Consider the following 69,908-nt stretch of genomic DNA (forward strand, 5'->3'; position numbering starts at 1 on the left):
TTAAAGAACACCCTCTGTGTTAAGATAGACAGGTAACTCTCGATCCACAATATAGCAGCGGATGTAAAGCCATAACACATACATTATTCTGGCAGCAGATTATGACGATAAAATCAAAAGCAGCACTGAAGTGTAAACTCCCACAATCTTATTATTATTATTATTATCATCAATTTCTCTCATCCAATCATCAGTCATTTGTGTAAGTTCCTTACATGTTCAATGCCCTTCCCATAAGCATGCTGAAAATCTGTTGTTAATTTGTTTACTGTGAAATAGCATTGCATCTGGTCAAACACCATTTTTTCTAAAAGTTCACTAAGGGTTTGTAACAGGCTGATTGGTCTGTTGTTTGATCCAGGTGCTTTGATATTCTTGGGTAGCGGAATTACTTTTGCTTCCCTGCAGTCCTGAGGGCATAGACTTTCCTCTAGGCTTAGATTGAAGTGATGGCAAATGTGTGGTAAGTGGTAATATAGTCTTCTATCATCTTCAGTCATTTTCCATTCAAGTTGTCAGACCCAGGTGGTTTGTCATTGTTGAGATATATATATATATATATACACAACATATTTTACACCTCTTCCACACTAACTTTAGATAATTCAAAATTACAATGCTTGCATTTCAGAATTTGGTCAGTTATGTATAAATGTGCAGGTTCAGAATTGGTTGTTGTCATGCCTAAATGTGCTAATCTTACCAATGAAAAAAAACATTAAAGCACTTGGCAATATCAGTGGGTTTTGTGATGAGCCATCTGATTCAATGAATGATGGATCCGAGTTCGCCTTTAAGCCCAAAATTTAATTTAAGGTGCTCCAAAGCTTTTAACTTTCATTCTTTATATAATATATTTTTGTTTCATAGTACAGTTTCTTCTTCTTTTTGTTAAGTTTAGTCACATGATATCTCAATTTACAGTACCTTTGCCAATTGGCTATGCAGCTAGATTTATTTGCTATTCCTTTTGCCTTATCCCTCTCAACCTTATAAGCAATCTCAGAAATTTATTTTTATTTATTTATTTTACCTTTATTTAACCAGGTAGGCAAGTTGAGAACAAGTTCTCATTTACAATTGCGACCTGGATGCTTCAGTGCAGCATCAGGATCTTCCTTTTTACACACATAAGACCACCAAATATTTTTCACAATCACATCTTCAACAACGGAATCATTGCAAAACCTCTTGTATGATCGCTTATACACTATTTTAGGTCCAATCTTTGGAACTGTGGTTTTCCTTGATATGGCTATTATATTATGATCAATACATCCGATGGTTGTGGATACTGCTTTAGAACAGATATCTGCAGTATTAATAAAGATCTGGTCAATACAAGTGGATAATTTAGCTACTGTTCTGTTTATAAATACCCTGGTAGGTGGATTTTTTTATTTAACCTTTATTTATACAGGTTTTTCTCATTGAGATAACATCGCTTTTCCAAGAAAGACCTAGTCCAATAGCATTAGGGGGAACAACGTTTCAGACAAAACAAACAAAATTATAAACACATATGCAGTACAACAATGACATATTATGTTAAAAAACACAAAAGTCTTGACTAAAAAACAGCTGTCCTAAAGACAATTACACTCTTCCATGATATATAATTGATAACCAGAACCAGGTTGCAGGCACTGGTTACAGTTTGAAGCTTTTTCTTGAGTGGACAGATTGATGAAAGCCAGTCAATATTTAGGTCACCCAGAAAATATACCTCTGTTGATATAAGATACATTATCAAGCATCTCAAACATATTATCCAGATATTGACTGTTAGCAGTTGGTGGTCTATAGCAACTTCTCACAAGAATAGGCTTTAGGTGAACCTATAACCTGAAACTTCAACAGGATTTGACATGAGATACTCTCTAAGCTTTACAGTAGTGGTCACCAACAAGTCGAGGCATTCCTAGTCAATCACCAAACATTTCTGTAGAAAAGCCAACGATTAAGGAAAAAAGGCTTGTAGGTGCACTTGATTCAGAAGCCCTGCACTATGGGTAGGCAAACTGTTCCCATTTTTAACCATTTAATTTGTCCGGGAGATCTGTTTTATTTTTGTATTTTTTATTTTACTAGGCAAGTCAGTTAAGAACAAATTCTTATTTTCAATGACGGCCTAGGAACAGTGGGTTAACTGCCTGTTCAGGGGCAGAATGACAGATTTGTACCTTGTCAGCTCGGGGATTTGAACTTGCAACCTTCCGGTTACTAGCCCAACGCTCTAACCACTAGGCTACCCTGCCGCCCCAGTGGCCATATCCAGTGTGTCTACTGTGCTGACCAATAGGATAGGTCAAATCACCATGCCTACTGTATCTACAGCTTCCACTACCGCAGTCTATTTTAGTATCGAGGAGAAGGCCCATTTCATGGAATAGCCCGCACTGGGCTGTGCTGGCGATCCGGGGACACCATGCGTAAGGCTGGTGCCATGTATGCCGGCCCGAGGAGACGCACTGGAGACCAGATGCGTAGAGCCGGCTTCATGGCACCTGGCTCGATGCCCACTCTAGCCCGGCCGATATGAGGAGCTGGAATGTACCGAACCGGTCTATTCTGTCACGATCGTCGTATTGAGGAGACCAAAGTGCAGCATGGTGTGAATACATACTTTTAATTATAGACGAAAAAACCACAAAGTACACTAAACAAACTAACTAACCAGACAAACGTGATCGCTATAGAAACTGAGTGCTAACATGCAACATTACAGACAATAACCCACGAACCAGGCAACCTAAATATGGTTCCCAATCAGAGACAACGACAAACACCTGCCACTGATTGAGAACCATATCAGGCCAAAACACATAGAAACAGACTAACTAGACATGCAACATAGAATGCCCACTCATATCACACCTTGACCAAACAAAACATAGAAACAAACAACGCAAATAATGGTCAGAGTGTGACACAGCAATATTTATATTTGAGCTAATTGTGCAGGGTGAACAGCTCACAGTGGGCTTCCTACTAGGGCAAAATGTTTCAGTGCTAACAGTATCTTGCTATGCAACCTTGCAAAAAATGACCCAGATAATAATTGTTATGATGATAGGCTTGCTGTACCGTAGTCTCTGAGTGCCATGAGAATAAACTGAGCGTAGCTTTGTGACTTATGTTTTCACCATGCATTACAACAGAGAAAATTACTTGTTTCTAACAGTTTAAAAGATATGACCCATATTACCGGTACAACTAAAGTCAGTGCGAATTATCAGTGTTTAATCGAGATGCCTGCCGACCTAAGTGCTTCTCCCACTCGGCATCTGTATCACAGCGTCGTCGGCAGTCGCTAGTAACGTGGCCACATTTTTTCACTCGCATGATTATATTTCAAGACAGCAGCCTACACAATAAATAACTAATAAAGGTAGCCATCTAGATGTCACCGTGATACTCTCTCCATTGAGTAGACTGTATGACCATATGAACATCAACCACACCAGGACTGTGTCCTTCAACCTGGTCTCAGAGCATTTTGTATTATTCTGTATGTAAATCCGAGACACTCCATTTGTATGATGTTACGTTTTACATGGTTACATAATACCGATGGTATAACGTGAATGTCTAGCGACGTTCATACATTTTTCAAAAACGTCACATTTTGAAGTTGTTCCAAACATCAAATTTTGAAGTGTTTAAGTTTAGGCATTAAATCAGAATGTTTTTGGAGTTGTTGCATAAAACTGATCAGAATGCTGAAGTCATGTCGGAAAATGTTTTGCCGAGGTGTGATATAATATGGAGGACTCAGCAAGCAAACTTATTAGCCTATACTGAAAACGCCAACAGAAATAACTTAAAATATATAACTTAAAATTAAACCAAATTAAATACAATTCTGCCAACTCACAAGAAAATGCTTTTTGACTTTGTTACAAATTGCTAGCCAACTAGCATACTAACGTTAGCCCTACTAGCCTACTAACGTTAGCCCTACCAATCTAACTTTACATTAGCACTGAATGAGTCAGCCAGTTGCTATCAAAACCTTAATTTTTTAAAATGTATATTTAATTTCTATTCAACTAGGCAAGTCAGTTAAGAACAAATTCTTATTTACAATGACGGCCTACCACCCTGGCCAAACCCTCCCCTAACCCCTACGACACTGGGCCAATTGTGCGCCGCTGTCACGTTCTGACCTTTATTTCCTTTGTTTTGTCATTATTTAGTATGGTCAGGGCGTAAGTTGGGGTGGGCAGTCTGTTTGTTTTTCTATGATTTGGGGATTTATATGTTTCGGCCTAGTATGGTTCTCAATCAGAGGCAGGTGTCATTAGTTGTCTCTGATTGAGAATCATACTTAGGTAGCCTGGGTTTCACCGTTTGTTTGTGGGTGTTTGTTTTCCGTGTCTGTGTTTGTTCGCCACACGGCACCGTGTCGGGTTTTTTCACTTTTATTGTTTTGTAGTTGTGTTCATGTTGAGTATTTATTATAAAAAAAACATGGACACTTACCACGCCGCATATTGGTCCTCCGATCCTTCTCGCTTCTCCTCCTCAGACGAAGAGGAGGAGGAAAACCCTTACAGCCACCCTACGGGACTCCTGATCATGGCCGGTTGTGACAGACTTGGAATGAACAGACTTGGAAGGGAACACTTAAACAACACAATGTAACGCCAAGTCAATCACACTTCTGTTAAATCAAACTGTCCACTTAGGAAGCAACACTGATTGACAATAAATTTCACATGCTGTTGTGCAAATGGAATAGACAACAGTTGGAAATTATAGGCAATTAGCAAGACACCCCCAATAAAGGAGTGGTTCTGCAGGTGACCACAGACCACTTCTCAGTTCCTATGCTTCCTGGCTGATGTTTTGGTCACTTTTGAATGCTGGCGGTGCTTTCACTCTAGCATGAGATGGAGTCTACAACCCACACAAGTGGCTCAGGTAGTGCATCTCATCCAGGATGGTACATCAATGCGAGCTGTGGCAAGAAGGTTTGCCGTGTCTGTCAGCGTAGTGTCCAGAGCATGGAGGCGCTACCAGGAGACAGGCCAGTACATCAGGAGACGTGGAGGAGGGCGTTGGAGGGCAACAACCCAGCAGCAGGACCGCTACCTCCGCCTTTGTGCAAGGAAGAGCAGGAGGAGCACTGCCAGAGCCCTGCAAAATGACCTCCAGCAGGCCACAAATGTGCATGTGTCTGCTCAAACGGTCAGAAACAGACTCCATGAGGGTGGTATGAGGGCCCGACGTCCACAGGTGGGGGTTGTGCTTACAGCCCAACACCATGCAGGACGTTTGGCATTTGTCAGAGAACACCAAGATTGGCAAATTCGCCACTGGCGCCCTGTGCTCTTCACAAATGAAAGCAGGTTCACACTGAGCACATGTGACAGACGTGACAGTCTGGGGACGCCGTGGAGAACATTCTGCTGCCTGCAACATCCTCCAGCATGACTGGATTGGCGGTGGGTCAGTCATGGTGTGGGGTGGCATTTCGCACAGCCCTCCATGTGCTCACCAGAGGTAGCCTGACTGCCATTAGGTACCGAGATGAGATCCTCAGACCCCTTGTGAGACCATATGCTGGTGCAGTTGGCCCTGGGTTCCTCCTAATGCAAGACAATGCTAAACCTCATGTGGCTGGAGTGTGTCAGCAGTTCCTGCAAGAGGAAGGCATTGATGCTATGGACTGGCCCGCCCGTTCCCCAGACCTGAATCCAATTGAGCACATCTGGGACATCATGTCTCGCTCCATCCACCAACGCCACGTTGCACCACAGACTGTCCAGGAGTTGGCGGATGCTTTAGTCCAGGTCTGGGAGGAGATCCCTCAGGAGACCATCCGCCACCTCATCAGGAGCATGCCCAGGCGTTTTAGGGAGGTCATACAGGCACGTGGAGGCCACACACACCACTGAGCCTCATTTTGACTTGTTTTAAGGACATTACATCAAAGTTGGATCAGCCTGTAGTGTGGTTTTCCACTTTAATTTTGAGTGTGACTCCAAATCCAGACCTCCATGGGTTGATAAATTTGATTTCCATTGATAATGTTTGTGTGATTTTGTTGTCAGCACATTCAACTATGTAAAGAAAAAAATATTTAATAAGAATATTTCATTAATTCAGATCTAGGATGTGTTATTTTAGTGTTCCCTTAATTTTTTTGAGCAGTGTAGTATGTGACATTTTGAAAATGGTATGCTTTAAATGCTTTTCATCTAGTAGAATTTTCTGCACACTTTTCAGGAATTTCACAGCCACAATCCATTGGAAGAGGGTGGTTGTGAGTTTTTATAGCTACATCTATTCAAGTAAACAACAAAACAGCTTGGAAGATGGGGAAGCTTCTGTGGTGGAGTTCAAATGTAAGTAGTTTTTATTCTCCTTAATATGATCACGATTATTTAACCATACATCTTTGAAAACAGATTTGAAGCCTACTGCCTGCCGTGCCTTTAGCTACGTGCTTTAGTTGGACTAGAAGTTATAACTCTTTAAAAAGAGTAACTTTAGCTACATGGTTACTTGTGGTTGAGCGACAACATCATATTTAATGTTAGCCTAGTTAGCTAGCTAGCACATAGGGATGTAATCATTACCCCAAACAGTCATAAAATATTCTGTTTTGCACAGAAAAGTAGTGTTTCTATTGGACAGATTCAGGTAGGTCCCTCCCTGTTTGCTAAAACTGTCCAATAGAAAAGCTAGTTTTCATTGCAATACAGAACATTTTGCAACTGTTTGGATTGATGATTACACCCATATTATGGTGAATGTAATGGGAGGCTGTACTCGTTACTGTTTCATCTTGGCACTCCAATTTAATAAAATATGTCTAGCCTACTTTGCTCATGTTTTGGTTAATGTTGTACTTCATCTGGTGTCTTTTCAGGATATATGTGAAGGACTGTGAGCTGGAGGGGTAACTGTCTCCTGAAAATACACTGCAGCTGTGGGCTCTCCCTCCTAGAAGGGTCCAGATGTGGAGATGGGAGAAGGTGACTGCCAGGGAGGCAAGACTTATGGCCATTTTAGAGGCCATGATTAAGATGACGTTTTATATCATTTGTATGTATTTTATTTACAGCTATGACTTTTTATTCATTTTCTACTGTTTTTGGTGAAGTCCTTTTTTAAATTCCAAAGTGGATTTCTGTTCTCATTAAGTGTTTCTTGTTTGAAATAGAAAAAGTGATACCGGTACATCTACTGTTGGTGTGTTTGCCCTTGCACATCTGAGCTCTCTTGTTGCAGGTGCATGGAAACAACTAGGTAAGTTGAAAGAAAAAAGAAACCCATCCACTACTCTTGCTAGTATCACTTTTCTATTGAAGGTCTCTTGGCCTTTGTCAGGGCTTTTTATTCTACGAAACTAAATAAACCATCTTTGCTATAATAATAATAATAATAATAATAATAATAAAAGATTACATTTCTGTAGTGCTTTTCATAATCTCAAAGCGAATCAAAAGCCAAAAAAATAAACACGCAATACATTATTATAATGAGCAGGCTAGCTATAGTTGGCTAGGTCAACCAATAGATGCCAAGTCTTTGAGTGCATGCGTCCTTCAGGAGATGGAGAAGTTCATGGCTTGATCAGTGGAAGGTGGTCAGGGAGATGGTTGATGAAGATGGAGTCTGGTGACGATCTTGTAGAGGGCTAGCTACTCTTGGAACCAGCCTGAGTCGTGTAGCCACTGGACTTCTTGAGGGATGTCTCAGCAGCTCTAAGCTCCATAATGCTCACCACACACAGTTCAGAGCAGTAGCCAGTTGTCCTCATTACGAGCCTTCTGCCTCAGCACTGCATTCCTCTACTGTGTCTCCAATTCCTCTCAAGCTTCAGGTGACTCATCAACTGACACATGTGTAGGCCTACGGTACACTCAAGTTTACTCCAAATACTAGCTACTTAGCTAACGTTAGCCAAAACAACAACATGAAAGGTCACTGGGGGGAGGGCTACAGACGATCCTTTCTGGTTCATATGTGAAGCCGACACTGAGTGCATTCAAGACAATGAGGAACTTGGGAAAAAAAATATGCTCCGACTGGGAAAAAATATTTTCCGGTCATCCAACTCGGAATTACAAGTCAGAAACTCGGCCATTTTCCTTGAGCTCCGACTTCTCCTACCTAAAGATAATGAGGTCACGATTTTTCCTAGTCTGAGCTCGTTTTGTTTCCGAATTGCCAGTTGTCTTTAACGCACCAAAAGCAATACATTTCGACCGTGGCATATTGCATACTTTTTTACTAAACAGTACGTAGTAAATAGTATGAAGTACGATTAGTACACAGTATGCCGTTCAACTAGATTTTGGACATGGCCACTATTTGGATACAGATAACTTGGCCGTGAAATGAGTTAGCCGTGTCACTGCTGCACCCGTTCCTCCCTCTGAAAATCTTCCTCCGACTATGGTGAAGGAAAAGGAAAGAGTGAGTTGTAGGCTAAGGTGTGTGGACAGTTTAGCTAATTACGGAAAAGGCAGTCGTGTTGAGGTAAGCTTTCTGATGAAAAGCAAGAAGAAGTGTTTAAATGACTTGGAGACACTGTGTTGGACCATTTATAGGGTAGGAGGGACGCCCCTCCCCGACGCACATGTCCAACCACACGTCTCAACGTCCAACCATTCATGTCTTGCGTAGTGTAATAAAGGCTTCTGATGAATACGCTGGGAGTGTACCCCATAAGTGAAATACCTAAACAAATACTTGAAAGATGACTAGGCTACAGAGAGGAACTAAACAAGGAGAACAGAGAGGTGAAAAATGTGAAGAACAAAAATAGACATAATAGGAGATTCTTGCTCTTCTTTGCCACCTGGTATGTATATTCACCTCATGCACACCAAGTGCTTGCTTTTACTAATCGTAAATGGCAGAGGCATTGATCACTAGTTTAACACAATGGATGACCTTGACCCTTCACACTTTTGCTGTCAAATGGAACACACTAACTTCTCTGATGGAATTACATTACTTTACCACTTCAGATTTTGTAAATGGTATTTTATTAGGATCCCCCATTAGCTGTTGCAAAGGCAGCAGCTACTCTTCCTGGGGTCCATACAAAACATGACATAATACAGAACATCAATAGACAAGAACAGCTCAAGTACAGAACTACACAAAAAAATTCAAGGCACACGTAGCCTACATATCAACGCATACATGCAAACTATCTAGATCAAATAGGGGAGAGGCGTTGTGCCGCGAGGTGTTGCTTTATCCGTTTTTTGAAACCAGGTTTGCTGTTTACTTGTGCAATATGAGATGGAAGGAAGTTCTATGCAATAAGGAAGCCTCGAACGACGTTCTCCAGTCTGGAGCCTCCAGCGACGGTCTCCAGTCCGGGGCCCGCAACGAGGGTCCCCGCACCAGAGGCGCTACCAAAGTGGGGTGAGCCAGAGGTGGAGCGGGGTCTATGTTCCGCACCAGAGCCGCCACCGCAGATAGATGCCCACCCAGACCCTCCCCTATAGGTTCAGGTTTTGCGGCCAGAGTCCGCAACTTTAGAGGGGGGGGGGGGGGGGGGGGGGGGGGGTGTACTGTCACGCCCTGACCTTAGAGCCGTTTTATTTCTCTATTTGGTTAGGTCAGGGTGTGATGTGGGGTGGGCATTCTATGTTTTGTTTTCTATGTTTCTTTATTTGGCAGGGTATGGTTCTCAATCAGGGACAGCTGTCTATCGTTGTCTCTGATTGGGAATCATACTTAGATAGCCCTTTTTCCCTCCTTTCAGTGTGGGTAGTTATCTTTAGTGGCACTATTGCCCTGTTAAGTTTCACGGCCGTTTTGTATTGTTTATTGTTTTTGTTGGCAACATTAATAATAGAGTAATGTAAGCTCACCACGCTGGCCGTGACAGGACTGTCGTTTCACTTTGCTTATTTTAGCTGTTCTTGCAATAATATGGACTTGGTCTTGGATTTTCTGCAGTTTTTTTAAAACAATATTTATTAATTATGATATGTCTTAAAAATATTAATAACATTCCACCCATGAGGCCACTAGGTCAAATGCTACTTAGACTTTACTAACAACAAGATAGATGTGTTGGCGCCTATTTCATCCTATTTAATAAATAAGAGGTATGCTTATCTGTTAGATTCCGCTAATATGTAAAATTACGTCCAATTGCATGAAATGTTTATAAAATTAAATTCTCACGGACCTGCAAATACGATTATATATTCATGCAGGGCTTTTAATATAAAGGAGATCTTTCCACCCTTACTCTTGTCCACGGTGGTCTACGAACCTACAACCTTCTGGCCCGCAGCTCTGTGTGCTATCAAAAGTCCTGTGTTGCCATGTAATAGTTAAAATTGCATATCTAAGGCTCTGGTCTGTCCAACAAGTGAGGGTAAACATGTTCTCTGCTATCCACTTAGTTTTCATTATTATTTGGGGTACAGTGGAGTGTCACTTGTTGTTTTCCAAGCGTTCAAGGAGGGTTTAAGTAAAATATAGGAGGGCCACCCATTTTCATTAAAGAGTTGTACGATTTTCTCCATGTACCTCTTATTATAAATAACATTCAAACCCTAACTAGCTCTAAAATTACAGCTGAAGAAACCTGATACCATGGCCACCTAAGTCCAACCCACAGACAGATGCAAAAACGTACATCAACCCATAACAGCTATTACAGCTCATTTCATCCATAAAGACTCTCTATTGCCAGTGTTTTCAGTGTAAAGGGTAATTAAAACTATTGCGGCAGGAGTGTACTTAAGACACTAGCTGAATAGAGATGGAGGCCACACAGGATTTGCTTGAATTTTGATGTTTGACTGCATAACAGTCAGCCTACAAGTTTATCCATGGCCCTAAAGAAAAATGTTGGCTTTCCATCACATTAGTTTTAAAAGGTTTTCAGTGGCAACTTAAGGCATCTTGAACTCGGCACCCCGCTAATTAAGTTTTTTAAAAAGCAGATACAGTCTCACGTGTAGTACATGTTTCTGTTTTGTCTTGACCGAAGATCACTAAGCATTCAGTCTTATTAGGAATCTATCAAAAGAGGAATCTTAGGAATCTAACTATCAAAAGTGACAATTGGTACAATCTGCAATTATAAACATTTTACAAGACCTTTGGACAGCATACCTTATCCTCTAAAACAACATCATTTAAATATACACTGAGAATACTCCCCCACCCCTTTGCCCTCAGAACAGCCTCAATTCGTCGAGGCATGGACTCTACAAGGTATTAAAAGTGTTCCACAGGGAAACTGGCCCATGTTGACTCTAATGTTTCCCACAGTTGAGTCAAGTTGGCTGGATATCTTTTGGTTGGGGGGACCATTCTTGATGTACACGGGAGACTGTTGAGCGTGAAAAAAACCAAACCATGCGCCTTACCCCTACTACCATACCCCGTTCAAAGGCACTTAAATATTTTTGTCTTGCCCATTCAGCCTCTGAATGGCACACATACACAATCCATGTCACAATTGTCTCAAGGCTTAAAAATATTTTTTTTTACCTGTCTCCTACTCTTCAACTACACTGATTGAAGTGAATTTAACAAGTGAAATCAATAAGAGATCATAGCTTTCACCTGGATTCACCTGGTCTTTCTATATCATGGAAAGAGTTCTTAATGTTTTGTATTATTAGTGTATACTCACAACACAACAGCGAAATCTAACTGGTTTCCCTCAAGAATACACAATACAATACTTTTCATGTTGGCAATCATAAATAAAACAGAACGCTTTTACTTGTACCTCTTAGTTATACTTACACAACCCATATTCCAGTGATGGTGAAGACAGGTAGACTGATGGGTAAGATCACCCAAATAGACATGTTGATCACGTTGGTCTCTGTGGTCTGCTGGGGACTTGTTTGTGCCTTCAAATAAAAAAATGGATGAATCCACTTCTCTCCCTCTTCAGGCATGCCTTCCACAGCAAACATCAAGACTGACTAAGAAATAATCTGTAATGAAAAAGGTTTATTATGGTATTTCATTATAATGTAATAACATAGATGTTTGAATAAAGGTAGCCTACAGTGCAGTAGGATAACAAGGACAGAATGAGTTTATCATACTTTAACACCTCTCTAGGCAATATGGTTCAAGATCTGTAGATAATTTTCCCAAATCCAAAAAGAAGTGGAATCCTTGAAAAAAAGCAAAGTCCCAGAGCATTTTCCAGCAGTCTGATGTCTCTCTGGTCGTTTGCTAAACATGTTTTAAAGCAAATCCTATAGAATTCATGTGGTAAACCAAGGCGAGATCAGGTGTGTTGCTGCTGTTCGTTTGTCCCCTACTCTTTTTCATCATGAGTGCGTCTGCTGTGTCAGTCTCAGTGAAAAAGCAGGAACTCTATTAAAAAGGGAGCCAGATGTTGCATCTAACTCCTCCCACCAAAAGGAGCTTTTATGTTTGAAAAACTTTAAGACAGTACAGCACACTAGCCTATCGGTGACTTTTGAAATCATGGTTGTTAACTTCTTTATTTCGCAATGTGCTGTACTCTGATGTTTTTCAAATACTACATCACTACAATACATTTCCCATGTATTCTCCCCATATGTCATTGTTTAAATAGAGACAGTTATTCAAACTCAAAAAAGTGTGATAAAATAAATAAATGAACAATTGCGTGTATGTGTGCTTGAGACTATCATCATTCTCAGACGTCAAGAGTGGTTGCTTGTCACAAAGTTGCAAAATGTCTGTTCATCATTAGGAGCTCTGCATAAGTCACTGATATGTAGCATTGTTTATAAGCACATCTGCAGACAATTCTAGCACCGAGACCCCTCGAGCGTAGCTCTTCCTGATGTTGTATTAGGTAATTAAATCGACAAGCCATTAAAACGAGTTAATCCCTAAAAGTCTAAGCTGTTAGGGGGGGATTCTACTAAGCTAATATGGAATTGTTTTAAGATGGTCATACCACGGATCATTTAGCCATTTGAGTTACAATTTTAGAACCCCTGTAGGTATAAAAAAAAGATACACTACCGTTGAAAAGTTTGGGTTCACTGAGAAATGTCCTTGTTTTTGAAAGAAAAGCACATTTTTTTGTCGATTAAAATATCAAATTGATCAGAAATACAGTGTAGACATTGTTAATGTTGTAAATGACTATTGTAGCAAGGAACTGCAGATTTTTTATGGAATATCAACATAGGCGTACAGAAGCACAATATCAGCACACCTGTGTTCCAATGGCAAGTTATGTTAGCTAATCAAAGTTTATCATTTTAAAAAAGACTAGTTGATCATTAGAAAACCCTTTTGCAATTATGTTAGTACAGCTGAAAACTTGTTCTGATTAAAGAAGCAATAAAATTGGCCTTCAGACAAGTTGAGTATCTGGATCATCAGCATTTGTGGGTTCGATTACAGGCTCAAAATGGCCAGAAACAAAGAACTTTCTTCTGAAACTCGTTAGCCTATTCTTGTGAAATGAAGGCTATTCCATGCGAGAAATTGCCAATAAACTGAAGATCTTGAACAAACGCTGTGTACTACTCCCTTCACAGAACGCAAACTGTCTCTAACCAGAATAGAAAGACGAGTGGGAGGTCCCGGTGCACAACTGAGCAAGAGGACAAGTACATTAGTGTGTCTAGTTTGAGAAACAGATGCCTCACAAGTCCTCAACTGGCAGCTTCATTAAATAGTACCCGCAAAATACCATTCTCAATGTCAACAGTCAAGAGGCTACTCCAGGATGCTGGCCTTCTAGGCAGAGTTGCAAAGAAAAAGCCACATCTCAGACATGCCAATAAAAAGAAAATATTAACATGGGCAAAGTTGGCTGCTTTTCCTTCACTCTGCGGTTCAACTCATCCCAAACCATCTCAATTGGGTAGAGGTCGGGTGACCGTGAAGGCCAGATAATCTGATGCAGCACTACATCACCCTCCTTCTTGGTTAAATAGCCCTTACACAGCCTGGAGTTGGGTCATTGTCCTGTTCAAAAACAAATGACAGTCCCACTAAGTGCAAACCAGATGGGATGGTGTATTTCTGCAGAATGCTGTTTAAGCCATGCTGGTTAAGTGTGCCTTGAATTCTAAATAAATCACAGACAGTGTCACCAGCAAAGCACCCCCACACCATCACACCTCCTCCTCCATGCTTCACAGTGGGAACCACACATGCGGAGATCATCCGTTCACCTACTAGGGTGGAACCAAAAATCTCTTATTAGGATTCATCAGACCAAAGGACAGATTTCCAAATGTCCATTGCTCGTGTTTCTTGGCCCAAGCAAAACTCTTATTGGTGTCCATTAGTAGTGGTTTCTTTGCAGATATTTGACCATGAAGGCCTAATTCACAGTCTCCTCTGTACAGTTGATGTTGAGATGTGCCAGTTACTTGAACTCTATGAAACATTTATTTGGGCTGCACTTTGAGGCTGGTAACTATAATGAACTTATCCTCTGCAGCAGAGGTAACTCTGGGTGTTCCTTTTCTGTGGCGGTCCTCATAAGAGACAGTTTCATCATAGCGCTTGATGGTTTTTGCGACTGTACTTTCATTTTGAAGATTGACTCACCAGATCTTGAAGTAATGATGGACTGTCATTTCTCTTTGCTTATTTGAGTTGTTCTTGCCATAATATGGACTTGGTCTTTGACCAAATAGGGCTATCTTCTGCATACCACCCCTACCTTGTCACAACACAACTGATTGACTCAAACGCATTAAGAAGGAAAGAAATTCCACAAATGAACTTTTAATAACAAGGCACAGCTGTTAATTGAAATGCATTCCAGACAAAAACATAACAACCAAACATTGACAGAAATAATAATAAAGTCCTCACCTTTCCAATAATAAAGTATTGCCGTCGCAGGTAATGCAGGTTTCACTTCGACTACAGCCAATTTTAATATAAAAAATTGAGAATGTACAGATTTACAATTCCACCGCCCTCTACAATATCACCAGTTTGCAAAAACTCACAAAACACAACTGAAATATGAAATTCTGGGGCTCTCTTTTTCACTATATAAGTAAATCTTTCAAGAGCCAGGCTTCATGTTAATTATGTTAGCCAATGATCAAGAACTGAACCTCTATATTGTAATAGACAGAGGTCAACCATTTTTTTATCTCTCCTATGTAAAGAGATATTCTCTGGGTAAAGATTTAGGATGCAAAGTTTAGCAATTAGTGGTATTGGGATAAAAGGTAATCTCAGCGATATAGTGCAGTACTAAGCTCCAGAAATGTTGTATCTCAGCACATTCCCACAGGCAATGATACAAGGTGCCTAAATACGTGTTACATTTAACACACATGTCTGGGATATTAGGGTCAAATTTGTGGAGCTTAGCAGGGTTGATACATGTTCTCATTATCCAAATGTATTGCAACAATCTTAGGCGGGCGTTTATTGTCTATATCTGAGCTCTAGAGGATATCATACCCCAGTCCTCTGCTAAAATATCTTCCTGCATATCTTGTATCCACTGAAGTCTCGTACTAGCAGAGTTGTCTTTATGAGTAGCTACCATTTTCCTATATAGTGACGTCATTTGACCTCTCCCATAACACATTAACACAGAGCGTTTCTAAGGTGGTCAAAGGAGGTTAAGGCAGATTGTTTTAAATTGGAAAAATAAAGCTTCTCAATTGTAAGTATTTGAAATGACATGTGCCCGTTATCATTGTATAATTGTCATTGCCCCAAATTGGTGTAAAACTGGATAATACAGGGGATTCGCCCAGATATTGCTGTACATCGTGCCATATAGTTAGGGTGTTTTTAACAAAGGGATTAGTAGTATTCTTCTTTAGTTTCTTCAAGGGAGCGGAGTACAAATATCCATCCAAAGTTACGTCTTTTGTGGACTGCATTTCAGTCTGCAGCCATGGTAAGTATTTGTATTTATTATGGACCCCATTACTCTTCCTAGGGTCCAGCAAAATGAAGGCAGTTTGTACAATTTAAAAAACATTACAATATATTCACAGATTTCACAACACAGGATCTTTTGACAATAGAGTTTACATTGATAGCATTGGTGTTCCAGGGGGGTGCCAGACGAGTTCAAAGCAAGAAATCAGATCTTAGCAGGATTAGAGTCAAGTATTTTCTGGTGGTCCACTCTCAATACAAATGAATTACTTAAAAATCATACAAAGTGATTTTCTGGATTTTTGTTTTAGATTCCGTCTCTCACAGTTGAAGTGTACCTATGATACAAATTACAGACCTCTACATCCTTTGTAAGTAGGGAAAACCTGCAAAATCGGCAGTGTATCAAATACTTGTTCTCCCCACTGTATGTAAACAGACATTTTCAGTGATGAAATATAACAAATCAAGGCACAGATCATCTATTACTGACTCTCACCTCTCAGCAATGCTGCTCATAGCGACGTAAGACCCTATAACTGACTTCACTACTGTAGTTTTTGTGCATACCCGTTAACGAGAGTTCTGTCCGTGGTGCTGAATGCACAGTGTACTTTTCCCTCTGTGTAGTTCATTGCATGTTTAATAATGAAAATATACCAAAAGGAGAACATGGATGTAGTTTATTTCTGTGCGTGTTAAAAAAGTTAAGTAGCATATCTGGACGTGATTTACAGTAGATATATCTGACACAGTCATGAACATGATGTATAATGCTGTAATATTCAGGCCCACGATGGCAAAAATGTATTCTAATGTGGCCCTCCATGGAAAATAGCAGAGACTTGTAGATGACCTGTAGCCAGTGGGTTTGGCGACGAGTATGAAGTGAGGGCCAAACAACGAGAGCGTACAGGTCGCAATGGTGGGTGGTGTATGGGGCTTTGGTGACAAAACGGATGGCACTGTGATAGACTGTATCCAATTTGTTGAGTAGAGTGTTGGAGGCAATTTTATAGATAACATCACCGAAGTCGAGGATCGGTAGGATGGTCAGTTTTACGAGGGTGTGTTTGGCAGCAGTGAAGGATGCTTTGAAAACAAGGCAATTCTAGATTTAATTTTGTATTGGAGATGCTTAATGTGAGTCTGGAAGGAGAGTTTACAGTCTAACCAGACACCTATTTGTAGTTGTCCACGTATTCTTAGTCAGAGCCGTCCAGAGTATTGATGCTGGACGGGCGTTCAGGTGCGGGCCGTGATCGGTTGAATAGCATGCATTTAGTTTTACTTGCGTTTAAGAGCAGTTGGAGGCCACTGAAGGAGAGTTGTATGGCATTGAAGCTTATCTGGAGGTTAGTTAACACAGTGTCCAAGGAGGGGCCAGAAGTATACAGAATGGTGTTGTCTGCGTAGAGGTGGATCAGAGAATCACCAGCAGCAAGAGCGAAATCATTGATGTATACAGAGAAGAGAGTCGGTCCAAGAATTGAACCCTGTGGCACCCCCATAGAGCCTGCCAGAGGCCCGGACAACAGGCCCTCCGATTTGACACACGAATGGTCAGTAATCTGTTTGTTAACTTGGCTTTCAAAGACCTTAGAAAGACAGGGTAGGTTAGATATAGGTCTGTAGCAATTTGGGTCTAGACTGTCACCCCCTTTGATGAGTGTGTCTCCTCTAGTTTAGTGTGTCCAGCTGTCCTAGGCGCCTATGTGTCACCTTCTCTTCATGTGGTTGTCTAAGATCAGCAGACTATGTGTCTCCAGTTTTAGTGTTTCCAGCTGTCCCATACTCTCATGGCCTTACTCTGGCTTCCTGTCCTATACAATAGACAATGCATTTTACCAGAATGGCAAATGCACTCTATAAGTGTATCTCTCTCTTATGTTACAGTATTATGTTCCTCCATATATGTACATCATTCTCCCATACTCTTTGGTCTTGGCCATAGTGGAGTTTGGAGTGTCACTGTTTGAGGTTGTGGACAGGTGTCTTTTATACTGATAACAAGTTCAATCAGGTGCCAAAATACATGTAATGAGTGGAGGACAGAGGAGCCTCTTAAAGAAGAAGTTACAGGTCTGTGAGAGCCAGAAATCTTGCTCGTTTGTAGGTGACCAAATACTTATTTTCCACCATAATTTGCAAATAAATTCATTAAAAATCCTACAATGTGATTTTCTGGATTTTTTTTCTAATTTTGTCTGTCATAGTTGAAGTGTACCTATGATGAAAATTATAGGCCTCATCTTTTTAAGTGAAAGAACTTGCACAATTGGTGGCTGACTAAATACTTTTTTGCCCCACTGTAGGTCTGTAGCAGTTTGGGTCTAGAGTGTCTCACCCTTTGAAGAGGGGGATGACCACAGCAGCTTTCCAGTCTTTGGGAATTTATCAGTGGTGATAGTGTTTCCTAGCCTCAGAGCAGTGGGCAGCTGAGAGGAGGTGCTCTGATTCTTCATGGACTTAATACTACAGGGTGAATTTTTTTTTGAAAAAGCTAGCCTTAGCTTTCCTAACTGCCTGTGTATATTGGTTCCCTGAAAAGTTGAATATCACGGGGGCTGTTCGATGCTAATGCAGAACGCCACAGGATGTTTTTGTGCTGGTCAAGGGCAGACAGGTCGGGAGTCAACCAAGGACTGTATTTTGGAGGGTGAGTTAGTTAGGATGACATCTATGATGGTGCACGTGTTTACTGATTTGGAGTTGGACCTGGTAGGTTCGTTGATAATTGGTGTGAGATGGGGCATCAAGCTTGGATGGTAGGATGGCCGGGGTGTTAAGCATGTCCCAGTTTAGGTCACCTAGTAGCATGAGCTCAGAAGATAAATGGGGGGGCAATCAATTCACATATGGTATCGAGGGCACAGCTGGGGGAGAGGGAGGTCTATTGCAAGCGGCAACAGTGAGAGACTTGTTTCTGGAAAGGCACATTTTTAGAAGTAGAAGCTCGAAATGTTTGTTTACAGACTTAGAAAGTAGTACAGAACATCTTTGCAGTAGATTGCAACACCGCTTCCTTTGGCAGTTCTATCTTGGCGGAAAATGTTATGGTTAGCGATGGAGATTTCATGGTTTTTGGTGGTTTTCCTAAGCCAGGATTCAGACATGGCTAAGACATCCGGGTTAGCAGAGGGTGCTAAAGCAGTGAATTAAACAAACTTAGGGAGGAGGCTTTTAACATGCATGAAACCAAGGCTTTTACGGTTACAGAAGTCAACAAATGAGAGCACCTGGGGAGTGGGAGTGGAGCTAGGCACTGCAGGACCTGGATTAACCTCTATATCACCAGAGGAACAGAGGAGAAGTAGGATAAGGGTACGGATAAATGCTATAATAAATGGCAGTCTAGCACGTTCGGAACAGAGAGTAAAAGGAGCAGGTTTCCGGGCACGATAGCATAGATTCAAGGCCTAGTGTACAGACAAAGGTAAGGTAGGATGTGAGTACATTGAGGTAAACCTAGGCATTGAGTAATGATGAGAGAGATATAGTCTCCAGAGATGTTTAAACCAGGTGATGTCATCGCAGTGTAGTTGGTTAAGACATATTGAGCAGGGCTAGAGGCCCAGTGAAATAAGACAGTAATCACTAACCAGGACTGTAATGGACTAGGGATATTGATATTAGAGAGAGGCATGCGTAGCCAAGTGAACATATGGGTCCAGTGAGTGGTTGGGCTGACTGGGGACACGGCGATTCAGACAGTTAGCAGGCCGATGCTAACACGCTAACAGTTAGTAGGCCGGGGCTAAACAAGCTAGCAGTTAGCAGACCGGGGCTGGCAAGCTAGCAGTTAGCAGACCAGGGCAGGCAAGCTAGCAGTTAGTAGACCGGGGCTAGCAAGCTAGCCTTTGGGCGACATAGCGATTGGTTTAAGTCTGTTTTTGCCTCTTCGTGCGGTGACGTCGATAGACCAGTCGTGGAGTTAGTAGGGTTCCAGGTAGCTAGCAGGCCTAGCAGGTTAGCAGAATGTGCCTTCAGCGGGTGTCGCGCCTGAGGGGCCTGTTGGAATCCTCTGGCAGATTATGTTGGTATTCCATTCGTAGAGGATCGGTGGGGTTCCTTGCCCCGTACCGGCAGTAGAAAGGGTCCGGATATTGTAGCCCAGGAGTGAGTCGGGAGATAGGTCTAGGATGGGCTAGCCCCAGGCCAGTTGGTGCTAGCTCCAGGACGGAAACATTAGCCAGGAGTAGTCAACCCGGGTTGCGGTTAGCTAGCTGTGATGATCCAGATGAAAAGTTTCAGAGTTTGTGTCAGAGAGGAATTCGGGGATATGGAGAGAAAAATAGGTCCGGTATGCTCTGGTTTGAAACGCGTTGTACAATCTGGCGAGAGCTTTCCGAGCTAAAGGTTAGCTGATGACCGCTAGCAGTGGTTAGCTGACTGATAGCTAGTTAGCTAGCTAGCTTCAGTTGAGGTATTCCAGTTCGGAATAGAAATACTTCAGGGGAAAAAAACCCCAGATCCACACCACATTGGGTGAGGCGGGTTGCAGGAGAGTATTTTGAAGTTGAGGTTTAGGAAAAATATTAAAAAGAACACGAAGAAAAATATATATACACATGGGACGAGACAAGACAAAGACGTCTGACTGCTACGCCATCTTGGATTCATGGGGGCAGGCCAATGACTTAAAGGGAATACAATTCTCACATTAAAAGTTTAACATCACATTCCATCCTTTCATCTTTACTCATTCATTTGATACAATAAGACACAAACTTCATAACGGAGGCACCTGTATGAACAGAGTTATGGTAATGTGGCTGTATTGTCTTTCATGAGGTCACAAACATGAAGCAAAACGAACTGGGTCGTAGCTGGCTTCTCCACTGACGTTTACACATTCTCCAAAACATGGACATTGTTCAGTTCTCAAGTTCTGTGATGTAGAAGAAGTTCCTTAGTGTCACAGTAGAACACTCTCTCTCTATACTGCATGGCCAGGAAGAGAGTCTCCGCCAGGAATTTACGACCTGAGATAACAGAACCTGGGTGTAGGAGAGAGAGGGGGATGACACAATATATGCCCAGAAAGGGCCACATCATGTCACATTATAACCAGCCCTTGATCAGAGTGGCATTTCATCAGCCTCCCCATTCCTCACAGGAGAGTTGTGAGTTGCATACACTTTGCCCAGTTAGGGCATTGAGTGCCTATCTTGCTTGCATCAAACAGAACAGCTTTGTGTGTTATGGGGAGAACACCAAAGGTTGCGCTGTCTCGAAGCAGAGACTAGCACATTGGAATACCAATGCAGTGTCAAAATTATTCGCTGCAGCAGGTAGACCAACTCCAGACGGCGTGGTAGCACACTCCACCAGGTTTATGGACACTTCATTGCCCGTTTAGAGGGCCTCCCTGGACTCTATCTGTGCTGCTGAAAGTTGGACAACACCCATAACTTTCATGAGGTAGTACATACTCAATGTTATGTCCACACCATCTGTGGTTCTGGACACGTCACGCTCTCTCGATCCAGGTAAGTGAGCGTAACGTGACCCTTGTACATACTTTACCTAATTATCAACCTTCAGCAAGATGGATGTTCTCTACCAGTGGTACTCATTGTGCATGTGGCCCGCGAGTCCTTGCGGGAATTTTCCTATTTTCCATTCATAATACATAACAATGATGCCATTTCAATTCAATGTGTTTAATGCAGGCCTGAATCACTTCATTGAATGTATCTATTGTTCCCTGGACGGCAGGTATATGGCAGTATAGCGCAGAAAGGCTGAAATTTGCCAAAATAGAACTCAACTGCTCAGCTACAGCGACCGACACATCAGTTTGCCACTAGCTAATTTTGCAGTCTGGTCATAAATCTATTGACAATGAAAATGAGGGGGAAGAACTGGAGAACAACGTGACAGCAATGAACGAACAACCACCGGATAACCAGCAAAATCAGGAAGATGGCGGCGGGGAAACGCAGCTAGCTAACGTTGCTAACGTGGCTAATGTGGCTCCAGTGGCTAATGCTTTGAACACACCGACAGCGTCATTGCGCAAAATAGTATGCAACATCATCTGGATATGTATGCAACAAAAGTTCAACATTCACCTTCTGCTACCATTTCTGTCAAGCCGTTTGAACCATACTTTCAATAAATCCAATGCAAGCACCACACCGAAAGCACTGCAACGCAATCCTGCAAGGCAAACGCAGCATTTCATTGGAAATGAATGTAATTCTGGTGTACCAAAATGCAATTACGCTGGTGTGATCGAAGCGTAAGAGAAGGATACTGTCAATTCAAGAAGGACACAGAAAATTCCAAGAGAAATGGACAGACAAGTATTTTTTTTGTATTGTAGGATGGAACTAGTGTAACAGTATAACTTTAGACCGTCCTCTCGCCCATACCCGGGCGCAAACCAGGGACCCTCTGCACACATCAAAAACAGTCACCCACGAAGCATCGTTACCCATCGCTCCACAAAAGCCGCGGCCCTTGCAGAGCAAGGGGAACTACTTCTTCAAGGTCTCAGAGCAAGTGACGTCACCGATTGAAATGCTATTTAGCGCGCACCACCGCTAACTATGCTAGCCGTTTCACATCCATTACACTAGCACACTTTGTCTTAATTGGCAGAAACAGAGAAATAGACTGACCAATTCACACTTGGATTGCCTCACAAGAATAGCAACAATAGACTATACATTTTGAATGAATACAGTCAAGAACTAAGAACAGATATAGCCCTTGGTTCACTCCAGACCTGACTGCCCTCAACCAGCACAAAAACATCCTGTGGCGGACTGCAATATCATCGAATAGTCCCCGCGATATGCAACTGTTCAGGGAAGTCAGGAACCAATACACGCAGTCAGTCAGGAAAGCTAAGGCCAGCTTCTTCAGGCAGAAATTTGCATCCTGTAGCTCCAACTCCAAAAGGTTCTGGGACACTGTGAAGTCCATGGAGAACAAGAGCACCTTCTCCCAGCTGCCCACTGCACTGAGGCTAGGTAACACGGTCACCACCGATAAATCCATGATTATCGAAAACTTCAACAAGCATTTCTCAATGGCTGGCCATGCCTTCCACCTGGCTACTCCAACCTCGGCCAACAGCTCCCCCGCAGCTACTCGCCCAAGCCTCTCCAGGTTCTCCTTTACCCAAATCCAGATAGCAGATGTTCTGAAAGAGCTGCAAAACCTGGACCCGTACAAATCAGCTGGGCTTGACAATCTGGACCCTCTATTTCTGAAACTATCCGCCTCCATTGTCGCAACCCCTATTACCAGCCTGTTCAACCTCTTTCATATCGTCTGAGATCCCCAAGGATTGGAAAGCTGCCGCAGTCATCCCCCTCTTCAAAGGGGGAGACACCCTGGACCCAAACTGTTACAGACCTATATCCATCCTGCCCTGCCTATCTAAGGTCTTTGAAAGCCAAATCAAGAAACAGGTCACTGACCATCTCGAATCCCACCGTACCTTCTCCGCTGTGCAATCTGGTTTCCGAGCCGGTCACGGGTGCACCTCAGCCACGCTCAAGGTACTAAACGATATCATAACCGCCATCGATAAAAGACAGTACTGTGCAGCCGTCTTCATCGACCTTGCCAAGGCTTTCGACTCTGTCAATCACCATATTCTTATTGGCAGACTCAGTAGCCTCGGTTTTTCTGATGACTGCCTTGCCTGGTTCACCAACTACTTTGCAGACAGAGTTCAGTGTGTCAAATCGGAGGGCATGCTGTCCGGTCCTCTGGCAGTCTCTATGGGGGTGCCACAGGGTTCAAGTCTCGGGCCGACTCTTTTCTCTGTATATATCAATGATGTTGCTCTTGCTGCGGGCGATTCCCTGATCCACCTCTACGCAGACGACACCATTCTATATACTTCCGGCCCGTCCTTGGACACTGTGCTATCTAACCTCCAAACGAGCTTCAATGCCATACAACACTCCTTCCGTGGCCTCCAACTGCTCTTAAACGCTAGTAAAACCAAATGCATGCTTTTCAACCGTTCGCTGCCTGCACCTGAACGCCCGTCCAGCATCAATACTCTGGACGGCTCTGACTAAGAATACGTGGACAACTACAAATACCTAGGTGTCTGGTTAGACTGTAAACTCTCCTTCCAGACTCACATTAAGCATCTCCAATACAAAATTAAATCTAGAATTGCCTTTTTTTCAAAGCATCCTTCACTGCTGCCAAACATACCCTCGTAAAACTGACTATCCTACCGATCCTCGACTTCGGCGATGTCATCTACAAAATTGCTTCCAACACTCTACTCAGCAAACTGGATGCAGTTTATCACAGTGCCATCCGTTTTGTCACCAAAGCCCCTTATACCACCCACCACTGCGACCTGTATGCTCTAGTCGGCTGGCCCTCACTACATATTCGTCGCCAGACCCACTGGCTCCAGGTCATCTACAAGTCCATGCTAGGTAAAGCTCCGCCTTATCTCAGTTCACTGGTCACGATGGCAACACGCGCTCCAGCAGTTGTATCTCACTGATCATCCATAAAGCCAACACCTCATTTGGCCGCCTTTCGTTCCAGTTCTCTGCTGCCTGTGACTGGAACAAATTGCAAAAATCGCTGAAGTTGGAGACTTTTATCTCCCTCACCAACTTCAAACATCTGCTATCTGAGCAGCTAACCGATCGCTGCAGCTGTACATAGTCTATTGGTAAATAGCCCACCCATTTTTACCTACCTCATTCCCATACTGTTTTTATTTATTTATTTACTTTTCTGCTCTTTTGCACACCAATATCTCTACCTGTACATGACCATCTGATCATTGATCACTCCAGTGTTGATCTGCAAAATTTTAATTATTCGCCTACCTCCTCATGCCTTTTGCACACAATGTATATAGACTCTCATTTTTTCTACTGTGTTACTGACTTGTTAATTGTTTACTCCATGTGTAACTCTGTGTTGCCTGCTCACACTGCTATGCTTTATCTTGGCCAGGTCGCTGTTGCAAATGAGAACTTGTTCTCAACTAGCCTACCTGGTTAAATAAAGATGAAATAAAAATAAAAAATAAAAGAAGCAGAAGAGACATTTTCTCTTCTGAGGAAACCCTTAATATGGTTCTTATACATGTGATGTAGCCTATTTGATGTGTATATGTATATACAGTTGATGTCGGAGGTTTACATACACTTAGGTTAGAGTCATTAAAACACTCCACAAATTTATTGTTAACAAACTACAGTTTTGGCAAGTCGGTTAGGACATCTACTTTGTGCATGACACAAGTCATTTTTCAATTGTTTACAGACAGATTATTTAACTTGTAACTCACTGCATCATAACTCCAGTGGGTCAGAAGTTTACATTAACTAAGTTGACTAACTTTAAACAGCTTGGAACTTTCCAGAAAATGATGTCATGGCTTTAGAAGCTTCTGATAGGTTAATTTACTTCATTTGAGTCAATTGGAGGTGTACAGGTGGATGTATTTCAAGGCCTACCTTCAAATTCCGTGCCTCTTTACTTGACATCATGGGAAAATCAAAAGAATTCAGCCAAGACCTCAGAAAACAAATTGAAGACTTCCACAAGTCTGGTTCATCATTGGGAGCAATTTCCAAACGCCTGAAGGTACCACGTTCATCTGTACAAACAATAGTACGCAAGTATTAACACCATGGGACCACGCAGCCGTCATACCGCTCAGGAAGGAGATGCGTTCTGTCTCCTAGAGTTGAACATACTTTGGTGCGAAAAGATCAAATCAATCCCAGAGCAACAGCAAAGGACCATGTGAAGATGCTGGAGGAAACCGGTACAAAAGTATCTATATCCACAGTAAAACAAGTCCTATATTGACAATGCCTGAAAGGTCGCTCAGCAAGGAAGAAGCCAATGCTCCAAAACAGTCATAAAAAAGCAATACTACGGATTGCAACTGCACATGGGGACATAGATTGTACTTTTTGGAGAAATGTCCTCTGGTCTGATTAATCAAAAACAGAACTGTTTGGCCATAACCACCATCACAATGTTTGGAGGAAAAAGGGGGAGGCTTGCAAGCTGAAGATCACCATCCCAACCGTGAAGCACGGGGGTGGCAGCAATATGTTGTGGGGGTGCTTTGCTGCAGGAGGGACTGGTGCACTTCAAAATAAATGGCATCATGAGGGAGGATAATTATGTGGATATATTGAAGCAACATCTCAAGACATAAGTCAGGTAGTTAAAGCTGGGTCGCAAATGAGTCTTCCAAATTGACATTGACCCCAAGCATGCTTCAAAAGTTGTGGCAAAATGGCTTAAGGAGAACAAAGTCAAGGTATCGGAGTGGCCATCACAAAGCCCTGACCTTGATCCTATAGAAAATGTTTGGGCAGAACTGAAAAAGCATGTGCGAGCAAGGAGGCCTACAAACCTAACTTGGTTACACCAGCTCTGTCAGGAGGAATGGGCCAAAATGTTATCTGAAATGTTTAACCCAAGTTAAACTATTTAAAGGCAATGCTACCAAATACTGATTCGGTGTATGTAAACTTCTGACCCACTGGGAATGTGATGAAAGAAATAAAAGCTGAAATAAATAATTCTCTACTATTATTCTGATATTTCACTTTCTTAAAATAAAGTGGTGATCCTAACTGACCTAATACAGGGAATTTTTACTAGGATTAAATGTCAGTAATTGTGAAAAACTGAGTTTAAATGCATTTGGCTAAGGTGTATGTAAACTTCCGACTTGAACTGTATTTGTGATGTGCTGTACATCAAATCAATTGCATGTGCTCCATTGCTCTGAATTTGCTCTCAATTGATAATTGATTATATTGGAAGAAAAAGAACAACAAATTAAAGATCTGTCTCAACCCAAAGTGGCCCATTTACAAAAAAGAAAACTGTGAGTAACACTGTTCTTTACAGAGGCCTTCTTCTCTTGGTGCCGTTGCACCTGATTGAAGCCTCGTGTTTTAAGTTCTAGCTTGCTTGTGTATACGGTTGTATTCTACAGTTGAAGTTCTGTGTTACCCTGTTGGGTAATTATATTCTGTTGCATCCTGTGGTAGATACAAGTACGTCCAAGGGACTCATCTGAACTAAGTTAGATGGCGAGTTATCCCGCTCTGTTGTCCTTACAACTTCTTTGATACAGTCTCTCTCATCGGTTGTTTGGCAAATCCATTACAAAAACAAAAGAGAACTTTGGGTTAGGGATGTAACCTTGGTTCTCTGAGTAGAGAAATGGGTCGCCAAGTTTGCATGTCGTTCCTCCACCTCCATGGGGTTTCTAGTAAAGTAACAGACAGGATGTCACGCCACACTGAGTTTTATAATGACAAGTCACGTGGGTAAAGTAAGGGTGTGGCGTGACTGTACACATTTGATATTAAGCATTTAAAATTACATCATGTGAAGAGGAAGGAGTTCCCATAGGTCGTTTGGTGACCCGTTCTCTACTCAGAGAACCACGGTTACATCCGTAAGCCAACGTTTTCTTTTCAATACATTTTTCTTGAATGAGCTCAGAGCAATGTAGTTTTCAGGAAAATAAAATGCAGCGGATCCGTGGGTGCTCACGCGACAGCGGCGGTACTTCACGTGCCTTGTGGTTAACAAGCTTGCCTGAATGTGGTCCCCAGAGCTGCGCACACTCAAATGTATTTACATTGGCTGGAAACATGCAAACTGTGTGTGAGTAGGATTTTACAAGAACAGAAGACAAAACACACATACATTCAGAGTAGGCTAGCCTTGGCCTAAGCTATGGAGCCATGAAAGAGAGATGACTGACAATAGTCTGAAGAAGGTTAGAAATCTTGCAAAACGTTGAGTAGGTAGGCCTAAGACATATTTTATGTAACTTTTAGTCAATGTGTCCCTCCCTTGCTTAGCTTTGGGATCGCAGCTAAGGGATTAGTTGTGGTCCCGAAGCAATCCCTTGCCCAAACTTGAGACCTTGTAGCCGTTCGAGAGGTAAGTCACACCGAAATTACTGGCTAGGATACCTGTAGCACACTATCCCATGTCGGCAGGTAGCCTAGGCTATCCATAATTGGTGGACGGTTCTGAGAAGTGCACAAGAAGAATGTAGACCTATTGGTCTAAATCCAGTTTTCAGATGCTACCTCTAAATCAAAATGCGAAAACACAACAAAGGCATCCATGTTTTATTTAGATTAAAATTGCTACATTTTGATGTAATACTTGTTTGTGCGCTGCTCTGTAATGTAGTCCAAAATTATGATGAATATTACCTAAGTAAATACATGATTATCATTGTTGTTATGGTGTACAGTAGGCCTCTGGAGGACTCTGCGCAACTATAAACCTATAAATGTGTTGGCTGACAACCTCACAGAAATATTGCACAGGCATCATTGTGACAAGAGTAGTGGCAAAGTGTTAGAAACCACTTTATGTCACCAATTTCATTCTGAGAATAACAGGCAGGGGGCATTTTACTCTGAGAAGTGGGGTCGTTCTACACAATTTCAATCCTCAAGAAGCTTTTGTGGGCTGAAATGTAATGACCGAAATGAAAGCTGTCATTTTGAAGGTCATACAGAACATATATCATCTCATATAAACGCATTTTGTATAATATCATCCGATTCATCCCACACATTCCAAGTCACCTTGGGCCCCGCATAGACCAGTCAGTATATTATGGAAAACTAATCACATTGTTTCCACAGGAGGGCAGTAACTATTCAGCTGGACTTTAATGGCATCGTGAATCACGTCTCCCTGTAAAGCAACTACAATTTAATGAAGAGTTAGACAGTTTTGATTACATGGAAGAAGCCAGAAGGTAACAGACAAAATGCTGTAGGAAATATCACAGTACGCACATGCACACGCACACACACGCCGACAGAGATGGCCGCCTCGCTTCGCGCTCCTAGGTAACTATGCAGTATTTTGTTTTTATTACGTGTTATTTCTTACATTGGTACCCCAGGTAATCTTAGGTTTCAAGTCGGGAGGAACTACTGAATATAAGACCATGTCAACTCAGCATCATTACGACCAAGAATATGACTTTCCCGAAGCGGATCCTGTGTTTTGCCTTCCACCCAGGACAATGGATCGGATCCCAGCCGGCGAACCTATACAACGTCGTTGTACAAGGGGCAAACGAAGCGGAAACTGAAAGCTTGAACCACTACTTTTAACCAGGGCAAGGTGACCGGAAACATGACCGAATACTAACAGTGTAGCTATTCCCTCCGCAAGGCAATCAAACAAGCTAAGCGTCAGTTTAGAGACAAAGTAGAGTTGCAATTCAATGGCTCAGACACAAGAGGTATGTGGCAGGGTCTACAGTCAATCACGGATTACAAAAAGAAAACCAGCCCCGTCACGAACCAGGATGTCTTGCTCCCAGGCAGACTAAATAACTTTTTTGCCCGCTTTGAGGAAAATACAGTCCCCCTGACACAGCCCGCAACCAAAACCTGCGGACTGTCCTTCACTGCAGCCTAAGTGAGTAAAACATTTAAACGTGTTAACCCTCGCAAGGCTGCAGGCCCAGACGGCATCCCCAGCCGCGTCCTCAGAGCATGTGCAGACCAGCTGGCTGGTGTGTTTACGGACATATTCAATCAATCCTTATCCCAGTCTGCTGTTCCCACATGCTTCAAGATGGCCACCATTGTTCCTGTTCCCAAGAAGCTAAGGTAACTGAGCTAAACAACTACCGCCCCGTAGCACTCACTTCCGTCATCATGAAGTGCTTTGAGAGACTAGTCAAGGACAATATCACCTCCACCCTACCTGACACCCTAGACCCACTCCAATTTGCTTACCTACCCCAATAGGTCCACAGACGACGCAAGGTGAGGGCCCTTGGAGTGTGGTGTCAGGAATATAACCTCTCACTCAACGTCAACAAAACCCCCCTTCAGGAAACAGCAGAGGGAGCATCCCCCTATCCACATCGACGGGACAGTAGTGGAGAGGGTAGTAAGTTTTAAGTTCCTTGGCGTACACATCACGGACAATCTGAAATAGTCCACCCACACAGACAGCGTTGTGAAGAAGGCGCAGCAGTGCCTCTTCAACCTCAGGAGGCTGAAGAAATTCTGCTTGTCACCAAAAGCACACAAACTTCTACAGATGCACAATCGAGAGCATCCTGTCGGGCTGTATCACTGCCTGGTACGGCAACTGCTCCGCCCACAACCGCAAGGCTCTCCAGAGGGTAGTGAGGTCTGCACAACGCATCACCGGGTCAAGCTACCTGCCCTCCAGGACACCTAACACCACCAGATGTCACAGAAAGGCCATAAAGATCATCAAGGACAACAACCACCCGAGCCACTGCCTGTTCACCCCGCTATCATCCAGAAGGTGAGGTCAGTACAGGTGCATCAAAGCAGGGACCGAGAGACTGAAAAACAGCTTCTATCTCAAGGCTATCAGACTGTTAAACCACCACCACTAACATCAGACTGTTTCCTGTAGTCTACTACCCTCTCCACTACTGTCCCGTCGATGTGGATAGGGGTTCTGCTGTTTCCTGAAGTCCAGGATCATCTCCTTTGTTTTGTTGACGTTGAGTGCGAGGTTATTTTGGCTGCTGCCAACATACTGACTCAACTCCAGCTCATTTCAATAATGGAAATTGGTGGAAATTGATGTAAAAAATGTATCACTGGCCACTTAATATGTTTACATACCCTACATTACTCATCTCATATGTATATACTGTACTCTATATCATCTACTGCATCTTGATGTAATGCATGTATCACTAGCCATTTTAAACAATGCCACTTTTATATGTTTACATAGCCTACATTACTCATCTCATATGTATATACTGTACTCTATATCATCTACTGCATCTTGATGTAATGCATGTATCACTAGCCATTTTAAACAATGCCACTTTTATATGTTTACATACCCTACATTACTCATCTCATATGTTTATACTGTACTCGATACCATCTACTGCATCTTGCCTATGCCGTTCTGTTCCATCACTCATTCATATATCTTTATGTACACATTCTTTATCCCTTTACACCTGTGTGTATAAGGTAGTAGTTGTGGAATTGTTAGGTTAGATTACTCGTTGGTTATTACTGCATTGTCGGAACTAGAAGCACAAGCATTTCGCTACACTCGCATCAACATCTGCTAACCATGTGTATGTGACAAATAAAATTTGATTTGACACGCACACACACAAGCTTCTGACGTTTATGAGAGAAGTAGCCTGTGCAGTTTAGTACTAAGTAGGGAGTATTGGGGTGCCATAAGGAATGTTGTTAGCTAAGCCATGATAATTCCGAAGCCACCGATCTGTACCTGTTCTCTCTGTGCCAGGGATAGTTTATTTAAATTTTCTGTTTTGATAGCAGCAGGTCAGAAACGGCAAGCTAGGCCACTACCTAATTCATTCCCGAGGGGGCTTCATGAGCTATGGTAGGTCCTTCTCTTACTCTCTTCTGATTGGCATGTGTCATTCTTTGATCAGCTTGCTGAGAATGCTCTCCCATAGACATACTCAGACCTACATTCATATTTGACAGACACAGAGACCGATGTTTATCCTGATGTGAGGTGACACCTCACAATTTTGACAAAACTATCTCCTGTAAAATTGACTTCCTCTGGTCTAGGACTTGTCACTGTACCTGTAAGTGATATACAAAAGTTTACAGCATAATCAGCATATATTTTCTTCTCTCAAGTTGATGCTTAACACTTCTCACATAGCCAATGTAGGCTATGTGGGACACTCGAGGGTAGTGATGAAGATACAAAATAAGTAATTCAACATTACTCGTTGTGTATTCTTGAATATAAAAAAATGTTCTGACTTTGGAACAGGGCCTCCAAAAATCCCTGTGAACCTAAAACGCTGTGGTATTTTATAACCAACATAACTCAGGTCAAGTAAAGTTTATTATTTTTAGCTTTAATTGCTTCTTTGCAAAGTCTCAGGGATGGTGCAGAATGTCAGTCCAACTCACACGCAAACACCTAGATCCCCTAAACGCAGCTCACTCTCCAGATCCCAATCACCTGTATTCTAATCACCTGTTCACACACACCTGTATGTCATTATCACACACTATTTAGTTCAGTTCTTTGCACCCCATCATTGTGAGGTATTGTTTGTTTTGTGGCACACTTATTTGGAGCGCTGGTTTTCCTGTAATTACTCATCCCGTGTATGATAGTTTTGGCCTGCCTCACTAATGACGTCTTTTGCCTATTTCCTTATCGGATTTCTTGTTATCAACCTATTGCCTGATCTCCAGGACGAAGTTACTAGCCTTTTCCCTGCCTGTACTACTGCCTTTTTGGACTCCTGTGTAGGACCTTCTCCCTGCCCCTGGACCCAGCTACCGGCCTCCTCCTGTGGTCCTTTACAAGTAAACACCTGTTGCACCCTGCACTTGAAACCAGCTCTCGGTCTCCCATTGTGTTCATTACACTTAGAGGTTTCTCCCTCCTGCCATTGGCATCATCAGTATCAGTAGTGACATCTGCAAGAGATAAATCATACAGATGTAGGATCTTAATTTGAGTCAGTTTGCTACAGCAGGAAAATAATCCTACAGGAACAAGACATTTGGAATTTAATTAATATACATTTTTGTAGGGTGATTGATTTTTCAAAGTGGAAATGACAAACCTCAAAGCAGTTTCTCCTGCAACAGGGTGATCAAATTAACATCTGTATGTACACAAAAAAAGTCATTGTTGTGTGTAACCACTTTCATTGGCTATAATAGCCTTACATTCAACACTGCTTGTGTAAACAGTATCCCAATTGTGATATGACAAACATAAAAAATAAAAAAAATGAATCAATCAACACACAAGCTGGCCATAGCAATGGTCCTTCATAAGATGTATAGTATTACCTGTCTCCAAACTCATCTGCAGGTTCTCACAGAAACCATCCTCAATATCCTTCCCGACACTAGGACGCAGTTGGTGACAAGACTTAAGGTCATGATAGAATGGCAATTTCTTTTGGTATTATTGGCGAGCAATTGTCACGTTCGTTGAATGGAAGAGACCAAGGCACAGCGTGATATGAATACAACTTCTATTATTTAATGAAGAAACATATGAGCGGAACTACAAAACGAACTTGCCGCTATAACAAGTGCTAACACAGGCAACTACACATAGACAATAACCCACAAAATACCCAAAGAAGATGGCTGCCTAAATATGGTTCCCAATTAGAGACAATGATAAACAGCTGCCTCTAATTGAGAACCAATCTAGGCAACCATAGACATACATAAACACCTAGATAGTAAATGACCCCATAAACCTACAAAACCCCTAGACAGTACAAAAACACATACATCACCCATGTCACACCCTGACCTAACCAAAACAATAAATAAAACAAAGAATACTAAGGTCAGGGTGTGGCAGCAATGCTCTGGGGAATTTTGATCGGCAGCCCCACCTAGTTGGCAATTTCTAGAAATCCTCCAATCAGAGAGCAGCTATTGGTCAAAATATTTTGGAAAACATGGCTACCGTTTTTGAGCTGAAGCCAGAGAAAATGTTGGACAATCACATCTCATATATTGCTTCACTACAATATTTCATCATGATACGTTAATACATACATACATACTGTGTTCAGTTTGTCATATGTCCAGAACTGTGCTGCATGTGTCCTCCCCCCACGAGCACATCACTCCAGTGCTGTTCAACCTCCACTGGCTCCTCATATACTACCAAATCCTGGTTCACACCTACCTAGCTATCCACAACTCTGGACCCAAGTAACCTGTCTCACCTCATTCTTACCCTCCTGTCCACACACCCTTCACTCCTCCAGGTCCGTCTCCCTTCAGCAGCCCCGCAGCAGACTAAAAACTATGGGTGACAGGGCTTTCAGTTGCAATTCTCTGTGGAGGTGGAACGCACTTCCAGATGCTATTAGGGCTGCAGATTCTCTGTACTACTTTAATGTACAGCTCAAGACCATGCTGTTCAGAAAAGCTTTCAAGGACCTCTGCTAATTCTGTTCACATGTCCGCCGGATCTGACGACACCTGTATCTATATAGTTTGGATTGTTTTCTGTGTTCTATGCTCTGTGTTTTTAATTGTTTTTATTAATAATAATATGTCAAAAAAGGTGTGCCTTTGGTGGGATAAAAGCTCTTTACAAATTATTATTATGTTTAACTGCCGAAATAAATCCATGGTAGTGCGCATGCTAATCGATTAGCATGCTAACCAACAGTCAATGGAAAAAACAGGATAATGCGCTACCTAGCTAGCCATGTAGACTTATATTAAATTTTTTGTTTAAGTTTTTTGTACGCTTAACTAGCTGGTTAGCATTTACACTTCTTAGCTTAGAACTGTGAAGTAAAAAATGACCTAAATCTAGTTATCCTTATGTCTGCATTGCCATTGACTTGACTGGCAGTAGGTTGAACGAATGCCCAGGGCATTGTTTCTTGTTTGTTAGCTGATTAATTCCAATAGCCTACAGATGTGGCAGCCAACAGGCAACAGCAAGCTATAGGAGATGAGTAAATAAATGGGAAAATTTAGTTAAAGTTGATATATGCTTCATATGCTCATCTTCTGAAAACATCTGAAACCCTACCTCTTCGAAGAGTATGCAACAGCACCACAACTCTGACCTCACTGATAGCTACTTTACTGAGGAAAAATAAACTTACTATGACTGTGATATGTTTTTGTTCCACCTAGCTATTTTAAGATTAATGCAATTAATGTGTAAATCGCTCTGGATGAGAGCATCTGATAAATGACTAAAATGTAAAACTATTATTCATGTCCATGTTGCTCATTGCTCCAGTGTCTCATGTTGCCAGCAAAATGTGGCCTTTAATGTGCTGCTGAGCCTGAGCTGGCAGTGCTAATGTATTAATTTGAGTTTTTGCTCAATCTGATTAGGCCTACGGCCCTGTGTCAAACTGCTGCCCATAGCTCACACAGATATTTACGGTCAGCTTGTCCTGTCCGATGGGACGTTAGTTGGTGAGTGAGGGTGAGGGGTCACCTGATACAGCCCTCTGATGGAGCGGAGAATCCACAAGAGATGTTATTTTACAAATTTTTAGGATTCCAGTATCCTTCAATGATGAGCTGACACATTAGAGAATTAGAGGGTTTTGTTCAGTGATGTAATGAGATAATATATATTAAAGGAGAAGATGTTTGACTGTAGCTTTTCATGTACAGTAGGAGAATAGATCTAAACGCTATGTGATATTTCTTAATATATGTATATTGGTATGTACATGTGCATTTAACGAGGCACAGATGTATTTCAGAGGGGTATACTACAAAGCAGTATCAATGAGTTAGTCAGCTAACTTCGATAAATTAACTGTTGATTATCTGATTCAATAAAAAAGTCAAATATCTGTTTTTGGTTGTTGAGACAATTAGACCATGCCAAATTTGCGCTTATCTTCCAAAATATTTTGAAGTTATTTCAGAATATTTAGGCAAGTTAGCTGGCTAACTCCTTGATCCTAATTTTTAGTATACCCCTTCAGATTTCAGCAAGAACGAAACAATGCAAAAGTATTTTAAAACAGATATGAATTTATTGTTTCAACATTTTAAATCCAAACATTTAAACATCAAAGCTCTTGACAGTTTTTTCCCTTTCTTATCAGTAACGTAGTAGATAGCGGACTCACAGGGATGCATAAAAGCATGTCTTCTTACACTCTACATCAGCAAAGATAATATACAAACACAAACTGTGTTCACATTTACCTAACAGAGTAGAAAACTGCAGAAGCATCATTTGGCACACAAATGAATGTATTATAAACTGAGTATATTCCCTGCGTATTATCGTTACGATATTTTACAACTAAAATGCAACCGTTGGTTTCAAGGTAAAGGGTGGACAACATGTATAATGTCACATCATGATCATAATATCATCATTATTGACACAACACCAGCCAAGTGAAATAAATATTTCTTGCAGATTCACTCTTCTGGTGTGGTCTTAAAAATGATTCACACTTCTTAACACTGCTAAGCTTATTGTACTATTCTATAACAATGGTAATACATTAATGTGCCTGCTGCAGCATCAGGTGTTACATTTGAGTAATATGAAGGATATTACATTAGGGCAGTGTAGCTACTTCATAAACACAACATTATAATAAGATTATAAGCACTACTTAAGACATTTGGCGACTACCAGCCATGTACAGGCTAGACTGTCTCACGTTGTGTTGGAAGCTAATAAACTTAAAAGAGTACGAGCTCCATGACACACTTGGCGTTACGGGGGGGGGGTTATAAAACATGATTGAAAGGTTTTAAAAAAAAATGTCTAGAAGTGCTTATGAAGGCAAATGTCACACACACAGCATCAAAATAGTCTGTATACTTTAAGCCATAACTACTCCCAGCTGATACATACATTACAGTAAATGTGCTCACACCAGTGTGGCTTTGGAAGAATGGGTAGGAAGGAGATAGTACAGTGCAGCTCTATTACAAACATAAAGGAAGACACACATAAGCTGCCAAGGGTTAAAACTCACTAGAGGTTAGGTGTGCTTACAAGACACTACTTTCTGTACCTACTTGATTTCTAGACAACAAAACTATGTCACTGCCTTGACCTAAGCCTCTACTTACACAATGTATCCAATCAACACTGGTGGTCGTATTTAAAATAGGAGGAAACAAAAAGGAATATGCGTCTTTGTGTTACAGTATCTGGGTCATTCCACCAATTGAGTACCTTTCTGGGTATTATAACATGTTTTATTTAACCTCATTTTAATATTATGTCAAAGAACAAATGTTTAACTTAATAAAAAACACTTTTTCCCATCTCAATTTTTTTTTACTATAGTAAATGCCTATTAAATGCCAAATATAGTAACATGGTTGACGGTAACATGGTTGACGGTAACAGGGTTGACGATTTCATCTTAAATCAGCCATTAATCCCCTTGTGACAGGGGGAATGGAAGCTTGTTGTGTTAAACAGGTAAGGGAAATTAAATGCTTCCCCCAAAAATGTTTTATTGTTAAAACATTTCAAGCCTGTCTATCTATGGGTAACAGGGTTGACATGTTATGCTCGACCCACTACGTTTCCCACCACAAAACAACAGGAAATGGCCAAAAAGAGTAGAACCAGCTCACCTGCTTTTACACTATGATTTGACTATTAGATATTCCATGTTCCTTTTGAAAAAATTAGTTATAGTTTCACTCTTTTAAAATGAGAGTTCAGTTCACGTTACAGAGTTGACCTTAAACGTAACAGGGTTGACATACATTTCATGTGATTAGATCAGGTCAGGGCAACTTTGAATACATCATGAGGGGCCGCAGTGGCTCGCGGGTCTGTGTACTCACAGCCCAGGGGGGGTCAATTGACCTGCAGGCCTACAACAGAGGGGCTGCGGACCGCCAGTTGCCCATCCCTGGATTAGATGAATCACTAATCACATGAAATAAATCATCATCATCAGAAATTACTTTGTCAAAGCAATAAAATAACTAGGGCTTTACAGTAACCAGGTTTCCATCCAACATTTTTATGCGAGTAAAGTAAATGTCTGATAGAAAATGTCACGACAGGCCTGATGGAAACATTTGTTTCAATTTCAACAATTTGTTACGCTAGGTGGGATGTTTTTGTCTGTAAAATGTATTATGGGAGAAATGGCGGTATTCACAAATATTGATATAATAACTGTCATATCGAAGTAAACTCGAATTCACACCATGATATGGTGTGTGGTTCTCCCACTATGACTCGGGAAAGCATTCAGTTTATTAGGCTACAAATTAAATAACCCACAGGGCACACCCTGGTTGAATCAATGTTGTTTCCATGTCATTTCAATGAAATTATGTTGAACCACCATGGATCAGATATTGAATTGAGGTCTGTGCCCAGTGGGAAGTTATGATGAACTTCACAGGGTGGTAATAATGCACGGTGATGAGCTTGCTGCTCCTTTCCAATAAATATTGAGGGTCTTATTCTGGTGACATGTTGATCGATCAGCTGCTGTTTGACAAATAAAAATAATCTCAGGGGACATCCGATTCTTTAATGAACACACAGAGAGATGTAATACTTAAAAAAACAATATAGTGCATTGCTGTGACGTAAAGAAAAACATTTCAAATACAAAAGTGCACAACTCATACTGCACAATTTAAGACAGGCAGAAACAGAGTCCCACAATTTCCTGGTACACTCCAAGGACCACCATAGACTTTAGATTTTAAGAAAATAAATACATTCTTAAGATATATTATTTACAATGGACACATTGTTCCAAGTGTCACTCCTTTCCGTGCGCTTCTCTCCTCCCACCTATTCCCAGACAATTACCTACAACTAAAACAGAAAAAAACTATCCTCATTAATCAGTGCATTGGTTCCTTTTGATCGTCACTTCGTTATACTATAGGGTTGTGAGGTCTAATACAGTGAGACAATTCTCAGCGCTGGTCTAAAAAGCACCAGATTTCACTACTAGTTAGTGCCTTTCGGCATGAATAATGTCCTGTAAGTGACTGTCGAATTCATTGAACGTGCAGACTGCAAACGCGGTTGTAAACTGCCCTTGGAGAAACCTCAGGACTCATATGGCTGTGTTTTTCACTAGATTCTGACTGAAGCAGCTGGTTAAAAAGATTGATTAACAAAGCCACGAAATCAAAATGCAGTGAGTAGTACATTTATTCAAACTGAGCTGCACTCTCTATCGCCTTTTTTAAATTTAATGGGATATTATATTAATGTGTCCTGATCATGCACTGGTTCCCCTGTCCACTCTCAACAACCGTTCCATTATCGTGTTATCCAGGGTTCTAGTGAGTTAGATGAGCTACAGCAATACAAAGTTGGGGTGGGAAGAAATTGGCTTGCCACAATTGACGTGGACCCAGCAACCAGCAAAAACCAGTTGTGACTCACACATTATGGCACAACGCAATATTCTTCTCAACTAGGCACACTCTTAAATATGACTTGCCCAGTGTACAACTTGCCTCTGACGAATCCAGACCCTACTTGGCCTTGGACTCCTTGTCAGCGGAAACCTTGAGGTAGGACTTGTAGAAAAAGGAGGCGAACAGGAGCAGGTAGCTGAGGTACATGAGTGAGCCCCAGGCGATGTTGGGCACGTAAGACGGGCAGCGCACTTCGTGCATCCAGTGGTAGACCAAGCCTAAGACAGCAAGCCCCATCACCATCTGCATGATCTGGGTGGCCGTGATGACCATGGCGCAGGGTCGGGGCACCCGGTAACCAGCCGCCCGGGCAGCATAGTAGGTGTACATGAAGGAGTGGACCAGGTAGTTCATGGTCATGAACCAGCCACCACCGGCCACCTGGTCCTTGTAGGAGTACCAGGAGTAGACCAGCACGGTAATGTGATGGTACCAGTGCAGGAAGATGAGGCGCTGCTTACGGAGCACGATAAACACCGTGTCGCCTGAAAAGGGAGGGAGGGGGAAATCACTTAGTTATACTCTGATGTTTGATCACTATCCCTCTCTCTCAAACAATAGTGAACACACATAGTAGAAGTATAAAGTTGTGAGGACCGGCTTTTTGGACCGCACTTGCAAAAAAAATATTGGAAAGATGGGATGTTGTGGTCCTCAAAAGTACAGTAAAGCACTAAACACAAACACACTTGCACACACCATATTAGGAAGCATACTACAACATACTAGCACACTCTTAAACTGAACATACTCTACAGTCAGGGACGGCGGAACAATTTTTTGACGGGGGGGCAAACATTGTTTTTGTTTATATTTTTCGGCTTATAATTTCTGACATTTGGTAGGCCATTTGTTAGTGTACTTGTCTGTAATTAGATACATGCATCTTATCATCTGTCATGACTTGTTGCCTTAGAAGATAGAAGACTAAATTAAGCCTTGCCCACAAGAATAATGTCACTAATCGATAGAATGAAGGCATCAATAATAATCGAGTTGACACCTGCTGCCACAACCCTACTTCTGCAGTCTCTGTGTACAGTACAAACTAAACTGGTCTAATACTGTATATTGTCCCATTCTAGAAGCATGCCCTTCCTGTCTCTTGCTCAGGAGGAGACATACGTCAATTATTCCCTAATGGATTTTTTTTTGCCACCTCAGCCTCTCTGTCCATTTATCAACACTATTACTTCCCTGTCTGACTGACAGATGGGCAGAAGTGACTAGATTACTGCTCTGAGAGAGGGGACAGCAACAAAATGCAGCCACACAGGTCTTAATGTAATAGGCCTCTGCTGATCAATAGAAGTGCACTAGAAACTTCAAATGCTTCCGGAATTACATAAATAGACAAATTGTTTCAAGGTTGTTTTTTGTCCTGCACCAGCCTCCTTCTCTATGATTGGCCCTCTGACCTAATTTACCAATTACAACCCACTCCATTGCTCCCACTCATTGGCTAGGGCCAGAAATGACTTGTATACATCAGCTCAAGGTGAGCTGACTATCTTGCACTGCATGACAGAGAGGTACATGCATGTCTGTACTACATTACATACACTGAGTGTACAAAATACAAGGAACACCTTCCTAATATTGAGTTGCACCCCATTTTGCCCTCAGAAAAGCCTCAATTCGTCAGGGCATGCACTCTACAAGGTGTCTAAAGTGTTTCACAGAGATGCTGGCCCATGTTGACTACAATGCTTCCCACAGTTGTGTCAAGTTGGCTAGATGTCCTTTGGGTGGTGTAGCATTCTTGATACACACGAGAAACTGTTGAGTGTGAAAAACCCTGCAGCGTTACAGTTCTTGACAAACACAAACCGCTGCGCCTGGCACCTACTAACACACCCTATTTAAAGGCACTTAAATATTTTGTCTTGCCCATTAACCATCCGAAGGGCACACCCACAATCCATGTCTCAATTGTCTCAAGGCTTAAAAATCCTTCTGTAACCCGTCTCCTCTGATTCATCTACACTGATTGAAGTGGATTTAACAGATGACATCAATGAGAGCCTAGCGTTCACTTGAATTCACCTGGTCAGTCTATGTCATGGAATGAGGTGTTCCTAATGTTTTGTACACTCAGTGTATTTCTATCTGAAGCATTCAGAACTGGACCCTATTTGGGACATTCCTTACCCAGCTCAGGGGCCTTGCTCAGGACAAAAGCGTAGGCCCAGAACTTGCTGACAGGAGCGCTGTAGAAGCTGGTGTCACACACCGACTGCTTAAAGCCACTTTTGTTGAGGACATGGAACATGTAACATCCGGTCCTGACAGCTCCGATGATACTGTGGAATGAAACACATATAGATTATGAGATAATGCAATAATGTATAGTGTTATGTGAATCTGCTCTGTCTAACTATAGGGAATTCACAATTACACACAAGTCATTGGTATACAAAACATTTTTAACACAAGTATAATGCCCATGGTCGATCAGAGTGGACTGTAAGTAGGTTTGTACACGTCTGAATTCAGCTCATATTTTTATATACCTGAACTATAAGCTTTGTGGTTGTCATAATGTAATGCGATATACATCTCTCAACTATATTATATACTGTCAGCTTTGCGGTGCCATGACGAAATGTGATATACCTCTCAACTATATGAACTGTCACTGTTGCAGTTGCCATAACGCTCTAAACCTGAAACAAGGTAAGAGATAAGATATATCAGTGGGTCACATCTCCAATTGGCTGTCCTTCCCCTGTCTCCAACCATTTTACCACCTCCATTAAGCCCAATAAAGACTTAGACACACATGGTCTTACTTTGTAAACAGGATGCGTATGCTTAGTAAACACTGTATCGATTTGTAGCTTTCCTTCTCATCTGTAACACACTGTGGCTACTTACAGAGTGAGTGTCACGTTCTGACCTTTATTTCCTTTGTTTTGTATTTATTTAGTATGGTCAGGGCGTGAGTTGGGTGGGCAGTCTGTTTGTTTTTCTATGTTTTGGGGTATTTCTATGTTTCGGCCTAGTATGGTTCTCAATCAGAGGCAGGTGTCATTAGTTGTCTCTGATTGAGAATCATACTTAGGTAGCCTGGGTTTCACTGTGTTTTTGTGGGTGATTGTTCCTGTCTGTGTTTGCACCAGATAGGACTGTTTTAGGTTCTCACGTTTATTGTTTTCTTAGTTTATTCATGTATAGTGTCTTCATAAATTAAAACATGAATAACCACCACGCTGCATTTTGGTCCGCCTCTCCTTCAGATGAAGAAAACCGTTACAGTGAGGTCATTTCAATTTGGACACACTATGAAAATATGTCACCTCTCAATTGTAAATCACAAGGCCTGTGTCGGGTACTATCATTAATGTGAAGACTTTTATATTATCAAATCAATCCTCTGTGTAATTATTATGTGATTAAACTAATCATGTAAACATGAACTAGGAAGTCGGAGCACCACGGGAAAATGTTGTTTAGAGTTACTATTTCCCAAATTGAACTCTTCAGATATTTTCATATTTGATCGATTACAGTCACTTATTAATGCATTATTACCTCATCAGTCATATTCTGAATGTCGCAAACTCTTGGATATCTGCACGAATCCTAGCATAAATGATTAATCAGCGATATACCAATTAGGTTAATTATTTATTTACGAACTAACTAAGTAATCACACAGAAGTACATAAACACACACAGGATAGATTATGCATTGGTTCCTAACATGATACAATGAAAAATCCTGAGTGGACTTCACTTCACTGACCCTCAAGGGTGTGTGCTCAGCCCTCTCCTGTACTCCCTGTTCACCCACGACTGAATGGCCATGCACACCTCCAACACAATCATCAAGCTTGCAGATGACACAACAATAGTGGGCTTGATCACCAACAACTACAAGAGGAGGTGAAGTCACTTGGAGTGTGGTGTCAGGAAAACAACCTCTCACTCAATGTCAACAAAGCATAGGAGATGATCGTGGACTTCAGGAAACAGCAGAGGGAGCACCCCCCTATCCACATCAAAGGGACAGCAGTGGAGAAGGTGGAAAGTTTTAAGTTCCTCGGCGTACACATCACAGACAAACTGAAATGGTCCACCCACACAGTGCCTCTTCAACCTCAGGAGGCTGAAGAAATTTGGCTTGTCCCCCAAAACCCTGACAAACAATTACAGATGTCAAGCCCTGACCTAAGAGATCCTTATTATTCTCTATGTTTGGTTAGGGTGTGACTCGGGTGGGAAATTCTGTTTTCTGTTTTTTTAATTTTGGCCGAGTGTGGTTCCCAATCAGAGGCAGCTGTCTATTGTTATCTCTGATTGGGAATCATACTTTGGCAGCCTGTTTTCCACCTGAGTTTTGGACCTTGTTTTCTGTTTAGTTACTATTGCCTGACAGAACTGTGCATTTTCAATTTTGTTATTTTGTTTGAGTGTTTTTTTAAATTAAAATCAGGAACACTTTCCACGCTGCGCCTTGGTCTACTTTTTCCACCACCAACAGGAGCCGTTACAACAGATGCACAATCGAGAGCATCCTGTCGGGCTGTATCACAGACTGGTACGGCAACTGCACTGCCCTCAACTGCAAGGCTCTCCAGAAGGTGGTGCGGTCTGCACAATGCATCACCGGGCGCACACTACCTGCTCTCTATGACACCTACAGCACCCGATGTCACAGAAAGGCCAAAAAGATCATCAAGGACAACAACCACCCGAGCCACTGCCTGTTCACACCGAGAGATTGAAAAACAGCTTCTATCTCAAGGCCATCATACTGCTAAACAGCCATCACTAACTCAGAGGCTGCTGCCTACATTGAGACCCAATCACTGGCCAGTTTAATAAATGGATCACTAGTCACTTTAAACAATGCCACTTTAAATAATGCCACTTTAATCATGTTTATATATCTGACATTACTCATATCATATGTATATACTGTATTTTATACCATCTACTGCACCTTGCCTATGCCGCTTGGCCATCGCTCATCCATATACTTATATGTACATATTCTCATTCACCCCTTCAGATTTGTGTGTATTAGGTAGTTGTTGGGGAACTGTTAGATTACTTGTTAGATATTACTGCACTGTCGGAACTAGAAGCACAAGCATTTCGCTACACTCGCATTAACATCTGCTAACCAACCATGTGTATGTGACCAATAAAATGTGATTTTATATGACGGCTTGTTACACCAAATGAAAAAGCAGGGACAGGTAAGAAAGAGTGGGAGAAAAGACAAAGGACTTCACTATCATACACACAGCTGATAACTAGGCTCATTGAAATGCTAATACTTTGCACATCAACAGCCGCTCATTCGAAAGGAATTGTAATTTATATATTTACACCTATATGTTTTGTTGTCTCTCTGTTGAAATCGCAGGTCCGTCTGCTGGAGAGTCAGTCGACAGAAAGTCTCTGGTTTGTCCACCAGAGAGTCTTTCGTAGTTATAGCACTGTTATAATGGATACATCAGACGTACCAATGGTCGTTCGATAGGGAAATGTTCTCCAGAATGGATCTTTCAGAGTATCATTCAGTCGTTTGATAGGGAAGTGTTCTCCTCTCGTCTTCAGTCGAGTTTACTAGACTATTTTACATACAGCCTCAGACTGTGAATGTGTCATCTTGTAGTTTTATTAACCAGCTCCATGCTCTCTGGTCTATAGTAGCCATTTTTTAACTAAATGTACATTTTGGCACAAGTGCTATTTAAGCACTTCCTATTTAAGCACTCAGGGAAAAAGGGGCGTTCTCTCCTTTTTTCGTAATGTCTGTGCTCACGTGGGTGTGGCCACCGACTTGGTTAAGACTTCATATGAAAAACAATTCTCTCATTTAGAAGGCTAACATCACCTCACAAATAGTTTCATATTTAATCATATCAGTTCCCCAACATTTGGCCCTGATCACTGGGAAATACACATTCAGAGATAAAGTTATGTTGTTATACTGTCCTTTATGGGATCCCAAAACACAACTGATCTGACATAATTGTTCTTTAAGTGCCCACGGACCACTCCAACTGTTTGAACGAAGATAAATATTGTTTCATTCCCCCATCTGTTGATGTTTTTGGTGGGAGGACTCTCTTTGTTCCACAGAGGTTTCTTTCCCTTAATATTGCAAGACAAGGAAGAGAGAGTTTCTGTAAGGCATTTATGACTGTCGGACAACTTCACCCCTCTCCCCCTCTGTAAGGGAGAGAAGGCGCTGTAGAGCAGACCCACTGTAACCTGATCCTTCGGATCCTTATAGGAGTCAAGACACCTGAAATGTAAAAATAATCCAATGATATTCCAGGAAGCCATCCCCAAACCCATGTAACTAAACACAAGTCAAACAGCAGTGGGAATAACACAAGAAGAGAGCATTGAGACACAGTTGTCATTTTCAGGGAAATAATGTAGCTGCTCTGAAAACTGCACAGTCATGGGCAATTAACATTACATTATCAAATGTTAACTATCTATGTTATCTATGGTAACCAATAACTAATAACACCATTATCAACGTTAACCATCTGTAAAAACATTATCTATAGTTACTACCTACCGTCTCCACATTATCAATAGTAACTAGCTATCTATATGTTATATATGGTACCAACCTAACACCAACCTCATCATTGGTAACTAACTTTCTATTACAAAGGATTAGTAGTCTATTCTTAAAAAACATATATGGTAAAATGTTGCAGTGATTGTGCAGTAATGAATATACGGATTATAAAAGTGTTTCATATGCCAAGGACACGCTATCCTGTCCAGCTAGCACCAAGGGGATTGAGTGGGCAGGTTATGCCCACAGCTCCGGGATTAGGATTAAGGTTGGCACAGCAGGGGGCATGGGCACAGACGATGATGATGTACCTCTGTGGCACATCAAAACAGCTCTCCCTATTGTGAGCTGTAAAATGAGGTTCTGTGTACTCCTTGACTCCTCCTTAATAATAAGGATAACAGATTGGATTTCTATAGCCCTTTTCCACAGTTATATAGTACATTGTATAGTGAATCCTGGATTGCATATGGTTGTTGTGCATATATCTGAGTTCCCAGCAGGTTTGGGGTCAATTCCATTTCAGTTCCAGTCAATTCAGAAAGTTTACTAAATTCCAATTCAACATTTTCTACATGGAATTTTTATTTTATTTTTATTTCACCTTCATTTAACCAGGTAGGCTAGTTGAGAACAAGTTCTCATTTACAACTGCAACCTGGTCAAGATTAAAGCAAAGCAGTGCGACACACACAACAACACAGAGTTACACAAAACAAAACATACAGTCAATAATACAGTTGAAGAAAATCTATATACAGTGTGTGCAAATGAGGTAAAATAAGGGAGGTAGGCAATAAATAGGCCATGGTGGTGAAGTAATTACAATATACCAATTAGACACTGGAGTGATAATGTGCAGAAGATGAAGTGCAAGTAGAGATACTGGGGTGCAAAGGAGAAAGATAAATAAATAAATAAATAAATACAGTATGGGGATGAGGTAGTTTGATGTAATATTTACAGATGGGCTATGTACAGGTGCAGTAATCTGTGAGCTGCTGTGACAGCTGGTGCTTAAAGCTAGTGAGTGCGAAATTAGTCTCCAGCTTCAGTGATTTTTGCAGTTTGTTCCAGTCATTGGCAGCAGAGAACTGAAAGGAAAGTCAGCCAAAGGAGGAATTGGCTTTGGGGGTGACTAGTGAGATATACCTGCTGGAGCGTGTGCTGCTATGGTGACCAGTGAGCTGAGATAAGGCGGGGCTTTACCTAGCAGAGACTTGTAGATGACCTGGAGCCAGTGGGTTTGGCTACGAGTATGAAGCGAGGGCCAGCCAACGAAAGCGTACAGGTCGCAGTGGGGCTTTGGTGATAGACTGCATCCAATTTGTTGAGTAGAGTGTTGGAGGCTATTTTGGAAATGACATCGCCGAAGTCGAGGATCGGTAGGAGGGTCAGTTTTACGAGGGAATGTTTGGCAGCACGAGTGAAGGATGCTTTGTTGAGAAATAGGAAGCCGATTCTAGATTTAATATTGGATTGGAGATGCTTAATGCGAGTCTGGAAGGAGAGTTTACAGTCTAACCAGACACCTAGGTATTTGTTGTCCACATATTCTAAGTCAGAACCGTCCAGAGTAGTGATGCTGGATGGGCGGACAGGTGCGGGCAGCCACCGGTTGAAGAGCATGCATTTAGTTTTAATTGCATTTAAGAGCAGGTGGAGGCCACGGAAGGAGAGTTGTATGGCATTGAAGCTTGTCTGGAGGTTTGTTAACACAGTGTCCAAAGAATTGCCAGAAGTATACAGAATGGTCTCGTCTGTGTAGAGGTGGATCAGAGAATCACCAGCAGCAAGAGCGACATCATTGATGTATACAGAGAAGAGAGTCGGCCCGAGAATTGAACCCTGTGGCACCCCCATAGAGACTGCAGAGGTCCGGACAACAGGCCCTCCGATTTGACACACTGAACTCTATCAGAGAAGTAGTTGGTGAGCCAGGCGAGGCAGTCATTTGAGAAACCAAGGCTGTTTAGTCTGCCGATAAGAATGTGGTGATTGACAGAGTTGAAAGCCTTGGCCAGGTCGATGAATACGGCTGCACAGTAATGTCTCTTATCGATGGAGGTTATGATATTGTTTAGGACCTTGAGTGTGGCTGAGGTGCACCCATGACCAACTCTGAAACCAGATTGCATAGTGGAGAAGGTACGGTGGGATTCAAAATGGCCGGTAATCTGTTTGTTAACTTGGCTTTTGAAGACCTTAGAAAGGTAGGGTAGGACAGATATAGATCTGTAGCAGTTTGGGCCCTTTGAAGAGGGGGATGATCGCGGCAGCTTTACAATCTTTGGGAATCACAGACGATACGAAAGAGAGGTTGAACAGGCTATAAATAGGGGTTGCAACAATTTCAGCAGATCATTTTAGAAAGAGAGGTTCCAGATTGTCTAGCCCGGCTGATTTGTAGGGGTCCAGATTTCGCAGCTCTTTCAGAACATCAGCTAACTGGATTTGGGTGAAGGAGAAATGGTGGAGGCTTGGGTGAGTTGCTGTGGTGGGTGCCTGGCAGTTGACCCGGGATAGGGTTAGCCAGTTGGAAAGCATGGCCAGCCATAGAAAAATGCTTATTGCAATTCTCAATTATAGTGGATTTATCAGTGGTGACAGTGTTTCCTAGCCTCAGTGCAGTGGGCAGCTGGGAGGAGGTGCTCTTATTCTCCATGGACTTTACAGTGTCCCAGAACCTTTTTGAGTTTGTGCTACAAGATTCAAATTTCTGTTTGAAAAAGCTAGCCTTTGCTTTCCTAACTGCCTGTGTATATTGGTTCCTAACTTCCCTGAAAAGTTGCATATCACAGGGGCTATCCGATGCTAATGTACACCACAGGATGTTTTTGTGCTGGTCAAGGGCAGACAGGTCTGGGGTGAACCAAGGGCTATATCTGTTCCTGGTTCTAAATGTTTTGAATGGAGCATGCTTATTTAAGATGGTGAGGAAGGCAGTTTTAAAGAATAACCAGGCATCCTCTACTGACGGAATGAGGTCAATATCATTCCACGATACCCCGGCCAGGTCGATTAGAAAAGGCCTGCTCGCTGAAGTGTTTTAAGGAGCGTTTAACAGTGATGAGGAGTGGTCGTTTGACAGCAGACCCAATTAGGATGCAGGCAATGAGGCAGTGATCGCTGAGATCTTGGTTGAAAACAGCAGAGGTGTATTTGGGGGGCGAGTTGGTTAGGATGATATCTATGAGGGTGCCCGTGTTTACGGATTTGGGGTTGTACCTGGTAGGTTCATTGATAATTGGTGTGAGATTCAGGGCATCAAGCTTAGATTGTAGGATGGCCGGGGTGTTAAGCATGTCCCAGTTTAGGTCACCAAGCAACACAAGCTCTGACGATAGATGGGGGGCAATCAATTCACATATGGTGTCCAGGGCACAGCTGGCGGCAGGGGGTGGTCTATAGCAAGCGGCAATGGTGAGAGACTTGTTTCTGGAAAGGTGGAAAAAAGTAGAAGCTCGAATTGTTTGGGTACAGACCTGGATAGTAAGACAGAACTCTGCAGGCTATCTCTGCAGTAGATTGCAACACCGCCCCCTTTGGCAGTTCTATCTTGGCGGAAGATGTTATAGTTAGGGATGGAACTTTTAGGGTTTTTGGTGGTCTTCATAAGCCAGGATTCAGACACTGCTAAGACATCCGGGTTGGCAGAGTGTGCTAAAGTAGTGAATAAAACAAACTTAGGGAGGAGGCTTCTAATGTTAACATTCATGAAACCAAAGCTTTTACGGTTACAGAAGTCAACAAATGAGAGCTCCTGCAGGTCCTGGATTAACCTCTACATCACCAGAGGAACAGAGGAGAAGTCGGATAAGGGGACGGCTAAAGACTATAAGAACTGGTCGTCTAGTACGTTCGGAACAGAGAGTAAAAGGAGCAGGTTTCTGGGTGCAATAGAATAGATTCAAGGCATAATGTACAGACAAAGGTATGGTAGGATGTGAGTACATTGGAGGTAAACCTGGGCATTGAGTAATGATGAGAGAGATTGTCTTTAGAGACGTTTAAACCAAGTTATGTCACCGCATATGGGGGAGGTGGAACTAAATGGTTGGTTAAGGCATATTGAAAAGGGCTAGAGGCTCTACAGTGAAATAAGACAATAATCACTAACCAGTAGAGTAATGGACAAGGCATATTGATATTAGGGAGAGGCATGCGTAGCCGAGTGATCATTGGGGTCCAACATTGAAGATAATTTTTACATTTCGGTGTACTTCCTGAATAGACTGGATATGAAATGGAATTGACCCCAACCCTTGTTCACAGCCAATTATACAGTGCATTCAGAAAGTATTCAGACCGCTTCACCTTTTCCACCATTTGGTACATTACAGCCTTATTCTAAAAGGGATTTTAAAAAATGGGTCCTCAATTTACACACAATACCCCATTATGACAAAACAAAAACAGGCTTGTAGAAATATTAGCAAATTTATTACAAATTAACACCTTATTTACTTAAGTATTCAGACCCTTTGCTATGAGACTCGAAATTGAGCTCAGGTGCATCCAGTTTCTATTGATCATCCTTGAGATGTTTATTCAACTTGATTGGAGTCCACCTGTGGTAAATTACATGTATTGTACATGATTTGGAAAGGCACACACCTGTCTATATATGGTCCCACAGTTGACCTTGCATGTCAGAGCAAAAACCATGCGATGAGGTCGAAGGAATTGCCCGTAGAGCTCCTCGACGAACAGATCTGGGGAAGGGTACCAAAAAATGGCTACAGCATTGAAGGTACCCAAGAACACAATGGCCTCAATCATTCTTAAATGGAAGAAGTTTGGAACCCCCAAGACTCTTTCTAGAGCTGGCCGCCCGGCCAAACTGGGCAATCGGGGGAGAAGGGCCTTGGTCTGTGAGGTGACCCAGAACCTGATGGTCACTCTGACAGAGCTCCAGAGTTCCTCTGTGTAGATGGGATAACCTTCCAGAAGGACAACCATCTCTGCAGCACTCCACCAAGTAAGCCTTTATGGTAGATTGACCAGAGAGAACCACTCCTCAGTAAAAGGCACATGACAGCCCACTTGGAATTTGCCAAAAGGCACCTAAGGGACTCTCAGACCATGAGAAACAAGATTCTCTGGTCTGATGAAACCAACACTTTGTAGCCTGAATTCCAAGCGTCATGTCTGGAGGAAACCTTGCATCATCCCTACAGTGAAGCATGGTGGTGGCAGCATCATGCTGTGGGGATGTTTTTCAGCAGCAGGGACTAGGAGACTAGTCAGGATCGAGGGAAGATGAACAGAGTAAAGTACAGAGAGATCCTTGATGAAAACCTGCTCCAAAGTGCTCATGGATGTCATTGAAGAAGAGGAGTTTAAAGGAGAAGTTTTCAGATTTCGCTCTAGAAATCCCTGTTTTTACGTACTCCATGTGTGTGTTTAGAAGAGGAAAATGTCACCCCTAAATTAAGATTGTCCATTTAAACACTGTTAATTCTGAGAGAGAACTAGCTCTATATACAAAAATCTTTGTGGCCAACATTTCCCCTGCTGAGGTTAGCAAGGATGAGGGAGGATAACGAGGCTAACCACCATCAGTGTTCAGTTAGAGCTTCACTCACACTGATTGGTTGAGTAATTGATTGAATGATTGATTATAGTTTGATGGTGTTTAGGAATACACATAAAGCTATTATTACTGCAACAAAGTGGTCCGTGTGTGTCACTCACCTGAAGATAGCCAAACTGAGTGACCAGAGGACAAGTGGTCGGCGCAGGTTCAGCTTGGGCCTCTCTCTCATGAAGTGTTGGACCCCGAAGATGATTGCAGCATACAGTCCACAGAACATAAAGGACTTGCTCCTATTGAGGAAAAAATAAACACAAAAACAAATCATCAAACCTGTTCTTAAGTGATTAGTGTACTTACCTGTGCCCTAGGCCATGATTTAGATGAGCGCACGGTGGAAATGCAAAAAAGCTTTAAGGTCCTATTCCAGACGCATTTTCACCTCATTTAACACCAGGTGCCTTGTGACATGGCACATCTGGGGGGGGGGGGGGGGGGGGGGGGGGGGGGCTTACCTCACGTGTTCGCTATTGCTCCTCTATTTCCCTCAAGCAAGATGGGAGGCCGATGATATCAGCGGGCACCACTGACCAACTCCTTAAATGCCCTACTCCTTGAAGTTTGCAGTGGTCTAAAAAAACACTATTTCGCTCAAAACGTTTTTTTTTTTTTACCCTTTAGTGTGTGTACTTTATTGTATTTATAGTTAGGATATTGCTTTTCAACCGGAAAAATAAATTGTAAAAAAAATCACTGGAGACTGTCTTAAATCTATTTTAGACTACAACCATGCATTTATGTGATGAATGATCATTCTGAATGGATGAACCAGTCATAAGCCGACTTTTAGGATTGACACTGCAGTTCACATTTCTAGTTCCTTTTTACTTGGTGGCAGTCCTCTGAATGTACACACAGCAAGCCACGAGGCGAGCTAAGCTAAACTCGATCATCTACATTTCCACAGACTGATACCGTACTGGCATTATACAGATGATGTTACATAAGGCTATTAACAGTGGAGGCTGCTGAGGGGAGGACGGCTCATAATAATGGCTGAAACGGAGTACAATGGATGGAATGGAGTGAATGGAATGGTATCAAACACATGAAAACCATGTTTTTGGTACCCTTCTATTTATTCCATTCCAGCCATTATTATGAGCCGTTCCCCCCTCCATCCCCTCTATTTTCCAGACCCCGTCCCTATTCGTAATCATGGAACCAATGATTAACCAAGCTTAGATGTTGACATACTAACCAGAACTTCTACTACTGCAGCCCGTGGGTAATCAGGCAATTAGATTGAGTATACGTCGCTCCCGTCTAAAATCAACTGTGATGCTATGTGAAAACAGCTAGAAGCGGGATGCAATGACAATACTAGATATATCACTGACTGGACATTTGTTTTAACCAAAAGGTCAGTTGAGGCACTCAGGTGAATAAGGCCGAATACTAGAAAGCAATGATGTGTGTACTTCAGAGGGGGTTTATTTTGATGACGGACCAGATGACTAATCCAGATTGACAGAATACATATTAAACAGATAAGATGTTGTTGCTTGACCCAGTTTGGTAGGACTATATACAGGGCACAATACAGTAGGGCTTTAGTGGTCATTCTCAGTCCCAACTTTCACTAAACTGATGAAGGAATCCATAGGGAAGCATTAAGAGCAATACCATCACTGTGTCTATGGATAGTCAAAAGCTATTTAAAACTATTATACATCTAAGTTGATTTATTTATGCATTTTGTCTCAGGGAAGTGAACCCGGGTCACTGTTGTGAAAGGCAAACAACTTATGTATCGCTCCATTAGGGTTAACACAATTGGTGGGAATTGTAACTTGGCTCATATAGTGAGGATCGCTAAAGTATTCCGGTGAACCCCTCCCTTTGTGTAAACTGGAGTGGCTCAATGTAGTGCACTCCCTATTTCTGACTGTGAAACAATGCTGAGTAGACTGCCTTATCATAACTACCTAGCCACTGGAAACAGGGAATGTGTTATGGGCATTACAGAGCAGGAGAAAGAGAATGGAGAGAAGCAGCAGTCATTGTATCCTTTGGAAGTGGAGGTCAAATACAATGTGTTGGCCTTATTTTGCTCCTTGAAAGAGAGAAAATGAGGGCCTGAGACCCGAGAGAGGGGTGGAGGGTTCTGTGGGAGCAAATGTTCTCAGAAAGCAGACATTTCTGCCTTTTCTACTAGCTAGCTTGTTTGGCTAATCAGCAGAATGCATGCTGAAGCAGGTCTAGACCATTAATCACAGCGTGGCAGGCCTGGATGTCACATGCAAGCAAAGCATTGGTGTTTCGTGTGCCTCTCTAGATGTGCTTTTAGACTATTCCGACTATCCTCCACTTCGATGCTTTGCTGTAGCCTACGCAAATGAGCTCGATCTGAGGAATGCATGGGCAGGGTGAAACAGGGTGAATTTATTTGGCCAACACTGCACATTTCCAGGAATTTTTCAATCCACATTGACAGCTTTCTTGCCTCTGAGACTGTCTCTTAAGTCAGAAAATGCCAACAAGAACCCAAGCAAGTCTGTGCAGAAATGTGGTCTGTCTTGGTCTTCAGACAATTGATTGTACACAAAGAGAAGCATTTGAGACCATTTTGGTTTGTGTGCTGGGTAGCATATACTAATTTGATGGGGAGAGCCTTTGAGTTGATATTAAAAGTTATTAAATGTAAGCCTATTGATATCCTATATTGTAAATATGCCTATGTATTTAATACAGTAATCATCACATTAGATATTTAGTAATCATTCATTGCATGTGACTGCACGTGCATGTAACACAAACTGAAGTGAACAGCAGATAGGCTATACATCGAGTTTGACGTCATATTGTAGTAACAATGTAACAAGCAACATAGGGGATGGCATCTGTATCGTGCGATGGATCAAAGGTCATTAACGTTAATAAAAGATGAAAGCTGAAGTTAAGTTGGTAGCATAGTCAAAACTAACATTGTGTCTGCTCTTCGATACAAATGTTTTTAAAAAACGCGACATATGTTCGGAATCATTGAAGAATCTGGTCAATATACAGATTTTACCGCAATGAGCCATTGTTTACACAATGCAATCGCTCGTTGCGGGACGAAGCACAACGTGTAGCCTACATGACATTGTGTGTGGATGAGAGCTCAATTCATCCAAAATTGGCGGTGGGAATTCACCGGCTTTAGACTACGTAGGCTAGGCTACTCTTTTATCCAGGGATGAATTGGTAACGTTAGCCTACTCACCAGTTTTCTTGCATCCATTCGAGAGCGCCCTTTTCATCAAATTTTCTCTCAAAATCGTATTCTGCAAGCGGGATGTGTTCTGTCTCGTTCATTTTCGTAATTTCAGTTTCCTCCAGTAAAAATCCCGGTCTATGTTTTCACCCTGTCTGTTGGGTTGAATTATCTAGGTTTGGGAGCAAATGGGAGGATGCAGTAGAGAGTAGAGATGCACTTCCCGGCTGTCACTCACGCACACTAGCCGAGCGCAATCACTTCCCCTCTTGCCTGGCTACCCCAAACTCCTTGCTCCGGCCTAACAAAGTATCAAGCGTAAAAAGAAATGCCTGAAACTAGATCCCCTGCATACTGGTCTTGACGAGAATAAAACAAACTGTCGTGGGAGGTGCTCTTCTGCACTGTTCAACCAATCAATAAATGTGGAGGAGGAGTTAAGATGGAGTTCCGCGTCACAGGCTCTCTTCCCATTACCCTTGAAAACAGGAACATCCGGTTGTTGGGGACTGGGCGAGGCTAGGGTTACCACAGCCACAAAGTAAGCATTGGCTATAGGTTTATTGTAAAAATTCATGAAAACTAAAATGAATTAATTGGTCTTAATTTAAGATTATGGTTAGGTATGAAGCATTAGGGTTAGGCATGTAGTTAAGATTAGGGTTAGGTTTAAAAAATCTATTGTAGAAATTAGGTAGCGTGCCTCTGGTTGTCATTGGCTAGCTCCGGCCAAAAGCTGTGCCAAGCCCATGGACATTGGCCACTGACTGGAACGAACTGCAAAAATCACTGAAGCTGGAGATTCCCATCTCCCTCACTAGCTTTAAGAACCAGCTGTCAGAGCAGCTCACAGATCACTGCACCTGTTCATAGCCCATCTGTATACAGCCCATCTATCTACCTCATCCCCATACTGTATTTATTTATTTAGCTCCTTTTGCACCACAGTATCTCTACTTGCACATCCATCTTTTGCACATCTACCATTCCAGTGTTTAATTGCCATATTGTAATTACTTCTATTTATTTATTGCCTTATTTGACCTAATTTGCACTCCCTGTTTATATACTTTGTTTTCTTTTTTCTACTGTATGATTGACTGTATGTTTTGTTCATTCCATGTGTAACTCTGTGTTGTTGTGTGTCGATCTGCTATACTTGATCTTGGCCAGATCACAGTTGCAAATGAGAACTTGTTCTCAACTAGCTTACCTGGTTAAGTAAATAGTATCTTCTGGGAGGGATGTGATCCCTCCCAGACCATTTCTAGAATTGAAATCTATTCTAGACCGTCTGATTCGTCCCAGAAACTGATGGGTTGAGCCCAGTGGAGGGTATACACAGGTATAAGCCTGTATACCCACTTATTTTTCAGTGGGCATTGCATATACTCACTTCTTGATCCCCACAATGTGTATCAAAGTAGTGTAGTGGACATATACGTCATATCAATTAATAAGGCTATACAAATCACATCTTAATTGTCACATACACATGGTTAGCAGATGTTAATGCGAATGTAGCAAAATGCATGTGCTTCTAGTACCGACCATGCAGTAATATCTAACAAGTAATCTAATCGGACGGCATAGGCTAGATGCAGTAGATGGTATAGAGTACAGTATATACATATGAGATGTTAATGTAGGGTATGTAAACATTATATAAAGTGGGATTGTTTAAAGTGGCTAGTGATACATTTATTACATTCTATTTTTAATTATTAAAGTGGCTAGAGATGAGTCAGTATGTTGGCAGCAGCCACTCAATGTTAGTGATGGCTGTTTAACATGGCTCTGAGATAGAAGCTGTTTTTCAGTCTCTCAGTCCCAGCTTTGATGCATCAGTACTGACCTCACCTTCTGGATGATAGCTGGGTGTTAGGGCAGTGGCTCGGGTGGTTGTTGTCCTTGATGATCTTTTTGGCCTTCCTGTGACATTGGGTGGTGTAGGTGTCCTGGAGGGCAGGTAGTTTGCCCCGGTGATGCGTTGTGCAGGGCTCACTATCCTCTGGAGAGCCTTATGGTTGTGGGCGCAGAAGTTGCTGTACCAGGCGGTGATACAGCCCGACAGGATGCTCTCGATTGTGCATCTGTAAAAGTTTGTGAGTGTTTTTGGGTGACAAGCCAAATTCCTTCAGCCTCCTGAGGTTGAAGAGGCGCTGCTGCGTCTTCTTCACCAGGCTGTCTGTGTGGGTGGACCATTTCAGTTTATCCGTGATGTGTACGCCGAGGAACTTAAAACTTTCCACTTTCTCCACTACTGTCCCGTTGATGTGGATAGGGGGCTGCCTCCTCTGCTGTTTCCTGAAGTCCATGATCATCTCCTTTGTTTTGTTGACATTGAGTGTGAGGTTATTTTCCTGACACCACACCCCGAGGGCCCTCACCTCCTCCCTGTAGGCCAGGGGTGTCAAAGTCAAATGGACGGAGGGCCAAATAAAAAAATCAGCTACAAGACGAGGGCCGGACTGTTCGAATGTTCATTGAAAAATTTTTAAATGACGCATATAGTCTAGTGAACCTAATTGAACCTACTGAAAACCTAACAAATATATTACAATATGATCAGATAAATAAAGCAATATTTTCTTATGGCTCTGTCAGTAATCTTTAATTTTCAACAGACACAAAAGACAAATTTCCTTTATATAAATATCCCCATAACATGAACATTAAATGAAAGAAACCGGTATTCAAGGCACCATCAGTAGACTATATTTTCTATTTTAGCAAAAGTGGGCTAAATTTACTTCAAAGAAAAAACAATAATAGCAATTTTCTATCATCCACTCAACTGAAATATTTTTAAAATATAATTGGATTGAAATACAAAAAAATAAAGTGCAAAAATCTATTAATCAAAAACAACACTTTGTTTAAGGAGAAGTAACATGCAGTGAAAACAAATATTAAATTTTAACTTTTAAACTTGAACTGAGTAAAAACTCTAAATATGTGATTGCACAGTAATGTTCACTTGTTTGAGGTTGAGGGTGATACTTGGTGGTGTCCCATCTTTTCCACAAGTTCATCAATGTTCGGGGTAAGGCTCTGAGCTGAAGAAATCCTCAGAATTGAGTGGAGGTGTTCAGCAGTAAGTCGACTTCTGTGTGATGTTTTGTTCAGGTTCATCAAAGAAAACAGTTGTTCACACAGGTATGTGCTGCCAAACATAGACAACGTTTGAGCAGCCTGGATGCGCAGCTGGGGCATTGTGCCGGGGAGGAAACGGGCGAACTCCGCAGCACCCACTGCCGCATATTTTGCCCTCAGTGCATCATTGCATTGGAGGTCAATCAACTCCATTTGGAGGTTTGGTGGTGAGCTTTCCACGTCAACAGCAAATGGGTTACCGAGCAGTTCCAACCTGCTTTTTTGTGCTTCAAAGTCAGCAAATCGGCGTCGAAAGTCAGCGGCAAGCATACCTATTTTATCAGCCAACTGTGTGCTCGGGAACGCACTGGTAGAGAGCTTCTCTTTCATGGTCTGGCAGCTGGGAAAGTGGCTCAAATTTTCTTTCCGCATCTGCGTCTCCCACAGAGTCAGTTTGGTTTTAAATGCCTTCACTGTACTGTACATATCAGAGATGACACGATCCCGACCCTGCAGCTGCAAGTTTATTGCATTCAGATGACTCGTAATGTCACACAGAAAAGCCATTTCACACAGAAACATTTCGTCTCGGAGTTGTGTTGTGTCTTTCCCTTTGCTGTCCAAGAACAGACAAATCTCCTCACGAAGCTCGAAACATCTTTGAAGCACCTTTCCCTGGCTTAGCCATCGCACCTCTGTGTGATAAGGCAAATCACCATGCTCCGTTTCTAACTCCGTCAGAAATGCCTTGAACTGGCGGTGATTCAAACCTTTGGCTCTGATAAAGTTAACTGTGCGCGTGATGATGCTCATTACATGCTCCATTTTCAAGGCTTTACCGCACAACGCTTCCTGGTGTATGATACAATGATAAGCTGTCAGCTCACCTGTCGCGTTTTCCTCTTGCATCTTTTCCCGTATCTTCGCCACCAGTCCGCTCCTGTGTCCACACATCGCAGGTGCTCCGTCGGTTGTCAAACCCACAAGTTTTTCCCAAGGCAGCTCCATCTCATTTACACATCTTGACACCTCTTCATACAAATCATGCCCCGTAGTTGTGCCATGCATAGGACGTAAAGCCAAAAACTCCTCTGTCACGCTTAGGTTGGAGTCCACTCCGCGGATGAAAATTGACAACTGGGCAATGTCAGAAATGTCGGTGCTCTCATCCACAGCCAAGGAATATGCAATAAAATATTTTCCCTTTTTCACAAGCTGCTCTTTTAGATTGATGGACAACTGGTCTACTCTCTCGGCAATGGTGTTTCTGCTCAGACTCACATTTAAAAAGAGTTGCCTTTTTTCTGGGCAAACTTCGTCACAAACTTTAATCATGCAGTTTTTGATGAAATCCCCCTCCGTAAATGGCCGGGCTGATTTAGCGATCTCTTCTGCCAAAATAAAACTGGCCTTGACAGCAGCCTGGCCTTGTGATTTGGCTTTTTTGAACAGAGCCTGTCGAGATTTGAGGCCTCGTTTTAATTCCTCTGCCTTTTGTAGCCTTTGTTCCATGTCCATATTCTTGTTTTTGTCCGCGTGTTTCGTTTCATAATGTCGTCTCAGATTATACTCTTTCAGTACCGCCACACTTTCTCCACACAGAAGACACACAGGTTTTCCAGCTACCTTCGTGAACATATACTCCGACTCCCACCTTGTTTGAAACCCCCGGTTCTCAGTATCCACCTTCCGTTTTGCCATTTTTGATGGGTATCTGAAAGTTAATTTTACTGTGATGCTGACGACTGCTGTGCCAATAAATATTGAAATGAAGCAGCCTACTGCTCGGTGCGTCACCTTTGCATTGTGGGAAATGTAGTATTGGTGCGTGTAAAAGATCTGCGGGCTGCCGGCTTGCTGCGGGCCGGTTCTAATAATAAATCAAGATCATCCCAGGGGCCGTAAAAAACCTTCTTGCGGGCCGGATGTGGCCCGCGGGCCTTGACTCTGACATATGTGCTGTAGGCCGTCTTGTCGTTGTTGATAATCAAGCCTACTGTAGTGTCGTCTGCAAACTTGATGATTGGGTTGGAGGTGTGCATGGCCACGCAGTCATGTGTGAACAGGGAGTACAGGAGAGGGCTCAGAACGCACCATTGTGGGGCCCCAGTGTTGAGGATCAGCGGGGTGGAGATGTTGTTACCTACCCTCACCACCTGGGGGCGGCCCGTCAGGAAGTCCAGGACCCAGTTGCACAGGGCGAGGTCGAGACCCTGGGTCTCGAGCTTAATGACGAGTTTGGAGGGTACTATGGTGTTAAATGCTGAGCTGTAGTCGATGAACAGCATTCTTACATAGGTATTCCTTTTGTCCCGATGGTTTAGGGCAGTGTGCGGTGTGATTGCGATTGGGTCGTCTGTGGACCTATTGGGGCAGTAAGCAAATTGCAGTGGGTCTAGGGTGTCAGGTAGGATGGAGGTGATATGGTCCTTGACTAGTCTCTCAAAGCACTTCATGATGACGGAAGTGCTAGTCATTTAGCTCAGTTACCTTAGCTTTCTTGGGAACAAGAACAATGGTGGCCCTCTTGAAGCATGTGGGAACAGCAGACTGGGATAAAGATTGATTGAATATGTCCGTAAACACACCAGCCAGCTGGTCTGCGCATGCTCTGAGGACGCGGCTAGGGATGCTGTCTGGGCCGGCAGCCTTGCGAGGGTTAACACGTTTAAATGTTTTACTCACGTTGGCTGCAGTGAAGGAGAGAGGAACAGATCAGAATGTTTATCTTAAAATGTTGATAAACTATTATTTGTTGATATTTTAGGCACAGCGATGTGCACAAGGCAGTAGGCCTACACGTGAATGTAAACATCACTCTAAAATGCAAGAGGTTTCATGGACAGAGATGGAAATATTGGTTAGAAATTTAGAAAGAGGGGAGATCTAAAGATGCAACAACTATCATGGATTGTTATTATGACTACTATAATGCCTTTGGCTGCTAGACAATGAAAGATAGTTGAAAGAAAACCAGTACAACAGGAGAACACATATGAGTAAGTCTTAATAAAATATTTTCCTCCACTTTTCTCTGGCGGGATTTTGGCTATAGGCTACTTTGAAGCAAGGTAAGACACGACTCATAATATATGAAGTATGAAGTAAAACGTCCAGGTTTCAAGGAACAGGAAAAATATAGCGATGCTATTGTACGCCTAACATCTTCTGGTAGATGGAAAGGCTTTCCCAAAAAACCCTCTTAATTAAATGTTAAAGGGTAACTTCACAAAACAAATCTACATTTATTTGATTTTTCCCAGACCTCAAAAGGGGTCTCCTGCTGTGGTTTAAGCATTATTATGGACTTAAAACATCCAATGTAGTTATTTTCCTATTAAATAAGTGTGACTTTGAGAGCAAAAATCAGAAGAAAATAATGTAAAATTCAGAAACTCGTGAATTTCTGACTCAGTTGACAGCCTAATTGATCTGTTTCAATAGTAGGCCTACTATTAGCCTACTTGCACAGTACATCTTGGGTTGGCCTGACTGTGAAATACCAATATGGGATTGATACATTTTGATCATTCAGAGTGTATGTCACTGTTTCTCACAGAAGTTATCACACAAGGCGCCTTTACTTCACCGGGCAGGGCATTTGAGTACCCATTTCTCCAGGCATCACAACACCACTGGTTGGGCCAGAGCCAGAACACTCATTTAGAAAATACATCATTGGCTTTGATACATTGTTTGGTTAGAGATGATCCAATCGCTGATTACTTTATTTTCTACAACACACCTCATTTTGACGTCACCAAAACCAACTTCAATGATGGCATTCCAGACTGAAATATGTAGCGAATGATACAGCAGTGGAATAATTCAGTATGAGTCATCAGGCAACATCCCCTTAATCTCATGGACTGAAAGCCAAAATGTTGGAGGGAGAGAAGATGGAGCTTGAATCAGTCAAATCACTCTGAATCGGTCTAATCACTCATGTTGCTTTCAACTGGATGGTGCTCAATGACAGATTGAAACATAGGCCAAATTAGTCTCATGTTTCATTCAATTTGACTGATTCAACACACAAACATCTGAGAGTGTCCTATGCCAAACATATTGAGCCCCCTCTTGGGATGCTGTGGCCAGTCAGACAGGCAGTAGTTATATTGTCAGTTACTACTATTAAAAAAATATTTAACTTTTAAGAACTGTAGCATTCACTTTCCAACTATGGTCAAAGATAGTGCTATAGAAAATACACTAAGGCTGTCACACCCTGATCTTTTTTCCTGTCCTTGTGATTGTCTCTACCCCCCTCCAGGTGTCACCCATCTTCCCCATTATCCCCGGTGTATTTTTACCTGTGTTCTCTGTTTTTCTGTTGCCAGGTCGTCTTGTTTGTCAAGTCAACCAGAGTTTTTCTCAGCTCCTGCTTTTTCCCGGTGTCACGCCCTGACCTAAGAATTCTTTGTTTTCTTTATATATTTTGGTTAGGTCAGGGTGTGACATGGGTGATGTATGTGTTTTTGTACTGTCTAGGGTTTTTTGTAGGTTTATGGGGTTGTTTACCATCTAGGTGTTTATGTATGTCTATGGTTGCCTAGATTGGTTCTCAATTAGAGGCAGCTGTTTATCGTTGTCTCTGATTGGGAACCATATTTAGGCAGTCATCTTCTTTGGGTATTTTGTGGGTTATTGTATATGTTATGTTGCATGTTTGCACTCAGTTTTGATAGCGGTCACGTTCGTCTTATTATTTTGTTTGTTTAGTGTACTTTGTGTTTTTCGTCTTTCATTAAAAAGACACTGCGCTTTGGTGTCCTCACTACGACGATCGTGACAGAATAACCCACCAACAATGGACCAAGCAGCATCATAACGGCCAGCAGCAGCAGCGGCAAAGAATGGAGGACTCATGGACTTGGGAGGAGATTCTGGACGGCAAAGGACCCTGGGCACAGCCAGGGGAATATCGCCACCCCAAAGCAGAGCTGGAAGCAGCGAAAGCAGAGATGCGCCGGTATGAGGAGGCAGCATGGCAGCGTGGCTGGAAGCCCGAGAGGGAGCCCCAAAAAATTATTGGGGGGAAGCACACAGGGAGTGTGGCGAAGCCAGGTAGGAGACCTTCGCCAACTTCCTGTGCTTACCGGAGAGAGAGAGGAACCATGTTATGCGGTGGAGCGCACTGTGTCCCCGTGCATGTGCATAGCCCGGTTCGGTACATTCCAGCTCCTCGTATCGGCTGGGATAGGGTGGGCATCGAGCCAGGTGCCATGAAGCCGGCTCTACGCATCTGGTCTCCAGTGCATCTCCTCAGGCCGGCATACATGGCACCAGCCTTACGCATGGTGTCCCCGGTTCGCCAGCACAGCCCAGTGCGGGCTATTCCACCTCGCCGCACTGGCTACGGGGAGCATTCAACCAGGTAAGGTTTCGGCAGGCTCGGTGCTCAAGATCTCCAGTGCGCCTTCACGGTCCGGTCTATCCGGTGCCACCTTCACGCACCAGCCCTCCGGTGGCAGCTCCCCGCACCAGGCTGTCTCTTCGTCTCATCCCTACAGGTGCTCCCATCTGTCCAGCGCTGCCAGAGCCTTCCTCCTGCCCAGCGCTGTCAGTCTCCCGTCTGTCCTGAGCTGCCAGTCTCCCGTCTGTCCTGAGCCGCCAGAGTCTTCTGTCGGTCCTGAGCCGACAGAGTCTCCCGTCGGTCCTGAGCCGCCAGAGTCTCCCGTCGGTCCTGAGCCGCCAGAGTCTCCCGTCGGTCCTGAGCCGCCAGAGTCTCCCGTCTGTCCTGAGCCACCAGAGCCGTCAGCCTGCCAGGAGCGGCCAGAGCCGTCAGCCAGCCAGGAGCCGCAAGAGCCTTCAGCCAGCTAGGAGCTGCCAGAGCCATCAGCCAGCCAGGAGCTGCCAGAGCCGCCTGTCACGCTGGCAATGCTGGAATCTCCCTCCTGTCCGGAGCTGCCAGAGCCGCTCCTCAGTCCAGAGAAGCCTTTCCGTCCAGTGGCGCTCTCTACGATGATCTTCAGTCCGGGGCTCGCTGCGAGCGTCCCACACCCGAGCCGCCGCCGTGAAAAAGGCCCACCCGGACCCTCCGCTTTTGATTAGGTTTTTGCGGCCATAGTCCGCACCTTTGTGGGGGTGTACTGTCACGCCCTGACCTGAGTATTCTTTGTTTTCTTGGGGCAAAAAAGTATTTTGTCAGCCACCAATTGTGCAAGTTTTCCCACTTAAAAAGATGAGAGAGGCCTGTAATTTTCATCATAGGTACACTTCAACTATGACAGACGAAATGAGGGAAAAACATCCAGAAAATCACATTGTAGGATTTTTTATGAATTTATTTGCAAGTTATGGTGGAAAATAAGTATTTGGTCAATAACAAAAGTTTATCTCAATACTTTGTTATATACCCTTTGTTGGCAATGGCAGAGGTCAAACATTTTCTGTAAGTCTTCACAAGGTTTTCACACACTGTTGCTGGTATTTTGGACAATTCCTCCATGCAGATCTCCTCTAGAGCAGTGATGTTTTGGGGCTGTTGCTGGGCAACACAGACTTTCAACTCCCTCCAAAAATGTTCTATGGGGTTGAGATCTGGCTAGGCCACTCCAGGACCTTGAAATGCTTCTGACGAAGCCACTCCTTCGTTGCCCGGGCGGCGTGTTTGTCATGCTGAAAGACCCAGCCACGTTTCATCTTCAATGCCCTTGCGGCAGGGTAGCCTAGTGGTTAGAGCATTGGGCTAGTAACCGGAAGGTTGCGAGTTCAAATCCCCGAGCTGACAAGGTACAAATCTGTCGTTCTGCCCCTGAACAGGCAGTAACCCACTGTTCCTAGGCCGTCATTGAAAATAAGAATTTGTTCTTAAAACTGACTTGCCTAGTTAAATAAAGGTTCAAAAAAATAATAATAAATGCCCTTGCTGATGGAAGGAGGTTTTCACTCAAAATCTCACAATACATGGCCCCATTCATTCTTTCCTTTACACGGATCAGTCGTCCTGGCCCCTTTGCAGAAAAACAGCCCCAAAGCATGATGTTTCCACCCCCATGCTTCACAGTAGGTATGGTGTTCTTTGGATGCAACTCAGCATTCTTTGTCCTCCAAACACGACGAGTTGAGTTTTTACCAAAAAGTTATATTTTGGTTTCATCTGACCATATGACATTCTCCCAATCTTCTTCTGGATCATCCAAATGCTCTCTAGCAAACTTCAGATGGGCCTGGACATGTACTGGCTTAAGCAGGGGGACACGTCTGGCACTGCAGGATTTGAGTCCCTGGCAGCGTAGTGTGTTACTGATGGTAGGCTTTGGTCCCAGCTCTCTGCAGGTCATTCACTAGGTCCCCCCGTGTGGTTCTGGGATTTTTTCTTGTGATCATTTTGACCCCACGGGGTGAGATCTTGCGTGGAGTCCCAGATCGAGGGAGATTATCAGTGGTCTTGTCTGTCTTCCATTTCCTAATAATTGCTCCCATAGTTGATTTCTTCAAACCAAGCTGCTTACCTATTGCAGATTCAGTCTTCCCAGCCTGGTGCAGGTCTACAATTTTGTTTCTGGTGTCCTTTGACAGCTCTTTGGTCTTGGCCATAGTGGAGTTTGGAGTGTGACTGTTTGAGGTTGTGGACAGGTGTCTTTTATACTGATAACAAGTTCAAACAGGTGCCATTAATACAGGTAACGAGTGGAGGACAGAGGAGCCTCTTAAAGAAGGTATGTGAGAGCCAGAAATCTTGCTTGTTTGTAGGTGACCAAATACTTATTTTCCACCATAATTTGCAAATAAATAAATTAAAAATCCTACAATGTGATTTTCTGGATTTTTTTCTCATTTTGTCTGTCATAGTTGAAGTGTACCTATGATGAAAATTACAGAACTCTCATCTTTTTAAGTGGGAGAACTTGCATAATTGGTGGCTGACTAAATACTTTTTTGCCCCACTGTATTTTGGTTAGGTCAGGGTGTGACATGGGTGATATATGTGTTTTAACTGCCTAGGGGTTTTTGTAGGTTTATGGGGTTGTCTACCATCTAGGTGTTTATGTATGTCTATGGTTGCCTAGATTGGTTCTCAATTAGAGGCAGCTGTTTATTGTTGTCTCTGATTGGCAACCATATTTAGGTAGCCATCTTCTTTGGGTATTTCGTGGGTTATTGTTTATGTTATGTTGCATGTTTGCACTTAGTTTCGATAGCGGTCACGTTCGTCTTGTTGTTATTTTGTTTGTTTGTTTAGTGTACTTCGTGTTTTTCATCTTTCATTAAAAAGATGTATTCCCATTACGCTGCGCTTTGGTCTCCTCACTACGACGATCGTGACACCCGGTCTCTCTTTTTCTCACCTGCCTGGTTTTGACCCTTGCCTGTCCTGTCTCCGAGCCCGCCTGCCCGACTACTCTGCCTGTCCTGACCCTGAGCCAACCTGCCATCCTGTACCTTTGCCCCTATACTCTGGTTTATCAACCCCTGCCTGCCTTGACCTGTCGTTGCCTGCCCCATTGCTATAATAAACATTGTTACTTCGACAGTCTGCATCTAGGTCTTACGTTGATTCCTGATAAAGGGCTACTAATTGCCCACAGAAAACAATGCATTCCAATGGTGTCTTATCAGCAGCACCTGACATACTGTTTATACATTGGCGGGTGGCTATATTTGTCCTATTTCTCACTTGTTACACACTTGTACACCTGCAGGGTTTGTGTGGTCAAACTATGTCCCACATATCCCAATCTGTACTTACTCCCTGATTTAACCTAGCTAAATCTGAGTAAAAGGGCTCTGAGACATGTTTAAATATTAGTAGGCAGCGAAAATCAGCATAGGGATTACCAATTAATTATTACAAAATCAATATGCTCAGGCCTGTCATTTTATCATTGCATAATATAACAGAAATTCACATTAATTTGATCACTGCATAATATAAGAGAAATAAACATTCAAATGTGGAGACTGTTGCCATACCATCTGTTCCTCATTTGCACCGGTGCACCATTTGAAATTGTGTTGCATATAAAATTCTGTTAAAACCTAATCACAGACAAATAAACCATTTAATAAAAGCATTCAAGCATTTCTACACATTTGAAATAATACACGTTTGCCCAGAATGAAGTAGCCAGCACATGTGGCCAACAGTTTATCAGATAATGCTGTTGGAATTTAAGCTCAGTCTCATTCACTAGCCAATGAGTTAGGACGCCTGGCTAAGAACTTATTGGTATGAGAATGATGTCATCTTCTGGACAAAGCTAAGACGTAATAGGGTGTAATAGTATGGGATACTGTGTCTGCAGATATGTAATAACTCAAGACTTAAAGCATAAACCAAAGCATAATAAATGCACTTGGGATAAACCTTGTTAAATAATTTACATTTACAATGCAACAACAGCAGACAAATGTCATCCCAAATGGATTTTTAAAAACTCCTATAAGTAACCTAGATGCACATTCCACAGAGTTCTCATGGGAAAGAATGTTGTTTGTTTGAGTAAAATGTTGTGAAAGGCGATGAAAGTAAGAACAAAGCGTCATAGATCTGCCTTTCCCCGGCATGAGGCCAGGGCTGCTGGAATGAGCATGATCTCTCCTCTAACAACCTCCCTGCCCATCAGTGTACTTACATCCTCCCTTGAAGCCAATAGGTGGCGGAAGAGAGCAGGAGAAAATATAGAGAGCAGTGCCATGTACTGACAGAGAGGGTGAGAAGTTTACCTGGACATGATGGTCCCCCAGTGCAGTGTTTCTCAGATATACAGTGCCTTGCGAAAGTATTCGGCCCCCTTGAACTTTGCGACCTTTTGCCACATTTCAGGCTTCAAACATAAAGATATAAAACTGTATTTTTTTGTGAAGAATCAACAACAAGTGGGACACAATCATGAAGTGGAACGACATTTATTGGATATTTCAAACTTTTTTGACAATTCAAAAACTGACAAATTGGGCGTGCAATTGGTCTACAGCTTATCATGAGATAAGAGAGTCAAGAGAGTTTTCATCTATGGTTTTTGTGGCTGTTTATTTACCAACACAGACGGATGCTGGCACTCTAACACCTCAGTAACACCGAGTCAGCTGTATAAGGTAATAAGCAAACAGGAAACCGCTCACCCAGAGGCGGTGCTCCTAGTGGCCGGGGACTTTAATGCAGGGAAACTTACATTTCTTTAACCTCATTTCTATCAGCATCTTAAATGCGCAACCAGAGAGAAAAAAATCTAGATTACCTTAACTCCACACACAGAGACGCATACAAAGCTCTCCCTCGCCCTCCATTTGGCAAATCTGACCATTATTCTATCCTCCTGATTCCTGCTTACAAGCAAAAATGAAAGCAGGAAAAACCAGTGATTGGTCTATAAAAAAAGTGGTCAGACGAAGCAGATGCTAATCTACAGGACTGTTTTGCTAGCACAGAGGCAAGTAACACTGAGGCATGCACGAGAGCATCAGCTGTTCCGGACGACTGTGTGAGCATGCTCTCCGTAGCCGATGTGAGTACGACCTTTACACAGTTCAACATTCACAAGACAGCTGGTCCAGACGGATTACCAGGACGTGTGCTCCGGGCATGTGCAGACCAATTGGCAGGTGTCTTCACCGACATTTTCAACATATCCCTGATTGAGTCTGTAATACCAACATGCTTCAAGCTGACCACCATAGTCCCTGTGCCCAAGAGCACTAAGGTAACCTGCCTAACCTGACTACAGACCCGTAGCACTCACGTCCTTAGTGGCTGGTAACGGCCCACATTAACACCATTATCCCAGAAACCCTAGACCCACACCAATTTGCATACCGCTCAAACAGATCCACAGATGATGCAATCTCTATTGCACTCAACACTGCCCTTTACCACCTGGACAAAAGGAACACATACTGTACGTGAGAATGCTATTCATTAACTACAGCTCAGTGTTCAAAACCATAGTGCCCTCAAAGCTCATCACTAAGCTAAGAATCCTGGGACTAAACACCTTCCTCTGGCCTGATCACCGACAATGACGAGACAGCCTATATGGGAGAAGGTCAGAGACCTGGCCGGGTGGTGCCAGAATAACAACCTATCCCTCAACGTAATCAAGACAAAGGAGATGATTGTGGACTACAGGAAAAGGAGGACTGAGCACGCCCCCATTCTCATCAATGGGGCTGTAGTGGAGCAGGTTGAGCGCTTCAAGTACCTTGGTGTCACCAACAAACTAGAATGGTCCAAACACACCAAGACAGTCGTGAAGAGGGCACGACAAAACCTATTCCCCCTCAGGAGACTGAAAGGAACAAAAGAACCTATCCCCCCGCCAACCCCTCTTTTACGCTGATGCTACTCTCTGTTTATCATCTATGCATAGTCACTTTAACTATACATTCATGTACATATTACCTCAATTAGCCCAACTAAACAGTGCCCCCGCACATTGACTCTGTACCGGTACCACCTGTATATGTTTTAAATTGTACCTTTATTTAACCAGGTAGGCCAGTAGACAACAAGTTCTAATTTACAAATGCGACCTGGCCAAGATAAAGCAAAGCAGTGCGAAAAAACAACAACAGAGAGTTACAAATGGGACAAACAAACGTACAGTCAATAACACAATAGAAAAATCTGTATACATTGTGTGAAAAGGAAGTACGGAGGTAAAGGCAATAAATAGGCCATAGTGGCGAAGTAATTACAATTTAGCAATTAACACTGGAGTGATAGATGTGCAGATGAGGATGTGCAAGTAGAAATACTGTTGTGCAAAAGAGCAGAAAAACAAAAACAAATATGGGGATGAGGTAGGTAGTTGGATGGGCTAATTACAGATGAGCTGTGTACAGCTGCAGTGATCGGTAAGCTGCCCTGACAGCTGATGATTAAAGTTAGTGAAGGAGATATAAGTCTCCAACTTCAGTGATTTTTGCAATTCATTCCAGTCATTGGCAGCAGATAACTGGAAGGAAAGGCAGCCAAAGAGGTGTTTGCTTTAGGGATGAGCAGTGAAATATACCTGCTGGAGCACATGCTACTGGTGGGTGTTGCTATTGTGACCAGTGAGCTGAGATAAGGCGGAGCTTTACCTAGCAAAGACTTATAGATGACCTGGAGCCAGTGGGTTTGGCTACGAATATGTAGCGAGGACCAGCCAAGGAGAGCATACAGGTCACAGTGGTGGGTAGTATATGGGGCTTTGGTGACAAAACAGATGGCACTGGGATAGACTGCATCCAATTTGCTGAGTAGTGTGTTGGAGGCTATTTTGTAAATGGCATCGACGAAGTCAGGGATCGGTAGGATAGTCAGTTTTACGAGGGTATGTTTGGCAGCATGAGTGAAGGAGGCTTTGTTGTGAAATAGAAAGCCGATTCTAGATTTAATGTTGGATTGGAGATGCTTAATGTGAGTCTGGAATGAGAGTTCACAGTCTCGCCAGACACCTAGGCATTTATAGTTGTCCACATATTCCAAGTCAGAACCGTTCAGAGTAGTAATGCTAGTCGGGCGGGTGGGTGTGGGCAGCGATCGGTAGAAGAGCATGCATTTCGTTTTACTAGCATTTAAGAGCAGTTGGCGGCCACGGAAGGAGAGTTGTATGGCATTGAAGCTTGTTTGGAGGTTTGTTAACACAGTGTCCAAAGAAGGGCCAGATGTATACAGAATGGTGTCGTCTGCGTAGAGGTGGATCAAAGAATCACCAGCAGAAAGAGCGACATCAT

General features: G+C 42.6%; 1 protein-coding gene across 1 annotated transcript; it reads right to left on the minus strand.

Moving 5' to 3' along the window:
• Nucleotides 1-35,366: 35,366 nt before the first annotated feature.
• On the minus strand, nt 35,367-54,549 carry LOC139377443 (very long chain fatty acid elongase 6-like). The gene is made up of 4 exons (XM_071120472.1): nt 54,156-54,549; nt 51,049-51,180; nt 40,947-41,098; nt 35,367-39,280 (listed from the first exon to the last, which is right to left on the minus strand). Exons 1-4 carry the CDS (start codon nt 54,245-54,247, stop codon nt 38,853-38,855), a joined length of 804 nt encoding a protein of 267 aa, XP_070976573.1. The 5' UTR covers nt 54,248-54,549; the 3' UTR covers nt 35,367-38,852.
• Nucleotides 54,550-69,908: the final 15,359 nt, after the last annotated feature.

Source organism: Oncorhynchus clarkii, chromosome 20, assembly GCF_045791955.1.
Source record: "Oncorhynchus clarkii lewisi isolate Uvic-CL-2024 chromosome 20, UVic_Ocla_1.0, whole genome shotgun sequence".
Lineage (NCBI taxonomy): Eukaryota > Metazoa > Chordata > Actinopteri > Salmoniformes > Salmonidae > Oncorhynchus > Oncorhynchus clarkii.

Coding starts and splice junctions, on each gene's coding strand:
- LOC139377443 (XM_071120472.1), bottom strand. CDS start 54,247: ATGAACGAGACAGAACACATCCCGCTTGCAGAATACGATTTTGAGAGA. Junction 51,181..54,155: donor GAATGGATGCAAGAAAACTG/GTGAGTAGGCTA, acceptor TTTCCTCAATAG/GAGCAAGTCCTTTATGTTCT. Junction 39,281..40,946: donor GAGCAAGGCCCCTGAGCTGG/GTAAGGAATGTC, acceptor CTCCCTTTTCAG/GCGACACGGTGTTTATCGTG.